The sequence below is a fragment of the Macaca nemestrina genome, chromosome 8, assembly GCF_043159975.1.
Source record: "Macaca nemestrina isolate mMacNem1 chromosome 8, mMacNem.hap1, whole genome shotgun sequence".
Classification (NCBI taxonomy): domain Eukaryota; kingdom Metazoa; phylum Chordata; class Mammalia; order Primates; family Cercopithecidae; genus Macaca; species Macaca nemestrina.
This window is the reverse complement of record NC_092132.1, coordinates 25,842,982-25,915,070: the sequence shown is the minus strand read 5'-3', so window position 1 is coordinate 25,915,070 and position 72,089 is coordinate 25,842,982.

Here is a 72,089-nt window from a genome sequence, read left to right as displayed (position 1 = left end):
GGTCACGATATACTTCCAACTCCAATTCAATACCATCAAATTAATTTGAGTATTCTTTCTTTCCATATTTGTAACTCCTTTCTCCAACAGGGAAATCTGACTCTCTTGTCTTTAATGTATTTACTTACATGAGCAATCCCACTTTCTGTGCCAAATCTCTCCTGTTATACACCACCTCTTCCCCCATATAGAATGCCCCTCACCCACTCAGGCATCAACACTCAATCCAGGGTCATATCCCCATGCAAACATCCTCCTCATCTCACTTGGTTTCTGACTTCGCACGCCAGGGTCCCTCATCCAAGCAGATGCCCTCCTCCCCCTGATTCTACCCTAGATCACCCATCTGGGGGTGCTGTCCCCATTCTGCCCCATGCGTAGACATCTTCTTCAACCCAATCAGGCCCCACACTCTGCCCCTCTTGCATGGATGCCCTCTTCACCTTGCCTAAGCTTTGGGGACCACACTTCAACAAAAGCTTCATTAAGATTTCAGTGTCCAGCCTGAGTTAAACTTTTTAGCATAAAATCAACCCCAACAGAGCTCCTGAGCTATGTAAATGTCAACTGTAAAATACTGCAACGAAGGCTGATGAATCAGCTCTCACTCTTTGACCAATTCGTGAAGATCTCTGCTTTCTTCTTCCATTAGAGAATCCCCCCTGGCCCCTCAAGAAAATAGGACATGAAATTTACATTTCAATTTGCAATTCCATTAAAGTAATAACAGCAGCCAAAGGACACTTTATTGCTACCCTTGCCACATTATCAGTGGCCTGGGACCAAGTTCCAAGTGCATTTATTGATATGATGCCTGTAGAAAAGATACAGAATTCTTTGTGTTCTTTTGTTATGGGGTATGGAAATCAACTTTACATAGATCCTGCGTGTTCTTGGTTTATAAATGGCAGTCCTGCATATGGAAATAAGAGTAGCGTCTGCCTGCCTCTAGCTCATGTAGCCACTCCTAGGTACCAAGACAAACAGAGATATTGTCTACAGATTTCACCAGACCAGTAATAAGGAGCAAAGAAGGCAAGAAGCAGGGGAGAGAGACAGGCACAAAGCAAGATGACAGAAGCAGTAGAAACACAATGACTGCAGATGAAACATGTGACCATCTGGTTGCTCACTCTACCAGCCATTCTTCTCTCAGCACCCGAGGCATTCCATTCCTAATGGCTGTTTCTCAGCAGCACACAGCATGTCCAAGTCTCTTCCAGCTCTAAAAATCTATCCCTTTAACATATACAGTTCTTTCTTCATCACCCTTTATCTCTGACTCTCTTCACAGCCAAGCTACTTTTGAAAAGAGCATTTGATACTGTTTTCACTTTCTCACCTCCTTTCACTTTGCTTGGTTTTAAGCCAGCTTCTTCCCTTGCCATTTCTGAAGTTGCCATTGCCAAAATCAGCTATTTTCATCCTGTTGCTAAATCCAACAGACAAATATTTATCAATCTCTACACATGAGACTTTTCAACATTATCTGTTTCTGCATACCATTTCCTCCTTCTTTAGAGTCTGGCTGCAATTGGTTTCTAGAGCATCACTCCCTCCTGGTTTTTCTTCTACCTCTATGGCTGCTCCTTTTTAGTTTCCTCCACTTTTACCTCCCATCCCCTGCCAAGGTGTTCACAAAAGTTCAATCTTCTGTCCCCTGAGTGATCACATGCACTCACTCTCCTGCCTTTAACACAGACAGTGAACCCAGATCTATATCTCTTTCCTGGAGCTCACTCCTAAAACCCAGTTCTCTAGATAAAACTGTCAATGTGCGTCTCTGTTGCATCTCAAGTGTTGGAGAATTCATCTCAAACCCAGCATGTCAGAAATTGAACTCTTTAGCTACAAACACAAAATCTATGCCTCCTACATCACTTTCCTTCTTTTGGAGCACCATCAATGTAGAAACCAAGCCAGAAACCTAGATATCTTTCTGGACTCATCATTCTCCCTCACCTTTCACACCAAGTCCCACTGAGGCTGCCTCCTAAACATCATTTGACCCTCTCTTGTGCATTTCTGCTGCCACTGACATAATTCAAACACTCGACTTCTCTGAATCTAGTCACTGAAATAGCCTCCAGGCAAGCACTAAACATGTCCTTTTCCCATCAATGTGGACTTTCTTTCTTTTTTTGTTTTGTTTTGTGGTTTTTGTTTTGAGATGGAGTTTCAATCTTGTTGCGCAGGCTGGAGTGCAATGGAATGATCGCAGCTCACTGCTACCTCTGCCTCCTGGGTTCAAGCAATTCTCCTGCCTCAGCCTCCCGAGTAGCTGGAATTACAGGCACCCGCCACCATGCCTGGCTAATTTTTTTGTAATTTTTAGTAGAGACGGGTTTTTGCCATGTTGGCGAGGCTGGTCTCGAACTCCTGACCTCGGGTGATCTGCCCACCTCGGCCTCCCAAAGTGCTGGGATTACAGGCATGAGCCACCACACCCCACCTCTTTTTTTTTCTTTTTTTGGTTTGTGCCTCAGGCTGTAGTGAAGTGGCGCAATCGTGGCTCACTGCAGTCTTGACCTCTTGAGTTCAAGTGATTCTCCCATCTCAGCCTCCTGAGTAGGTGGGACCACAGGCACACACCACCGCATCCAGATAGCTCTTGTATTTTCTGTAGAGACAGGGTTTCACCATGTTGCATAGGCCGGTTTTGAACCCCTGGGTTCAAGCTATTCACCTCCCTCAGCCTCCCACATAGTTGGGATTACAGACGTGACCCACCATGCCTGATTCAGCTTGGGCTTTCAAAACTTCAAATTATTCTAATCCTCTGCTTAAACTTACTCAAAAACTTCCTATTGCCTGCAGAATGAATTCCAAAACCCTTAGCAGAATGTTCAAGGCCCTTTATGATCTGGTAGCAACCTAATTCTCAAGCTTCATCCTTTAAGACTCCCTAGCTTGTATGCAATGAGTCGGTCCCACTAACATTTCCTGTCATCCCAGCAATCCATGATTTATATGAGCTCCTGCCTTTGGACATGCAGTCTCCTTAGTCAAGAACTCATACTTCACTACACCTCCCTCTAACTAACTAACCAGCACTGTGAGGACAGGGTCAACTCCGTTTTTTCCCACTCATCATGGTAAGCCCAACAGAGCACTCTGCATGCAACGGGTATGCACTAAACAGATGCTGTCAATCACTCCAATCACTAGTCTATGAAGGTGACTGCAATGGCTGGGTCTGGGCCTCTGTCCACATTTGCCAAGTGGGAAAGAGGGCATTGCTGGAGACATTTTAGAGAAGAGAGGTAGCAAGCTCTTGCAATCCTGCTGCTGTGGCTCTGGGCATCCTACTCTGGTAACATTGCATATTTGATGAACGAAAAGTTGGCCCAAAGTTTCTAAACAGGATTTTAAGAAGGAAAATATTTTTCCCCATTCTGAGAAGATGGCATTTTTCTTTCTCTTTGGAGAAAAGATCAAGTTTAAAGATCAGTTTCCTCAAAGAGCTTAAGATTTTTATAACAGTTTCATACTGAATCTGTAACCATAGCTGGCCTTATTCCATTGCCAAGTTGGTCGGTATTATTGAAGACTAATACTCAAGGCTGTGGTTTTCTGGGAGAAAAAAAAAACAACAACAACTCCTAAGAATAACAGAATAACAGTTGAAGGAAACAAATGTTATTTCAAAGGTGTTTCGCCTCACTGACTGAACTTCCCAGGTGAGCACATGGCTTCTGGAGCAGTCCTGGCATTAACAAGCCAGCATCTCCCTATTTGTCTAAGGGGAGGAGGTGACCTTACCCTTGAGCTACAACTGCACTGAAGCCTCAGTTCCAAAATAAGAACTACTCCTTTCCCATCTTTCCTTAGTTGGCTGGCCCAGGCAGAACTTATTTTTGTTCTTTTTTATTCTTTCCTACATCCAACACCCACTTGCGCACACACACACACACACACACACAAATACACACACACACACAGGCACATACTCACATTTTTCTTCTTTCTCTGAGAACATTCACTGTTTTAGATTTATGCCATATCCTTGCAGAGTTACCTTTCATTCTTTATTTTTCTTATGGTTCAGGAATAGAGAGTTTGGACAACTCCAGTACAATTATTTCCATTTCTAGACAAGATTGTATTAATAGCATGAGCTTTGAGGTCAGACAGAGCTATGCTCATATCCTGGTGCTAACACTTCCTGGCAACCTCAGTCAAGTCACTTAATTTTACATTATAAGTAAATTAGGATGCATCAATTTGGGACAATATTGAACATTATTATAAATATGAAAAATATTAACAGTGCTATATGAACACAAAATATCTTTCATTATCAATAAAACTAGCATTTGTAGAATGCTTTTTAGTTGGCAAAGTCCTTTACACATATATTTTCTGAATAAGGTAATGCCTAATAATGATCTCAGTTGGGCGATATTCTCATAAGTTTTATTCTACAGATCAATAATCCCAGATGGCCAACAGTGACTTGCTGAGGGTCATACACTTAGTAAACAACAGAATCAAGACATAGCCTCTGGAATCCGTGTGATAGTTTTTATTTTAAAGATAGTTTTAAATGTCAGAAAACAATGTAACTACATTATGGAAAGTTTACAAGATTCAGAGAAATGATCTCAAATCTTCCACTGTAAAATAAATAAATAAATAAATAAATAAATAAATAAATAAATAGTACTTTCTCCTTCTTACCTCTCCACCCACCCCATCTTATTTTATATAGTGGAAAACAGTTCTCCTGCTATTCGCCCACTACTGCCTAACAGTCCCACCGTTGGAAAATTCATGCCATCTTCCTGAACCATTCGCTTCCTTTGGGGCATCCATGGACCCTAGGATTTTATCTCATTTTCATTAAAGAATAAATATTTATTTGAGTAAGTGACGATACTGTGATGAGAGGTGGATAAATGCCCTGTGAATCCGGCTCATAATTCTCTTCTTTCCCCCATCACCTGCCAAGATCCCACCACCTACACATCTGTAGGCTCAACATCTGCCCATTTTTTCTAACTCCTATGATCTGCACACTACTCTTTTAGAGTCCAACACATACAAGGGTATTCCTTGATCTAAGTTCTCATTTGGAGCTGTTCCATTTTTAGACAGCCGAAAACTCAGAACCTATGAAGTCTAACAAATTTGAGTTCAACCCTAAAGTCTATTACTTATTATTATTGTAACATAGAGCAAACTGGTTATTAGCTACCATCCTCAATGTGCATATATAAACTGGGGAATATTTATAATTAATATTTGATCATCAGTGGATCAATTTGAAGTTATATTCAATGATAGAACTTCCATTTTCTGAATAAATCTCAAGGTTTAATACAGCTCAGACTCAAATAAATATGCCAATCAATAAAATGGTTGTTACAAAAATTATTACTGAAATAATTCCATATGTTACTTTCATCTCTTAGAGAAAATTCAGTCAATAATGCAAGGAAAACTTTTAAAAATCTCCTTTATTCTTCTCTCTTATTCTCCCATCCTATAGCTGTTTTAGGGTATAAGTGCACTCTCCAGCTCTCTCTCGTGCGCACTCTCTCTCTCTTTCTCTTTGTGTGTGTGTGTGTCTCTCTCTCTGCCATTATAAGCACACTCTCTCGCTCTCTCTCGCTCTCTCTCTCTCTGCCATTTTGCCAGATTTGCTTCTTCTTCTGTGTCTTTTTCAGCTCTTTAAAATGTAGGTTGGTCTTGCTTCACTGACATTTTCTTTTTGGCTTCACCGTCTGCCATATCTATGGATCATATTCTCCACAACAAAGGAGACGCTGAAGAATACCTCTTTTCCATTTCCTCCCACCCCTGCAGTCCTGTCTTTTCCTCTCTGATTTTTCTAACTAGGCTTTAAAAATACTTTTTTAAAATCCTTAGGAACCAGATGGACTGGATTGGGCAGGGACGGGAATGCAATTTATGAGCACATGCAAAATTCTGTATGTATGCAGGGAAAGAAAGTTTGAAAAAACGTACATATGTTAAAATGGGGCCTTCCTAAACTTTATTTATCTATATTCAGGGTAGCAAACTGTGAAATAAACCTCTCTATCCCTAATTGTCTATCCTGGCAATTCTTTCTGCTCTCTGCTCAGTGTGGTCACAGGCCCCCAGCTTTCAGCTTCTTTCTATTTTTTCCATATTTTCATCTTCTCCTGTCCACACTGATTTACTAATCCAGCCTCTTTGTAGACTCCTAGAATCCCTATCCACTCAATTTTTTACTTCTGTTTCTTGTTAAGTCTGAGACCAAGATGCTCCCAGGTTCCATTGTTTCATCTTTCTTAAATTGTGATGATAACATATAATATGAGACCTGATCTCTTAATAAAGTTTAGGTGTACAGTTGTGGATCATTAACAATGTACAATGTTGTAGCAGCTTTCTAGAACTTATTCATCTCACATATCTAAAACTTCAATGCAACTGAACAGCAACTCCTCACGTCTTCCTCCCCTCAGCCCTCAGCAACCACCATTCTACTTCCTGCTTCTATGAGTTTGACTATTTTACACACTTTATATAAGTGGAAACAATCTAAATATCTATTAATAGATGAATGCATAAAGAAAAACTGGTATACAGATTTATTTAGCCATAATGAAATCATATTTAGCCATAAAATGGAACAGTACTCACCCATAAAGAAGGAAGTCCTACCATATGCAACAACATGAATGAACTTTGAGGACAGCTATGGTCTGAATATGTCTCCCAAAATTTGCATGTTGAAACTTAATGGCCATGTGGTAGTATTAATAGGTGGGGTCATTAGAAGTTGATTAAGTCACAAGAGCAGACACCTCATGGATGGAATTAGAGCCCTTATAAAAGGGCTTGAGTGAGTGCTTAATTCTCTTCTGCTCTTCCACCAAATAAGGACATAGCATTTATCCCCTTTTTAGCCTTTCCATGCCTTCCACCACGCAAGGACATAGCAAGAAGCGTGTGCCATCTTGGAAGGAGACAGCAGCCCTCACTCGACATAGAATTTGCCAGAGCCTTGGTCTTGGACTTCTTAGCCTCCAGAACTGTGAGAAAACAAAATCCAGCTCCTTATAAATTACCCAATCTAAGGTATTTTGTTACAGCAGCACAAACAGACTCAGGGAAGGACATTATGCTAAGTGAAATAGTTGGGTTCTATTTCTAAATCTGCCAGGGGTCTTTGAGTACAGAAACGTCCCTGCGGGGTCTTACTCATCTCTATGTCCCCATTACACACAAGACACTTAATATTGTTGAATGTATATGAGACATGAATGAATAAATTTGGCTCTACTAAAATTCTTACCATCAGATCTCTACTAGACCTGCCTGCATGTTAACAATCCTTGTATCCCTTTATAGCTGATTCCTTGTTTAATGTCTGGAAAGACTGTTCCAAATCTTTTATACACCCCTAACACCCAATTCCCACCAGCATCACCCATCTTTTAGTCAGCGTGTTCCCTCCTTTGAAGCAACCTGGTGAGAACAGTCTTTGCACATAATCTTTTAAGGTTATGGCTCAACCTCCAGCTACTCCCTGGGGTTTTCTGCCGACAGAAACCTTTTCCACATCACACTATTATGATTAAGTCCACACTTTTTCCTACGAAATGTCTAAAACATATTTTGAACCACATGGAACAGTTTTTAAACCCAATGTTTTCTCACAGAAGTCTTTATTTCCATTCAGGTTACCAGCCCCCAGAACTTCCTTTATGAGAAACCAGAGAAAAGAGAAAGAAAACTCTGTGCAAATACATCAACTAATTTCAGGGTGAGAATATTTGCTTCTAGAGGCATACCAATTTCAAAACCAAGCTATGCCACATTAGAAAATCTCACATGTCCTTTCTGGGACCTAAATAACCTCCATTTTCTTAAAAAAAAAAAAAAAAAAAAAACCTATCGAAAGGTAGAAGCAAGATAGCCTTCACAGACAGCCACAGGTCAGTCCCTTAAATAAATATGACACTGGATTTCTTCGAGTGAAAGGCCCCTGATAATCCAGCAAGTTCCCTGGGTCCATGTTGGAATGGAGGAAGTTTGACATGATCCAAGATAGAAAAGGCATTTAACCTGTTTCTGTGGGAATTGTTGTCAAAATACTTTGAGAATTCTTTTAGCTTGGGCCCTTTGATAAGTGTCTTAGGTCTGGTTCGCTAGAAGCCATAATTGGGGTAGCCAATAAATGTGATTTATTGAAGAAGAGATCTTCAGGAAGATCTTCAGAACCAGTAACGAAGCAAGGCAAACAGGAAAGAGACAAGAATGTCCAGGTAGGGTCTAGTCTTGGTCTGACCCACCAGGGCTCTCTGGAACGTAAGCTACACTTCAGAGTGATCCCACATTAAAGCCAGGGTCAGTCTTTTGTACCTCTGAGGTCATCTGTCATTGGTTCCAATGGTGTGTACCCTCCTGGTCTAAGTAGCTTTCCCTGCCTGAGAAGGGAACAGACAGCAGTGAGCTGTTGAATACTCACAGCAGCTGGGGATGGGTAAACAGGAGAATGAAAACTAATGCGTATTCACCACCTTCTTCCAGGCACAACACTAGGTGCTTTGCATATATGATCTCCTGCAATCTTCCTAAACCTGTAAGGAAGGTATTATATCCCCATTCTATAAGTAAAGCGAGGCTGAGAAGGGTTAGTCTAAAATTATTGAAGTAGTAGGGATAGCTGGGCTGACCTTCTAAAGAGTTTCAGAATTGATTTTCTCTCTAGATTTTAGGACTTAATAACCCAGTCACTAGCAGACCCCTGACAAACACAGAAACAATCCTATAGACGCCAATTTTATCCTAACCGACATCTCAAAAGTAACCGAAACTTCCTGCACTAAGGAGGCAGCAGCAACACACTCCCAGCAACAGCTAGGAACTCTCTTGAATGAACGCTCTGAGGCTGAAACACTTTAACTAGAGGTTTGCAAAACTAGTCTGACTTCCCCTGGATACGAGCACTGTCTTAAGGCCCTTCTCTAATTTTTGTTGTTGTTGTTGTTCTGAGACAGGATCTCACTCTGTCACCCAGTTTGGAGTGCAGTGGCACCATCTCACTACAACCTCTACCTCACAGGCTCAGGTGATCCTCTCACCTCAGCCTCCTGAGTAGCAGGGACTACAGGTATGCACCACCATGCCCGGCTAATTTTGTGTGTGTGTGTGTGTGTGTGTGTGTGTGTGTGTGTGTGTATTTTTGGTGCAGATGGAGTTTCGCCATGTTAACCAGGCTGATCTCAAACTCCTGAGCATGAGTGATCCACCAGCCTTGGCCTCCCAAAGTGCCAACATTATAGGCATGAGCCACAGTGCCCTGCCAATAATTTTGTTTTTACTGTCAACTGGCAAACTTAAATAAATTCTATAAGCTAAGCACTGTGCTAAGCTCCTACATAAGATATTTTATTTAACCTCACAATAATCCTATGAGGTAGTGTGACATTATCCCAATTTTACCAATGAGGACATTAGAGCCCAGAGAGGTTATGTGAGTGGTCCAAAATCATACAACAGAAGTAGTGAGAATGTCAATTAGCAACAAGTGCAAAAAAATCCATTGAAACTGCAACCACCTGAGAACTTCCTTGCTTGCCTGCCTATCTCAAGGTCTAAGTCCATCTAAAGATGTACATTATACCTGCCGCTAAGTATTTAGAAGCTAGCACCTTTGCTTGCCACTCTGGGAAGTGGTATGGCAGAAGCAATTATCTCTAGCCACAAAAACCCAAAATTGTTGACTCTGACACTTACACATTTCTGCCTTCTATTATCAGCCTTCCTCAACTTAGGTTTCTTTTTTTTAGTGGAGTTGGGGTTTCACCATGTTGGCTAGGCTGATACTGAACCCCTGGCCTCAAGTGATCTGCCTGCCTTGGCCTCCCAAAGTGCTGAATTACAGGCTTGAGCCACCGCGCCTGGCCAACTTAGATTTCTTATAGATCTAGACGCCACTGATGTTAGCCAAATGGTTAACATGAACTCTGTTAAATGGGGTGATGTAGATGCTGGACTGCAATCACACTGGGTGAAATTTTCCACACTTGAGCTCTGAAGGTGATGGCCACAGTCCAAATTCATGTTCCATCATCTTTCTTTTAGGTTCCAGGCCATTTATGTCAGAGACATTATCAATACAATGAGAAAAAATATTCCAAACATATCATTAGAAATACATCTGTATTTTTAAATCCAAAATCTAACTAGATCACATGGCTGCTTTTTTGATTTTCAAGGGATTCTTTCCCAAACTCCTGCACACAATCCTTCCTTCAGACAAATCAACCTGCCAGTGTCCTCACCATCATCAGGGATGCAGGAAAAGTTACACAAAGGTATTCAAGGAAAAAACATTGGCCGCTCTCCATTCAAAGAAAAGTACAACTCAAAAGCAAAAATGTTGTAAACGTAAAGGGATGAAAAACATGTCATGTGGAAGTAAAAGTGAAGTCATTTTGAACAAATATTTTACTGAACCTTAGTTTATTATCTGAAAAATAGGAACAATTGTGCCTGCCCAATCCATCCCTTATGGTTATGAAACAAGGAGCAAAATCCAAATTGGACTAAGATCAAGCATTCCATATGTGCAATCACTTGAAAATTGTAAAAGGCTGTAGAAATGCAACAGAGGGTTCTTGAGAGGCAATTGTAGTGTCGCGGAGAAATACTATTCCCTGGAAACAGGAGAGATGGTCTGGGATCTTGTTCTGTCCTCTCCTAGTGAACCTTGACAACAATCCTGTCTGCTAATGTTTATTAGTGGGCTTACTTTGCCTGGCGTTGTCTTAAGAGCTTCAACATATGTGTTTACCAGGGAAGTACAATCAGTATCCCATTTTACAAATGAGGCTTCTCCGTGATTCTGAGAAGGTAACTGGCCTGTTGGTACCCCCTTCAAGGGAAGACACAAGCCAGGATTCCAAGCCAGGCTGTTAGCCTTGGACTTCCTAACATGAACACCACTCAGCCTGCCTTTGCCCACTCACGTAGCTTCTCCTTCTAGTCTTAATTTCCTCATTGGCCAAATGCAGACGATGATGCTTACGTGAGGTGTGCTAAAGATCAGATTAGCAAACATATGCAAGTGCTTGATAAAACACTAATACCAGGGAAAAATAATTAAAAGCTTTTCTACAAGACTGTTTATTATTTATCCACTACACACAACACTTTGAAATAACTACAAATGGAACTCCAATATCATATTACCCTGTCTCGCTATATCTACCTAGCTACCCATGGATCTTAGTTGTAGTTGCAGTCCATACATATTTGAAATAATTTTCTTTCCAAAGTAATTATCCTTGTGATATGGTTTGGTTCTGTGTCCCCACTCACACTTCACCTTGAATTCTAATAATCCCCACATGTCAAGGGCAGGACCAGGTGGAGATCATTGAATCATGAGGGTAGTTTCCCCACACTGTTCTCATGACAGTGTATGAGGGTTCTCTAGAGGGACAGAACTAATGGAATATATATATATGGGATATATATATATTCATATATGGAATATATATATATGGGATATATATATTCATATATGGAATATATATGGAATATATAGAGAGAATATGTACATGGAATATATATATGGGAGTTTATTAAGTATTAACTCACACAATCACAAGGTCCCACAATAGGCTGTTTGCAGGCTGAGGAGCAAGGAGAGCCAGTCCAAGTACCAGAACTGAAGAATTTGCAGTCCAATGTTCGAGGGCAGGAAAAAATTGGCAAGGAGAAAGATGTAGGCTGGGAGGCTAGGCCAGTTCCTCTTTTCACATTTTTCTGCCTGCTTTTATTCTGGCCATGCTGGCAGCTTATTAAATTGTGCCCACCCAGATTAAGGGTGGGTCTGCCTTTCTCAGTCCACTGACTCAATTGTTAATCTCCTTTGGCAACACCCTCACAGACACACCCAGGATCAATACTTTGTATCCTTCAAGGCAATTAAGTTGACAGTATTAGCCATCACAATGAGTGAGTTCTCACCAGCTCTGATGGTTCCATAAGGGTTTTCCTCACTTTGCCCAGCTCTCATTCTCTCTCCTGCTGACCTGTGAAGAGGTACCTTCTGTAATGATTGTAAGTTTCCTGAGGCCTCCCCAGCCATGCAGAACTGTGAGTCAATTAAACCTCTTTCCTTTATAAATTACCCAGTCTCAGGTATTTCTTCATAGCAGCATGAGAACAGACTAATACACCTTGAAAATGAGGCCACTTTACCAGAATGTTGATACTGCCTTCTATATGTCATGTCCTGCAAAATAGCTCTGAGTTTAGAAAGAGCAAAGAAACTTAATACCTGCTTTAGGTACATGTCTCACAGCAGGTGGTAGCTAATCCCGAAGTCATAGTGCTTTCTCTTTCTTAGAATCACAAGAAGTATTGATATATTGCAATCAAAATAATAACCTATATCCTTTTGGGCAAAATAAAAATTTGACTTCTAGATTTCTGTACAGATGAGTGAAACTATCACTTAGGAAAATTTTATGGGAAGAAAAACTAACAGAAAATGTAATTAATTAATTTTACCTTTTCTAGGATTTGGGAAACAACATTCATTTTGAAATTTACATTTGAAGCATATCAGTCCAAGTAAGGGGACCCCATTGCCTTTGGAAGTATGGCTTTTTTAGGGAGGAGGAGTATGGCTTTTTAATTTCTGCTAACATGGGGAACATTTTTTCATTATGTGTAAAACTAGGCAAATATGTAAATTTCAGCAGAGCAACAGAAGCTGAATGAGTTAATTCATTTAGGAAGATTTACTATGTGCCAGGTGCTGGGAATAAGACAAAGTCCTTCTATGAGAACGCTCCCAGCCTAGCTGGTGAAACACTTTCCCGGGGAGTTATAATGCAGAATAGTGAGTACAATGAAGGTGCCACAGAGAATCTGGAGGAGATGCTCCCCACCCAACCAGAGAAGAAGCATCACCTCTTGGAGGAGGTGCTGGCATCCTTTGCTCTAGCCTCAACTCATATCCATCCCTCCAACACTTGTAGACAACATAAGCTATAGCATGAATTCCTCCTCAATCCCACAGAATCATAACTCAATAATACAAGACTGAAAATAGGTCACATTTCTCCCACATTTGCTCTATGCCAGGTGCTGTAATAAGCACTCTACAAGTTGCCTTGTTTAATCCCCACATCAGTGTTATGAGGTATATACTTGTATTATCATCCCTCTTCTGAGTATCTATAACCATGTAACAAACAATCACCAAAATGTAGGGCCTTAAATCAATAGACGATTACCTCTCACATTTCTGCGGGTAGCCTGGGCTCTTCTGGCTATTCTCCTGGCGGGGGGTCATTCACGTGGCTCTGGTCAGATGGTAGCCGTGGCCGGAGTCATCAAGCTGTGAGTGGGACAATGTTCAAGATGCGTCACTCACACGTCTGTGGGCGAAGAGTTCAGTGAGGGCTAACACAGAGTACCTGTATACAGCGTCTCCCTGTGACTTGGGCTCGTTAAAAGAAAAACTGCAGCCAAATTGAATTAAAGGAGTTTAATTGAGCGATGAATGATTCGTGAATCGGGCAGCCCCCAGAATCACAGCAGATTCAGACAGACCCCAGGGATGCCTTGGGGTCAAAACAAATTGTAGACCAAAAAAGTAGTGACGTACAGAAATCAGAAGTGAGGTACAGAAACAGCTTGCCTGGTTACAGGTTGGTGTTTGCGTTATTTGAACGCAATTTGAACACTCGACAGTGTATGGGTGGTTTGGCTGCTGGGATCGTCCGAGACTCAGCTGTTGTTACAGGCGCACACTCCTAAATTAGGTTTTCAATCTTGTCTACCTCTTACCTTAGGTTACAGCTGGTCCACAAGGACTCAAATACAGAAGTACGGGGTCCTTCTCAGGCCATGTTTAGTTCTCTTTAACAGGTTTCTCACAGCCTGGTGCCTATGTTTCCAGAAGAAACATCCCAAGAGCTAGCATTCCAAAAGGCAAGACATGGAATGTACCAGACCAGATAAACCTGAGCTGAATCTAGCACTGACAGTGCTGCTGCCACCATAGTCTTTTGATCAAAGCAGTCTCTGGACATGCTCAGATTCAAAGTGGTAGTAAACCTAATCTCACCTTTTGACAGGAAGTGGGGAAGTGGGGGTACCAAGGTCACATTGCAGTGGGATGGGAGTTGTTACGGCCATTTTTGGAAACCAATCTGTCACAGTTATCATTACACATATGAGGTTTAGTAACTTGTTTAAGGCCACAGAGATAATAGGTGATGGAACCAAATCATAAACACAAGCACATAGCCCCTGCTTTTCACTGCCCATGTGTGGCCCATCACTCAATTTACTGATGGAACTGTAAATATTTACTGACCTGTCTCTTTCTAAAGACGGCAAACTCCTTGAGGGCTGTGTCTAATTCCTTGCTATATTTTTTCCAGTATCTGGCACAAGTCCTGATACAGAGTGCTTACTCAACACATGTTTGCTGAGTTAATAAGTGAATCATGCAATGCTACTTACTCATCATCAGTTTCACCATGGTAGGGGAGAGTCCTTATCTTGGATGATTTATAAGATTTTCTAGCCCATCTGGATATAAATGACGCTAATGAGAAAACAATTTCTGAGGCAAACCGATCAGCCCTGTGCAAGACAGGCATGATCCTGTCCTGTAGAATTTGTAATATTCTTATTGCAAATGGTGGCGGAAAATTGAAAGAGATAAGCTAGTAATGCTTCTACAGGAAAACAGCGTTGCAAATGACTCTAGTCCCATGTGTATACAATTATACCTGAGAGACCATTTTACATTTTTCACTCACACTTCCTGAACTTTCAGAGGTGAATCATATGCTAGAGGAAGGTTCTGGGTATTCTTCATGCTCCATCCTTTTTCATCCTGCTCAGGGGCCAAAAAGGTTGACTTTTATCAACAGCATCATTGGGTTCCCTTTCTTTCCAGTTAGTTTTGGCCAATGGGGAAACAAGAGCTGCAGCTGAAAGGACAGCAGAATGAGGCTGAGGCATTTACTCCCTTGGAATTCCCCCTTGGCAGGCCATGGGTTCCCCTCTGTCACTCTCTGGGACAGGCTGTCTTCTCCAACTACAGCTCTTTCTCTAATTCCTTTGTCCACGTTTCCCTTCCCTCTTAGGTCTTAAGGATAAGGTAAGGCCTCTTCCTAGCTCTGTGCTGCTTCACTATTCCTAGTTGGTTTCCCTTAAATCTTTCCCTTAAATCAGCTCTCACTCTTGTAATTAGACCATTCATTAAACTCACTCCAACCACCTGGTTTAAAGCTAGTTTCTGCCTAACAAAAGTGATGTCAAGAATTGGAAGGTTTATAAATGCCTTGGAATGTGCCCCTTCATGAATTACTCACTACTTTGGTTAATGTTCTAAATTCATGTTACAAAGGGAAATGAATTGGTTGATATTGTGTCGTAATCACAGGATCAAGCTCTGATATTGGATTCATTAGTTAAATATGCTATTTCATAGTCTGCTAAGAAAAAGCTGTTATGCTAAGTTAAATAAAGTGAAATAACATTGTTTTTAGTAGAAAAGAAATGAAAATAGCCAGGTGTGGTGGCTCATACCTGTAATCCCAGCACTTTCGGAGGCCAAGGTGGGCAGATCACTTGAGGTCAGGAGTTTGAGACCAGCCTGGCCAATATGGTGAAACCCCGTCTCTACTAAAAATACAAAAATTAGCTGTGTGTAATGGTGCATGCTTGTAATCCCAGCTACTTGGGAGACTGAGACCGGAGAATTGCTTGAACCTGGGAGGCGGAGGTTGCAGTGAGCCGAGATCGTGCCACTGCACGCCAGCCTGGGCAACAGAGCAAGACTTCGTCTCAAAAAAAAAAGAAATGAAAATAACTTGAATATCCATCAATTAATGGAATGGTTGGATAGACTCTGTTGTACATTAGTAACAGGGATCCTTGGAAGACTAAGTTAAATCTATAGCTATAGATGTGGAAATAAATTGGTGATGTATCATTAAGTGAAAAAAATTGTAGAGTAATGTGAATAATATAATCTCATCTTTTATGAAAAGAAAGAACCAAAACAACTCTATACATGTGCTTATGCAGTTTTCTACAAACTGGAAAAAAAGTTAGGGAAATATATCAAGTGTTAACATTAATTACCTCTGGGGTCACTGGGATGAAGAAAAAATTTATGAGTATTTACAGAACTTTGCAATTGTGCATTGAATTAATTTAGCATGAACATTTTTTATAATTTTACATGGAAATTCAGTGAGGAAATCTTGTTTATGTATTTATTCAGAGACAGAATTTCACTCTGTCACCCAGGCTGGAGTGCAGTAGCACAAACGTAGCTCACTGCAGCTATCACTTCCCAGGCTCAAGTGATGCTCCCACCTCAGCCTCCTGAGTAGCAGGAACTACAGGCACAAACCACCATGCCTAGCTAATTTTTTGTTTCTTGTACAGATCAGGTCTCACTAAGTTGGCTAAGCTAGGAAATTTTAAACAAAAAAACAAGATGTGTTCCTAAATCTAGAGATTTCTAGAAATCCTTTGACCAGAAATAGTAATTCTACCAGCCTATATCACCTGCCTCAATGTTGTGTGGAACGTGAACTAAGAAATTCTAATCTATTTTGGCAAGTAGAAGCAGAATCAGAATATAAATAAAATTATATTGGTTTAAAGTAGTGTAACTAATTTTCTTATGTGTAAGCATTTCTCTCGATGACCAAAGTATTAAGTAGTGCTGACTGGATGACTGTAGTTTGATCTTACCTCCTGTAGTGGACAGTATAGTTGCATGCCCAGCATCTATTTGACTTTCTCCCATTCACTGTGAAACAACTACTGCCCCCTAAAAATGCCACTTGGCTTAGACCTGAATTACATGTCCAGTCCTGAACCAATCACTGGGGGAAAAAGATAGGATTATATTGACTGATTTAAGTTGATCTAGACTCACTCCTAGAGTCAGTGAAATTGATATCTCCCAAATCATATGACAGCAGTGGTTGATTCATAGAAACACTTATGTCACAAGCTGATCATAGTTAAGCAAAGAACTTCAATTCGACAGTGGAGAGAAGATTCCCTCTTTCCCTTCTGCATGTAAACAAGAAGACATTTGGCCTCAGTTGCTGCCAGCAGCCACCTTAGACTGTGAGGAGACTTTGTAGTATTAACACCTTTGGAAGGTGAAGCCGAGCAATAAAAAGACATGCACACATTGGCTCCACCATTGAGCCACTAGATCAAACCTTGCCTGAAGTACACACCAACACTGGACTTTACAGTTATGTAAAGCACTACATTTTCTTATTAATTACACCAGTTTATTTTTCTGCTATGTGCCACAGGAAAAAAAAAAATCTTTGAAAGATACTCCTTCCCTCATTCTATATAGGCCAGAATGTTTTTTGGTTTTTTTGGTTGGTTGTTTTTGAGATGGAGTCTTGCTCTGTCGTCCAGGCTGGAGTGCAGTGACGTGATCTTGGTTCACTGCAACCTCCACCTCCCGGGTTCAAGTGATTCTACTGCCTCAGCTGCCCGAGTACCTGGGATTATAGATGCCCACCACCACACCTGGCTACTTTTTGTATTTTTAGTAGACAGGGTTTTGCCGTGTTGGACAGGCTGGTCTTGAACTCCTGACCTCAGGTAATCTGCCTGCCTCAGCCTCCCAAAGTGCTGGGATTACAGGTGTGAGCCACCACACCCAGCCAAGAATGTTTTCAATGTCAAAGTTGCATTTCTGTATGTTGTATTACTGAGACAAATCTGGTGCTTCTAAATTACCTTAGTGAAAGTGCCCCACTTAGAAGCAGCAAAGAAGAACCAAAATCTGGACCAGTAAAAGACAGATATAAATGGCAGTTACCAGGCCCTGAGGGTGAGGGGTGGACTGAGGAAGTGTTAGTCAAAGGATACAAAATATCAGATACCAGGAGTTACTTCAAGAGACCTATTGCACAACATGCCTACTATAGTTAATAACAATGTGTTGTATTCTTGAAAATTGCTAAGGGAGTAGATTTTAAGTGTTCTCACCACAAAACAAAAGTATGTGAGGTAATGCACATGTTAATTGGCTCAATTTAGCCATTTTACAATGTATACATATTTTGAAACATCATGTGGCACACAGTAAATACATGCAATTTTTTATTTTTCAATTAAAAACTCATTAATTTGGGGCCAGGTGTGGTGGCTCATGCCTGTAATCCCAGCACTTTGAGAGGCTGAGGTCAGCAGATCCCCTGAGATCAGGCGTTCAAGACCAGCCTGGCCAACATGGCGAAACCCCATCTCTATTAAAAATATAAAATTAGCCGAGCATGGTGACGTGCGCCTGTGATCCCAGCTACTCAGGAGAATGAGGCAGAACAGTCGCTTGAACCCAGGAGGTGGAGTTTGCAGTGAGCCGAGATCATGCCACTGTACTCCAGTCTGGGTGGCTCCCTCTCAAAAAATAAAATAAAATAAAATCTGATTAATTTTTAAAACAAACAAATTTTGGAAAATAGCAATCTGACTTCCCTTGGCAATGACACTCGCAGAAGGCATTAGGATAGCTGGGATGTGCTCTATACTAGATTTTATGGATTATTCACTCATATCCTGTTGCCTGGCATTTGCTTTTCTCAGGAGGAGGAAAGGCCACAGACACAGTTCTTATTATGCCATAAAACTCTCTTCAGCAGAGCAGATCCTTGTCTCCACTGCTAATGAACCGGTCCACCTTTAGCCAGCAACTTCATTCTGAGGGAGGGAAAGTCTGTGTTTGTTAAACTCATCGTCTCTTTGGCTCCTCTGTCCACTAAGTTTTACCCCACATTCAGTCTGAAAAACATACACATTTACCGAGCTCCCAGAGTAGGGATAGAGGTCAAGGCTGGGAGGTCTGGAACCTGGAGACAGTTTGAAAAGGTCTTCTGGGCAAGCAAGCACCTTTAGCAGCTTTTTAGGTAGAGATAGTTTGGTTTAATGGTTATAAGTACAGTCTCTGGAGTCAGACTTACCTGGGTTTGAATACAGCCTTTGCTTATTACAAGTTCTGGGACATTAGACAAGTTTCTTATCCTGTACATACTTCAACGTTCTCATCTGAAATGGAGATAATAATGAATACCCATCTCTTGGGGTTGTAAGGTTTTGGCTAAGGGACACCCACAAATCTCCTAAGTGATGCCTTACACAGGTAGTAAGCACTCAGGAAATATTAGCTATAAAGATGTAGGAGCAGCAGAAGCAGGAACAACCCAGGAAGCTCCAAAGAAATGGTTAAAATTGTGGGTAAGAATTATTTTCAGATGGTGAACATGGAAGCAGAGAGCACACAGATGTTTAAGAACTATACTCAGACCTCATAAAGGGTCCATACTAACTATTGCATTTTCTTGTCTAATACTTTGCCAGTTCTTCCACATTATCAATATTGAATTTGCCCATCACATCTGTGAACGATCAAACCAAGAGAAAAAATGTTCAGCCCAAGACTCAGGCACTTTCCTTTCTGTATCATCAATAAGTTGGAATTGCTTTTCAGTCTCCAAACACCACACACACACACACACACACACACACACACACACACACAGAGTAGGGGGGAGAGAGAGAGAGAGAGAGAGAGCAGCTTATTGAGATATCTTTTGTACAAGAGACTGGACAAAAATAAAGAAGAAACTACTTAAAATCAAACATTGTTTTCAAGTCCAGGTTAGCATTCCTGGAAAATCCATCCACAGTATTTTTCAGGCAGGTTAAAATCTCTGAGCTGTGATCAGATAGTGTGCCAAGAATGTGGTCAGACAGACAGGCTTGGAAACTGGAAAGGAAGGTCTGTTTCCAAATGAAAAATATAGCATAGTCACAGCTGGTATTCCAGGATGAAGGGCTCTATGAGTAACACCATGTTTTAAGAGAGAAATAAATGGATATCGAGCCTGGGACCAGATCACTATCAGGGTACAACTTGGTTCTTCTCTCAAACTGTTTTCTCCATCCATTTTAAAGAAATAACTTCACTGATACTTTTGCTCCTGTAAAAAATTTGGTGAAATGTTTACATTTAGATTAGTAGAGGTGCGCCAGCTGTGTGCTGTTATTCTTTTTTTGTCTTAGTTGACACTTTGATTCCCATGACAAATATTGTCCCTAAAGCCTAAAAATTGGATGAACTCTCCAAATGAAAATATGCTTCTCTTTCAACCAGGAACTCTTTTAGGGAAGGCTAAACAGCTGGGCAGGGGTATTGAGGGGCTTTACCCTTTCAATAGCCATCACAGAAAGAAGCTAGGTTTCAGATTGGGTAAGCAGGACAGGTCTTACTGAGAAGTGACATAAGTTAGAACTTGACTAATTGTCTTTTATCTGGCAATCCACGGGTGCCTGAAATTCTAGGTTTTGCCTTCAGCAACATGACATAAAAGAGCATAAGATACAGAAAGAAACAGATACAGATTTGACCCTGACTCTTCCATTCACAAGCTGTGTAACATGGGGTAGGAAGGGTAAACTCCCTGAGTTTCAGTGTCGTCATCCATAAAGTAGAAACAATAAGAATGTTTTTATAGCATTGTATTACATGAGACAATGTAGATAGTTCTCCTTTGCAAAAGCCAAACAAAATGTGCGTGATTAACAAGATGATGGTTATCATTTGTCTTGCCTTTCATTTGTCTTGCTAGTATCAATGAAAACACTTTCTCCTTCGAGAATAGCACTTTAGGCCAGGCACAATGGCTCACATCTGCAATTCTAGCACTTTGGCAAGATGAGGCAGGCAGATCACTTGATTTCAGGAGGCCAAAACCAGCCCGGGCAACATGGTGAAACCCTGTGTCTACAAAACAATTAGCCAGGCATGGTGGCACACACCTGTAGTGCCAGCTACTTGCACGGCTGAGGCAGGAGGATTGCTTGAGACCAGGAGGTCGAGGCTGCAGTAAGCCAAGATGGCACCACTGCACTCCAGCCTGGGTAACAAGTGAGACTCTGTGTCAATAATAATAATAAAAATAGCACTTTAGCCATGTCAATTATTTGCATTTTAATGTGAATGAATAATAAAAGTAAGGGGGAAGAGATGACTGAAGAACTGCACTGAGGAGTGGAAATGGCAGAACACGCTAAGAAAGAAAAATAGTTTACCTAAGAGACTTAACATAAACTTTCTCCTCCTCAAAACACTTGCTAGGCTTGGTCCTCCTGTCTCTTCCATGCTGCTACTAGGTTTGCTTTATTTTCCCTAACAATGAAATGTAGAAGATCTGGACTTTTATTCCATAAAATATACATTTATTGAATACCTACTAAGTGGCAAGCACTGTGAAAGGTGTCGGGAATCTCACAGACTTGTCAACTGCGCCTTTTTTGCTCACAGTCCATGGAATCTGACCTAGCGAAGAAAGCCCAAGACGAAGCCTTGAGATTTTCCCCTATTAAGGACTGACTGGGTAAATGTAAGAAAGAGGAAGAAGGTGAAGATTCTTCATAGCTAGGCAAGAGGAGGTAGGAGGAGATGAGATTCAGAGAAGAAGCAGAGATCAGTCTTAGGTCAGAGAAGGATGGCCTCTCCATTGATAAAAGGAATCGCCTAGTTATTCAACAAATAGATAACTGCACTCAGTCTTTATGTGAAACGAGGCTAGGTCCTAACGACTTGGTTATCGAAAAGACTGTTATCAATAGGTTTTCCAGGAAGCCAACTCTAAGATGGAGGTCAGCATGCAGGAAGTTTTTTTAAAGGGATTTATTAAGATCAGTAATGCGATAAAAGGAGAGGATAAAAGCAGGATCAAGCAGAAGAAAGGGTCAAACTGCAATGCGCGTCCAAGGACAGCTTCAGCAAACCCCACAGGGAGCTCCGGAGCTAGGATGATCCTTAGAGTTCTCCCCGGTTGAGCTGAGATGGTCACATTGATGGGACCACCCTGGGATGTGGTGTTGGGCAAGGTGCCTCTCTCCTCATGAGACAATCACACTGAAGGTGCTGGCCGCTGAAGGCCACCTACCAACAGCACTCCTTGCATCTGGGGAAACGAGTACTTCATTAACAGGAGATTTGGCGGACACACCATGGTGCTTATCCCAAAGAACAGTACAGTCGCTGCTTCATGGGGGTCATGATCTTGCCTGAGATACGGACATTAAACAATGAATCCAGCAGGTGGCAGCATCATGATTGAGGTTGGTCGGCCTGGATTAAAGCAGGACTTGTTGAGTCAGGGTCCTTGGATGCAAACATCCAAAAGGACTCGTTACCTAAAGCTTAAAGGAACTTACGGAAGGGCATAGACCAGATCAGGAAAGTGACAAGAAGGACGAAATAACAAGCTCAAAAATGTGCAGAAATAGCAAATAGAGGTTTGACATCCAGAACCTCATCCTGTTATAGAAGCAGTCTGGATTGAATATCTCTTCTGACCCCAGGAAACACTGGGTGCCCCCACCTCAATAAATAACGTATTTTATTGAATGAAAATTTACATTTTTCACATTTCCTTGTTAAGAAAAAGAAAGGAAACCTAGTAGGCACATGGAAGATTTGGAAGAATCAAGCCTAGCTAGTGTTTTGAAGAGGAAAAAGTACATGTTAAGCCTCCTTGGTGGCCTATTTTTCTCTTTCTTAGCACAGTCTACCATTTCCACTTCCCAGCACCCTTCTTCAGTCATCTCTTCCCCCTTTCTTTAATTTCTTCATTCACTTTAAATGCAAATGATTGACACAGCTAAAGTGTTATTCTCAAAGGAAAAAGTGTTTTCATAAATAACAGCAACAAAAACGAAAGGTATAACAAATAAATGATGATAGCCATCGTCATGTTAATCCGGCACATTTTTTTGGCTTTGCAAAAGAAAATTACCTACACTGTCTCATTTTATACATACAAGGCTATGAAACCACTCTTATTTCTACTTTACAGATGATGATGCTGAAACTCAGGGAGTTTAATCTTCCTACGCCAAATTACACAGCTAGTAAGTGTGTGATCAAGGGTCAACTCTATGTCTAATTCTGAATCCCATGATCTATTTTTTATGTCATGTCGTTGAAGGCAAAACCTAGAATTTCAGGCACTTCTGGGTTGCCAGGTGAAGGAGAATTAGTCAAGTTCTAGCTTATGTAACTTCTCAGAGGGAATGAATTCTGGCCCATTCCTTGCTACTCTACATCACTGGTTTCAAATTTACAGACTTGAGCATGAGCATCTGTTGGCCAAGCACTCACAGGTGCCCACATTCTAACTATCAACATCTGGCCTTTCAGACTTCCTCATGTAAAGAAGGATTTTCAAACATCAGAAGAGGGTTCAGGCACTGTACTGATTTTTTTAAAATGCTTAAAGAGCAAAGACCCATCAATTTTGGCTTGGTACTCATGAGAAGAGGTTAATGTTATGCAGATGTTGGAGACCCCAAGCTCATGAAGGGCATTCAGGCAGTGGGCTGATAAAGCAGACACACTAAACACCAGACCATCACTTGGATTCAGTGCTCGCGAGAAGAGGTTAATGAACGTTATGCAATGCTGGGTCAAGCTGGATAGATGTGGTATTGACAGAAGGCTTTTGGTCTCAGCGAAGTAATTAAACTGCACTCAGGATATTAAGGCCAAATCTCAGTCAGAAGATGGAGGTTAGAGAGGAAAAGCGAAAACTCAGCAAGTGGGCACATACCCATGGCCCACCCCCAGCACAATAGTAATTCCAAGTTCTTTCTAGTGGGAAGGGGAGGGCTCTTGAAATACAGCCCAATTGGCCAGGACTGGCTCAGACAATAAGTAAGGGCTGTCTTTGAGCTGAAAGTTTTCTGTTCCAGCAAATGAGTGGGGCTGGAAAAGGTAATGGCAGGAAGATAAATGACTCAGAAGGAAGCTTGAATAACTTTCTTCTCTACCTCCTCCAGAGCCTTCCCCTCACCCCCACGTAAAAAGACAGTATTTATTTGATACCAACTATACTAAACACAGTGCTAGGTATTTCCACAAATTCTATCTTTAAAAACCTCAAAATGAGATCTGTTTTGCTTATTTTTCTCACTGCAGAAGCTGAATATCATAGATGTTAAATGATATTCATTTAACATGAATGTTAATGTTAACATTAACATTAACATCCCCTGTTGAGCTGAGATGGTCACATTGATGGGACCACCCTGGGATGTGGTGTTGGGCAAGGTGCCTCTCTGCTCATGAGACAATCACACTGAAGGTGCTGGCCGCTGAAGGCCACCTACCAAAACTAATCTGCCCAAAAACAGTGTGCCCATTTTCTATTACCTGTACTCTGTCACCCCTTTCTTTATTCTAGATTCTTCACTCTCACCTTACTTTCATAGGCACTTTGTATTTCTTAGATTCATACTTCTTGAACTGGAATGTATACTATTATTAGAATGTTGAAGATATTTGAGGTCACAGTCTTAGCATAAAGCACATTTCTGCAGTGACAATTTTATTTGAGGATTTCACAGGACTGGGGTTGCAGGTTGGGGGAGGGCAAAGGGTTGAATAACTTAATTCGTTAGTGTTTAAAATAGTTTCATATTAAAACAAATACAGATTCATTGAAGATGTGAATATTTAAGACAACATGGGCAATGTCAAGGAAATCTCAAATCACTTTGGGCCACAGTGCAAATCCCTCTGAGATATATGTTCACTCTTCTCAGTCATTAAAAGACCTGGTATTAGATAGATCCATAGAATGACAATAGTTAACATTAATTGTACATTTCAAAATACCTAGAAAGAATAATTTGTACATTTCTAGCATAAAGAAAAGATAAATATTTAAGATGATGGATATTCCAGTTACTCTTATTTGATTATATGAATGTATCAAATTATCCATTTACCCGTAAAATATGTACATCTCACATCTAGTAGTGAAATTTTTTTTTTTTTTTTTTTTTTTTTTTTTTTTTTGAGACGGAGTCTCGCTCTGTCGCCCAGGCTGGAGTGCAGTGGTGTGATCTCCACTCACTGCAAGCTCCGCCTCCCGGGTTTACGCCATTCTCCTGCCTCAGCCTCCCAAGTAGCTGGGACTACAGGTGCCCACCACCTCACCCGGCTAGTTTTTTGTATTTTTTAGTAGAGATGGGGTTTCACCGTGTTAGCCAGGGTGGTCTCGATCTCCTGACCTAGTGATCCACCCATCTCGGCCTCCCAGAGTGCTGGGATTACAGGCTTGCAGTGAAAATTTTTTTTTTTTAAATATATTTTGTGAGGAGAAGTCATGGGGAAAACTCAGTTAAGCTCCCTGCCACCTCCCAAGTCCACCCTTGGGTATCTGACTCTGGGATCATTCTAGAGGTTCCCCATCTTGGAAGAAGACGAAGTACCAATGCCCACTCGGAAAAGCCCAGGCACTGGGGAAACTCCAATAGAAGAAGACCTTAATCCTGCCATCTTTGGAAAGAGTGGAAACTTCTAGGTACAAAAGAATGACTCAGAGGCCCAAAAGTGTAAAAGGAGTAATGAGATGAAATGAAACAGAGGAACACTTTGGCTTTGGGTCAGGAAAATTTGCAGGCAGTAAGAACTGTTAGGTGACTGACACATCTAAGAGGTAAATGAGGGGTGCCCTGGCGCTTAGTTCATCAAACCCAGTAGGAATAAGGCAAACCCAGTCTACAGGGAACCATCTGTACTGAACTGTCTCCGGAAGGGTAAGATAGACAAGCAGGTCATTTTCAGCTCCTATTTCAGTTGCCCTATGGAACAGGGGTGATTCAAACCGTATGTCTTTAAAACCACTCTTCAAGTCAGTGGTTTGGTTGTTTGGGTTCTTTTAAAATACCACCTGACAAAGGCCCTTATGACAAAACAAACTTTGTTTCAAACCTAACTCCCTTATCTTCTCTTCTCTGTGCATGTAAAGTAATATGCTTTCTCTTAGAACTCGTTCCAGGGTAAACTAGATTTATGTAGTGCTTTATGTAAACCGTGAGGCCAAAGAACAGAATATGAAAGATCCCACACTGGGCTGGATCAAATTTCAGGAGAGCCTGAGGTTCTGAATCTGACAGTGGTACCCAGGGACATGCTGGTTGTTGTTAACCTTCAAGGGACACAGGGACAAGCCCTGGGCAAACAAACACATCTCTCTCATGGGCAGATCTTTTATGAAGGTCTCCATCTCTAGAGTGTAGTAAAAATAGCCTAGGCTTTCAGAATCAGACAAAGCTGGATTCTGACTTACCCTGTCGCACAGAAAAGGATGCTTTGATGAGTGACTTCATTGGAACCTCATCTGTAAAATGCACAAAATAAAGCATGACTGAGAAAATGAAATGAACAAAGGTATGTGCAGTGCTGAGCACAGCAACTAGCATACAGCAGGTGCTTAATAAAGTGTAACAAATAATATAGGGTGATTCTGTTTAGAAATCTCTTAAGACTCTATATGTTTTCTCAATTCCTGTTGCATTAGTATTAGAGTTCAGATGTTTGTGAGATCCAAGCCATTATTATAATTATGCCCCTCTAATGAGTGATTTCCCATCTAACCATGAGATACCTGCTGCCTTCCTAGTTGGAAGGGAATGTTGGTGTTTTGCTAGCAGTGCCCCAACTCCAGACTTCAAGGGAAGCCCTGTTCTGTTCATTCTTGGTCCCTAGGGTGGTCTTAACAGCTCAGACTTCCTTTCTCAACCCTTTCCTGGCTCCTAAGTGATTAACCTATTCCCCACCTTCCAGATGCTATGAGTTAACCTTCCTCTTTTATGGGTTTACCTCAACAAACATAACGCTCTCTAACATCTGCCATTTAAATAAGAGGAGATATATTACTTACATGTTGCAATGAAAATGTTATAAGCATCAGGAAGGAATGTGTAACAGCTTGTGGCTGCCTTGGCAGTATGTTGGGGTTTGCCAAGCAACCTCTTTAATTGCCATTGCTGCGATATTCACAGATCTGGCATGTAGTTTTAAGAATGCACCTAAATAAATAAATGGGAGAACTGCTCTGATGGGGACAAGCTCTACAGCTCTGTCATTTCTGATTAACAAGTTTCTTTGTTTCTGACAGTTTTATAGCTGCTGTGGAATTGGAAAGAAGGCCCTTGAGATGACCATGGACCACTTATTACGTGATCAGTCCAAGTCTATGACACAGCTATTTCTTGATTTGCTAGTAATCACTCATTAATAAAATCAGATTTGTGTTCATCTTCCGGCAGTGGGAATATCTGGGATGTGCTCCTGCCAAGAAAATATGTCCCAGAGTCACAAGTAAATATGAAAAACAAGGAGTAAGTACTACAAGGAAGAAAGTTAGGGTCATGGAAGAATGGTAAGTTTCTGCTGCTTATATTTGCTTGGCTATCCCAGAGTCATTTCTCTCATTGCAAAGACCCAGGCTTCCTAGGGAAAACAACAGGAACGTATTTCATCAGGGTTTTTTGTTTTTGTTTTTTTTTTCAGTAGTCAAGGGGTGCTCATTTACCTTTGCTTCCAGCTACCTTGCACCTATTTACCCTGAAGTTTAAGTGCCTGAACTCTTCTTCAACCCCATCAGCTATCGATGCTGCTCGCACTTATTAGTATCCTGGGGTATTTGTAGACTAACTATGGTTTGGAATACAAATTGTGGAGACAGACTCTGGCTACCTTACGCAGAAAAGGAATTAACTACACAGGTATTGTATACCTTACAGAACTGGCAAGAAACTGTGACAACCAGCCTTGGCAGGAACTGAGGGACTCTCAGCCAAGGTCCTTCCTAAAAATGGTCTGCCTAGAACACCACTGGTGATCTTCAGCCATCAGATTCTTGCTATAATGACAAGGACTTATGACTTTGCCACAGCCTCCATGAATAACTTTTAACTGACCATGCCACTTGCATCATTCCTTCTACATTCAAAGTAGACACTAGGGAATGTGGTTGACTAGCCATGGGTCACATGATGATGCCTCAGCTACTGAGCTAGGGATAGAATGGCTCACTCCTTTCACTTTCTGTAGAGAGAATAACCCCCCACCTATCTTAGGACTTGCCCCAAAACACAAAGGATGTTTTTAAATTCTGCGCAGCCAAAATGACCAACATCCATTATAGCCCATCACTTTTGCTAACAACCTCTAGGATCCATCTTTTCTTCTTACCATTTCCAAAAACATTGCTACTGTCTAATGCAATGAAACCATCCTCAGGACAACCAAAAAGTCACCATCTCCTGAATGGGAGGCAAAAGGAAGCCTCAACTGGCATTGGAGCCAGCTCCAGATATGATGTCATTCTCCTCCCTGGTATCCTACCAAATGAAGTCAGCCCCTAACAACACATAATATTGTGCATACATATAAACGTGGGATAGAGCCAGATAGCAGAAAAGGAAAGAAAGTACATACACACACACACACACACACACACACACACACACACACACATACTACATTAAGAAAAGAAACATGATTTGAGGCCATATTCCTCATTGGTAACTGACATGAGGCTACAACTATGGTTACAGGTTAGGTTCTTTGCAAAGTAGATTCTGAGATGAGATTTAGCTTGCAGGATATTTATTTAGGAGAGCTCTTGGGATCAACTCCTGTAGAAGGGTAGTGAAGGGAGCAGAGTAGACAAAGGAAAAAGGCAAGCTGAAATGCTGACCCAACAGCCCTCGTTAGTGCTGTGGGGACTTTGAGAGCTAGAATGACCCCTCAGAGTTGACTCCAGTTGGGCTGAGATGACCAGGTCTTTAAATCCCCACATTGATCCATTACTGAACGTGGGTCACCCCATGAAGGGGCATGAACTTGAGTGAGGCAGCTCTCTATAGCTGAGTCAATCGCTGAAGGGGTTGAAAACTAAAGGATCTCTGCAGACGGTCTCCCATAAGCTGGGGCAACAATTCATTCAATGAGGGGTAATCTAGCTGGTGCATCACAGTGTCCATCATAGCTGATATTTATGATCTTCTTCTTCTTCTATATTAACTTTGTCTTGAACAAGCACTTCAGCTAATTAGTATTCTTTATCCAGTGGGGTAACCTAAACCTTCATTCTTCAGGATGCTAAAGTCCAAACTAACACTATAGTCTTTCCCTTCTACAGGCAGAGCTGAGACTTCATAGGATGATCCACTGTTCAATAAGGACTACTGATATGAAAAGGTAAGATATGGCCAGTAGGCCAGGCACAGTGGCTCAAACCTGTAATCCAAGCACTTTGGGAGCCCGAGGCAGGAGGATCACCTGAGGTCAGGAGTTCGAGACCAGCCTGAGCAATGTGGAGAAACCCTGTCTCTACTAAAAAATACAAAATTAGCCAGGTGTGGTGGCACATGGCTGTAATCCTAGCTACTCTGGAGGCTGAGGCAGGAGAATCGCTTGCACCCTGGAGGCAGAGGTTGCGGTGAGTCGAGATCACGCCATTGCACTCCAGCCTGGGCGACAAGATCGAAACTCCATCTCAAAAAATAAAATAAAATGATAAGATATGGCCAGTAAAATTTCTCAAGCATCAGTCCATTCTCTAACATCTTTACACTAAGTGAGTTCCTTGGTAAGAAACAATATTGTTGGAGATGCTGTAACATTGTGTAGGGCGTTCATAGGTTCATAAATGGTAGCTCTGGCAAAATGCAGTGAGGACAAATCATACCTTCTCTATGAAGATGGGTCCATTTTAATAAATCTTCCATCAGGACTCACGGATGATCTTTAATGCCAACAAATTTGTTAGTGGTGGTTGCTAGCTCATCAATGGTGAAGTGGCAGATCATGTTAAGCCCATGTGTAGAGTCCATCCCTAATCCCAACCCCAAGAAGCATCATAACATCTTACACATGAGTCAGTTTATAAGCATCAGGATGAATTAGGAAAAGATTCTCTAACATCTTGAGTCCTGGATTAAAAGCCTTCTTGGTAAAGGAAGTCTTTCATTAAAAACTTGCAATGCATACAACTATTTTTAGATAGATTGAATCAATCTTCAAATTAACAAACTTTATTTTTTAGAGCAGTCTTAGGTTCACAGCAAAATTGAGTAGAGCATATAGAGAACTCCCTCATATATCAACTCCCCCACTATATCAATTTTTAAGATATGGAATAATATATTTCCTCTTTAAACTTTCTAAGAGATATATAGCACAATGGCTAACAGCCAGCTTTTGAAGCCAGACTGCCTAGGTTTGGACCCGTACTCTGTCACTTACTAGCAAATGTGACTTCTGAGCAAGTTACTACGTCTGTTTCCTCATTTTTAAATTGGAATAATAATAATAGCACCTATCTCCTCAATTGTAAGAGACGGCATCACTTCACATTCCTCCCAGGGGAAAAAAATGCTTCCAAATAAACTAGTGTGCCATGAATTATAGATATATAATAGATATACATATAAACACATTTTAGAGATGTTCAAATGTGAAACATGTAGTCTTGGAATAAATGAGGTTCAGTATATGTTAAGAGCTCTCATTAACTCTCAAATTCATAGCTTAATATATCAGATAGCAATCAGTTCAGGACATAACATACTGAAGCTTATAGGCAAACCAAGGACTTTTCTCAATAGTTACTTTCTCAAGAGGGCAAAATTTCTGTCAAAATAAGGGCCTTCACTAGGTTATATTTTGTGAAGCCTTACCACAGTCCCAGACTACACAGAATTTCTAGCTCTACCCTAGACAGTTGGGTACCATTGAAGCTGCTGAGTTACTTATTCGTTCAACAAATATTTATTTGCATGCCCAACTCTGAAGAGTCATTGATGAATAAGATGGAGACAAAGTGTCTATCACTTTCACGGAGTTAACATTCGAATGCACTGAATAATATTATTGCTTGCCCTACATTCTGGATCAGCTGGAAAGACTTTAGATCCTACATCAACATGTTAGCCTTCTGAGTCACCCATCAAATAAAATGGAGCAGCACACCCAGATGGGATCTGTATTTCTTCCAAATACAAAGAAGCCTGCCAAGCTTCTTTGTCTCTTCCTTAGAGGCATAGGACCCACTTGTCATTCAGTTTTAAAGGATTATAATAGTAATTCTTTATGACATTCCCTATGTCACTGAATCCCTCAATACTTCACTATAACGTACAGTGGAATAACCCTGTACATTCTTTGGATTTATCACCATCCATGTATGTTTCACTAAACACCAGACATATGAATACCTTCTTCTGCTTTCTGGGTCTTATCAGCCTCATGTCCTTAATGTCTTGGACCAGCAAAATATCCTAAGATGGTCATGATCCCTACAGTCTAAATTATAGCCCAGAGCCAAAATTTTGATAGAATCCTCTGGTGATTCTTTTACATTAAAGTAAATTGTACCTGGAGTTTTCTGCTCACTGGGACATAGAGGAAAGCAGTGATTAAATCAATAGCTTCTCAACTGGTATCAGAAGGTATGCTAATTTTCTCTGATAAGGAGACCACACACTATAAAGCAATCACCCATGACACTCTCCCCCAAGTCATCCATCTTCTTCATCTGCCAAACTGCAGAAATAAATAGAAATTTGATAGTAATCACCACCCCATTTCATTCAAGTCATTGATGGTGACACAAATCCCTCCAGTTCCCTTTGGATGCTATTAACTCTTTTCCATTTCACTAGGAAGGTTGAATTCCAGTATCTTCTATCTTAATAGTCTTCATTCTGTGAGCCAGGAAGACATTGTGAGGATTTCTCACATTCTTGAAGATATTTGTTCTATCTATTCAGTCAGAAAATTGGTATAACAAATAATAAAACATGACAATAGTTCAAATTCCCAATGCTCCTACGCTACGGTGGACTTATCAAAGCTATATAAGTACCACACTGGCATTCTGATTCTCCAGAAATTAGTTATTCCACAGCCAGAATCTTGGACTCCACAAACAGTGTAAGCACAAAGTGACCTTGGCAAATAATTAGAGACCCTTCAGGGAAATCTAGAAGGAAGACATAGAGTGGATGTTCTTGGATTGTTATTACAGTCTTCTCGCAGGGTTTTTTTTCCTTCCCTTCTACCTAGGAACTGTAGGACTCCTTACTGACTCCAGTGTGGAAATTACCAGTTCAGTCTTTACCAGTTTTTTGGTTATCCACATCAAGTAGGACCTTGGTCATCAGACTTCATGATCAATCAGAGCCCATGGTAGGTGACTGTACCAGTCCTACAGCCTATTTGGGTAACAACAGTCTTGCTGAGTGACACTACTTGGTTTCTGCCATCCCAGGAGTCCCCCATCTGTACAGAAATTAGGAAGCTTATTTCCATGCATCTTTATGAAGATGCATGTCAGTATTCTCATCTTAAAGAGAATGACCACTCGAGAACTGTTAAAGATGTTCCCACCCACCTTGCTCAAGGTCTTCATGAAATATCTTCTGAGCCCTTAGGGAGACCCTGATTAGACAATGGGTGACTGAGTCATACATGATTAATTCATTTAAACCTTTGTATCCCTAAAAGTCTTTAGATTCCATGACTACATGAAACTGACATTTTTTTCATGTAGGTCCAGATTTCAGTCAACCAAGTCAAAAGATAATTAGAACCACTCCCAATGGTTCAATCTTGTGCATTGAACCCAAAATAACCAGAAAATGAACCCATGTCAATAAATTCAGCCTAAAATAAAATTAGCTTCTTCCATTCTTGATCCAACACCCTTGGAATTCATTCCTCCACACATTTTAGATTTTTTTTGTCCACACAAATTAGTGAAGTCTTAGAATACTTTCGGATACAAGTTTTCTTCTCTTGCTTAAGTGAAATGACTCAGAAACAGAAAGTCAAATATGAAGTGTTCTCACTTATAAGTGGGAGCTAAATTATGTCTACATATAAGCATAGAGTAGAATGATAGACATTGGAGACTCAGAAAGGTGGGAGGATGGGCGAGGGGTGAAGGATGAGAAATTACCTAAAGGGTACAATGTGCACTAAGGTAATGATTACTCTAAAAGCCCACACTTCACCACTATGCAACACCTCCATGTAACAAAATTGTACTTTTGCCCCCTAAACCTATAAAAATTAAAAGTAATAAGATTTCTCCTCTCAAATTTAGGAGCAAACTATAGATTCAGAGTCAATGATGTTGATGGAGAGAGGAGAAAATAAGGATTGGCTTTCCCTTGGAAGAATTAGAGAATTAGTAACAGAATCTTCTAGCAAGGTTCCACCATTTAATTAAAAATGGAAGAGCTATTTCAATTGGCTATAGGGGCTCGATGGGGTTATGAGTTTAGAGACTGAATTCTTCCACATATTCCCATTCTAATCCATAGAGTCTTATCCTATTTGACTGTCCCAACTTTGGGAAAAGCTAATGAGACTGAATTAAACTGATTATAATTTGGCAAACAACAGAATTAAACTATTTGTTTGATTTTTGGCTACTTTAGCACAAAGGATTCAAGAGGAAAGATATTGTTTTTCCACAGTCAGAGAAAATACTTCTATTTCAGGCTGTTCCTTGAGCCAAGAATGTAGCAATTTGAGTAGGCAATCTCTTTAAAGCTACCTAGCACCATTAGAAGTAGCCATCCTATGATGGATAGTTGCATTTTCCCATCTTCATCTACACTCAGTTCTTTTCTAACTTGTTCTTTGCCCCAGAAGTCTGACCTCCCTGACCTGCATCGACCAAGTGACCTTAACCTTCTAGCACCAGGTTGAGTCCAAACAGTGGGATGTACTAGGTGGCGATCAGATAAAGACAAGGAGGCATTGACTTCCTGGCCCCTCACTGCCAAGCCATAAGTTAGCAGTGGCTGGTTGCCAAAGTCCACAACTTCTGTTTTAAAACCCTCTTCTGGGGAGATTCCAAGATGGCCAAATAGGAAAAGCTCCAGTCTACAGCTCCCAGCATGAGCGATGCAGAGGATAGGTGATTTCTGCATTTCCAACTGAGGTACTGGGTTCATCTTACTGGGGCCTGTCAGCAGTGGGTGCAGCCCACTAAGCATAAGCCAAAGAAGGGTGGGGCATTGCCTCACCTGGGAAGTGCAAGGGGTCGGGGAATTCCCTTTCCTAGCCAAGGGAAGCCATGACAGACGGTACCTGGAAAATCATGATACTCCCACCCTAATACTGTGCTTTTCCAATGGTCTTAGCAAACAGCACACCAGGAGATTATGTCCCGCACCTGGCTCAGAGGATCCCATGCCCACGGAGCCTCGCTCACTGCTAGCACAGCAGTCTGAGATTGGACTGCAAGGCAGCAGCAAGGCTAGGGAAGGGGCATCCACTATTGCTGAGGCTTGAGTAGGTGAACAAAGTGGCTGGGAAGCTCGAACTGCATGGAGCCCATTGCAGCTCAAGAAGGCCTGCATGCCTCTGTAGACTCCACCTCGGGGGCAGAGCATAGCTGAATAAAAGGCAACAGAAACTTCTGCAGACTGAAATGTCCCTGTCTGACAGCTTTGAAGAGAGTAGTGGTTCTCCCAGCATGGAGTCTGAGATCTGAGAATGGACAGACTACCTACTCAAGTGGGTCCATGACCCCCGAGTAGCCTAACTGGGAGACACCTCCCAGTAGGGACAGACTGACACCTCACACGGCCAGGTGCCCCTCTGAGACAAAGCTTCCAGAGAAAGGATCAGGCAACATCATTTACCATTCTGTAATATTTGCTGTTCTGCAGCCTCCACTGGTGATACCCAGGCAAACAGGGTCTGGAGTGGACCTCCAGCAAACTCCAACAAACCTGCAGCTGAGGGTCCTGACTGTTAGAAGGAAAACTAACAAACAGAAAGGACATCCACACCAAAACCCCATCTGTACGTCACCATCATCAAAGACCAAAGGTAGATAAAAGCACAAAGATGGGAAGAAACCAGAGCAGAAAAGCTGAAAGTTCTAAAAATCAGAGCACCTCTTCTCCTCCAAAGGAATGCAGCTCCTCACCAGCAATGGAACAAAGCTGGATGGAGAATGACTTTGATGAGTTGAGAGAAGAAGGCTTCAGATGATCAGTAAAAACAAACTTCTCCAAGCTAAAGGAGGATGTTTGAACACATCGCAAAGAAACTAAAAACCTTGAAAAAAGATTAGACGAATGGCTAACTAGAATAAACAGCATAGAGAAGATCTTAAATGACCTGATGGAGCTGAAAGTCATGGCAGGGGAACTACATGATGGATGCACAAGCTTCATTAGCCGATTTGATCAAGTGGGTATCAGTGATTGAAGATCAAATGAATGAAATGAAGCAAGAAGAGAAGTTTAGAGAAAAAAGAGCAAAAAGAAACAAACAAAGCCTCCAAGAAATATGGGACTATGTGAAAAGACCAAATCTACTTCTGATTGGTGTACCTGAAAGTGATGGGGAGAAAGAAACCAAGTTGGAGAACACTCTTCAGGATGTTATCCAGGAGAACTTCCCCAACCTAGCAAGGCAGGCCAACATTCAAATTCAGGAAATACAGAGAACGCCACAAAGGTAATCCTCAAGAAGAGCAACTCCAAGACATATAATTGTCAGATTCACCAAAGTTGAAATGAAGGAAAAAATGTTAAGGGCAGCCAGAGAGAAAGGTCAGGTTACCAACAAAGGATAGCCCATCAGACTAATAGAAGATCTCTCGGCAGAAACTCTACAAGCCAGAAGAGTGGGGCCCAATATTCAACATTCTTAAAGAAAAGAATTTTGAACCCAGAATTTCATATCCAGTCAAACTAAACTTCATAAGTGAAGGAGAAATAAAATCCTCTACAGACAAGCAAACGCTGAGAGATTTTTTCACCACCAGGCCTGCCTTAAAAGAGCTCCCTGAAGGAAGCACTAAACATGAAAAGGAACAACCGGTACCAGCCACTGCAAAAGCATGCAAAATTGTACAGACCACTGATGCTAGGAAGAAACTGCATTAACTAACAAGCAAAATAACCAACTAACATCATAATGACAGGATCAAATTCACACATAACAATATTAACCTTAAATGTAAATGGGCTAAATGCTCCAATTAAAAGACACAGATGGGCAAATTGGATAAAGAGTCAAGACCTATCAGTGTGCTGTATTCAGGAGATCCATCTCACATGCAGAGACACACATAGGTTCAAAATAAAGGGATGGAGGAAGATCTACAAAGCAAATGGAAAACAAAAAAAAAGTAGTGGTTGCAATCCTAGTCTCTGATAAAACAGACTTTAAACCAACAAAGATCAAAAGAGACAAAGAAGGTCATTACATAATGGTAAAGGGATCAATTCAACAGGAAGAGCTAACTATCCTAAATATATATGCACCCAATACAGGAGCACCCAGATTCATAAAGCAAGACCTTAGAGACCTGCAAAGAAACTTAGATTCCCACACAATAACAATGGGAGACTTTAACACTTCACTGTCAACATTAGACGTATCAATGACACAGAACGTTAACAAGGATATCCAGGAATTGAACTCAGCTCTGCACCAAGTGGACCTAATAGACATCTACAGAACTCTCCACCCCAAATCAACAGAATATACATTCTTCTCAGCACCACATCACACTTATTCTAAAACTGACCACATAGTTGGAAGTAAAGCACTCCTCAGCAAATGTAAAAGAACAGAAATTATAACAAACTGTCTTTCAGACCACAGTGCAATCAAACTCGAACTCAGGATTAAGAAACTCACTCAAAACTGCACAACTACATGGAAACTAAACAACCTACTCCTGCATAACTACTGGTACATAATGAAATGAAAGCAGAAATAAAGATGTTCTTTGAAACCAGTGAGAACAAAGACAAACATACCAGAGTCTCTGGGACACATTTAAAGTAGTGTATAGAGGGAAATTTATAGCACCTAATGCCCACAAGAGAAAGCAGGAAAGATCTAAAATTGACACCCTAATATCATAGTGAAAAGAGCTAGAGAAGCAAGAGCAAACACATTCAAAAGCTAGCAGAATGCAAGAAATAACTAAGATCAGAGCAGAACTGAAGAAGATAGAGACACAAAAAACCCTTCAAAAAATCAATGAATCCAGGAACTGTTTTTTTGAAAAGATCAACAAAATTGATAGACCATTAGCAAGACTAACAAAGAAGAAAAGAGAGAAGAATCAAATAGATGCAATAAAAAATGATAAAGGGGATATCACAGAAATACAAACTACCATCAGAAAATACTATAAACAAACTACCCACAGAAATACAAACTACCATCAGAAAATACTATAAACACCTCTACGCAAATAATGTAGAAAATCTAAAAGAAATGGATAAATTCCTGGACACATACACTCTCCCAAGACTAAACCAGGAAGAAGTTGAATCCCTATATAGACCAATAGCAGGCTCTGAAATTGAGGCAATAATTAATAGCCTACCAACCAAAGAAAGTACAGGACCAGATGGATTCACAGCAGAATTCTACCAGAGGTACAAAGAGGAGCTGGTACCATTCCTTCTGAAACTATTCCAATCAATAGAAAAAGAGGGAACCCTCCCTAACTCATTTTATGAAGCCAGCATCATCCTGATACCAAAGCCTGGCAGGGGCACAAGAAAAAAAAGAGAATTTTAGACCAATATCCCTGATGAACATCAGTGCAAAAATTCTCAACAAAATACTGGCAAACTGAATCCAGCAGCACATCAAAAAGCTTATCCACCATGATTAAGTTGGCTTCATCTCTAGGATGCAAGACTGGTTCAACATATGCAAATCAATAAACATAATCCATCATATAAACAGAACCAAATACAAAAACCACATGATTATCTCAATAGATGCAGAAAAGGCCTTTAACAAAATTCAACAGCCCTTCATGCTAAAAACTCTCAATAAATTCAGTATTGATGGGATGTATCTCAAAATAATAAGAGCTATTTTTGACAAACCCACAGCAAATATCATACTGAATGGGAAAAAACTGGAAGCATTCCCTTTGAAAACTGGCACAAGACAGGGATGCTCTCTCTCACCACTCTTATTCAACATAGTGTTGGAAGTTCTGGCCAGGGCAATCAGGTGGGAGAAAGAAATAAGGGGTATTCAATTAGGAAAAGAGGAAGTCAAATTGTCCCTGTTTGCAGATGACATGATTGTATATTTAGAAAACCCCATCATCTCAGCCCAAAATCTCCTTAAGCTGATAAGCAACTTCAGCAGTCCCAGGATAAAAAATCAGTGTGCAAAAATCACAAACATTCCTAGACACGAATAACAGACAAACAGAGAGTCAAATCATGAGTGAACTCCCATTCACAATTGCTTCAAAGAGACTAAAATACCTAGGAATCCAACTTACAAGGGATGTGAAGGACCTCTTCAAGGAGAACTACAAACCACTACTCAACAAAATAAAAGAGGACACAAACAAATCAAAGAACATTCCATGCTCGTGGATAGGAAGAATCAATATCATGAAAATGGCCATACTGCCCAAGGTAATTTATAGATTCAGTGCAATCCCTGTCAAGCTACCAATGCCTTTCTTCACAGAATTGGAAAAAAACTACTTTAAAGCTAACATGGAACCAAAAAAGAGCCTGCATTGCCAAGACAATCCTAAACCAAAACAACAAAGCTGGAAGCATCATGCTACCTGACTTCAAACTATACTACAAGGCTACAGTAACCAAAACAGCATGGTACTGGTACCAAAACAGAGATATAGACCAATGGAACAGAACAGAGCCCTCAGAAATAATACCACACATCTACAACCATCTGATCTTCGACAAACCTGACAAAAACAAGAAATGGGGAAAGCATTCCCTATTTAATAAGTGGTGCTGGGAAAACTGACTAGCCATATGTAGAAAGCTGATACTAGATCCCTTCCTTACACCTTATACAAAAATTAGTTCAAGATGGATTAAAGACTTAAATGTTAGACCTAAAACCATAAAAACCCTAGAAGAAAACCTAGGCAATACCATTCAGGACATAGCCATGGGCAAAGGACTTCATGACTAAAACACCAAAAGCAATGGCAACAAAAGCCAAAATTGACAAATGGAATCTAATTAAACTAAACAGCTTCTGCACAGCAAAAGAAATTACCATCAGAGTGAACAGGCAACCTACAGAATGGGAGAAAATTTTTACAATCTACCCATCTGACAAAGGGCTAATATCCAGAATCTACAAAAAACTCAAACAAATTTACAAGAAAAAAAATCAAACAACCCCACCAAAAAGTGGGCAAAGTATATGAACACACACTTCTCAAAAGAAAACATTTATGCAGCCAACAGACACATGAAAAAATGCTCATCATAACTGGCCATCAGAGAAATGCAAATCAAAACCACAATGAGATACCATCTCACACCAGTTAGAATGGCGATTAAAAAGTCAGGAAACAACAGGGGCTGGAGAGGATGTGGAGAAATAGGAATGTTTTTACACTGTTGGTGGGACTGTAAACTAGTTCAACCATTGTGGCAATTCCTCAAGGATCTAGAACTAGAAATATCATTTGACCCAGCCATCCCATTACTGGGTATATACCCAAAGGATTATAAATCATGCTGCTATAAAGACACATGCACACATATGTTTATTGCGGCACTATTCACAATAGTAAAGACTTGGAACCAACCCAAACGTCCATCAGTGATAGACTGCATTAAGAAAATATGGCACATATACACCATGGAATACTACGCAGCCATAAAAAAGGATGAGTTCATGTCATTTATAGGGACATGGATGAAGCTGGAAATCATCATTCTGAGCAACCTATCACAAGGACAGAAAACCAAACACCACATGTTCTCACTCATAGCTGGAAAGTGAACAGTGAGAACACCTGGACCCAGGATGGGGAACATCACACACTGGGGCCTGTCGTGAGGTCAGGGGTGGGGGGAGGGATAGCATTAGGAGATATACCTAATGTAAATGACAAGTTAATGTGTGCAATACACCAAAATGGCACATGTGTACATATGTAACGAACCTGCACATTGTACACATGTACCCAAAAACTTAAAGTATAATAAGAAATAAAAATAAAAAAATAAAAAGAAAATAAAACCCTCTTCTGTAGCTATAGCTGCAGCAACAGCTCTCTAGGTTCTTGTAACTGTTCCTTCTTCTTCCTCTTTCAAGCACAGAGGGCAGTAAGGGATCTTGTAGCTCAAATCCCTAAAATACTTCACCATTCCACGTTGATTTCCCTTAACTCTGCCCACAATATTGTGAATGGGCCTTTTGTTAATCTCTCCTCAAATAACCTCATTTAGGTGTATCATCTGTTTCCTGATAAGACCACAAATAATACCCACCCCAACTCATAATTCTCAAATTCCTGGGGCTCTTTATTCTATTCTAAGGCACCAACTACTCTGTCCACCAACATCTTGCCTTTAAAGCACATTTCATTTCAGATTACCAAGGATGATAGCTTAATCAGCAGCACTCAACTATATGCCTTGGGCTTCTAGACTTCCATCCGTGAAAGGAGACAAAAGATAATCTGAACACAACCAAAACTACCATTAATATCATTGCAGTACAACACTCTCTGCCATCAGTGACGGCACCAATACTACTGAACTTGAACCCCTCTGCCACTGACTACTCAACTCTATCACAGTTGTCCCAGGTAACCTCTGACTTCACAGCAGTTCACTGACCCCAACATTTTCACATTATTCTTATGCCAGTTCCAGAATTAGTCTCAATATGCAGCTCAGTCTTCTTTTTCTTGAACTCAGAACTCTGCTGCTTTTCCCATCCAACATTCTAATCCAATTCCCCCCTACCCACCCTCAGACATTCTAATATAAGACAATTCATTCTGCTCCCTTTCTCTGACAACAGAATGAAATGTAGCTTGAGTGGGGGCTTAGAAGTCAGCTGTTTATATAGGAATATGTTTATCATTTGAATTAGGGTTCTCCAGAGGGACAGAACCAATAGGACATATGTATACATATAAAGGAGTTTATTAAGGAGAACTGGGTCATGTGATTACAAGGCAAAGTTCCACCAAAGGTCATCTGCAAGCTGCGGAAAGTGAGAAACTGGTAGTGTCTCAGTTCAAGTCCAAAAGCCTCAAAACCAGAGAAGCCAACAGTGCAGCCTTCAGTCTGTGGCCAAAGGCCCGAGAACGCCCAGGAAGCCACTGTTGCAAATCCCAGAGCGCAAAGGCCAAAGAAACTGGAGTCTGATATCCAACTATAGGAGAAGCAGAAGCAGGCAGTCAGCACCGGAAAAAGAAAGAGAGCCAGAAGACTCCACAAGCAAACTTACTCCACCTTCTTCCATCTCCTTTGTTCTAGTTGCACTGGCAGCCAATTGGATAGTGCCCACTCACATTGAGGGTGTCTTCCTCTTCCAGTTCACCAACTCAAATGTCAGTCTCCTCTGTCAGCATCCTCACAGACATACCCAGAAACAATACTTGACCAGCCATCTAGGCATCTCTTAATCCAATCAAGTTGACACCTAATGCTAATCATCACATTATTCCTTTATAGATTTTAGAGTTCTTTCTTAGAGCCATTCAATATTCAAATGCCAGGGAAAAAAGGTCTGCTTCTATAGAGAAGGCTTATCCAAATATTTGTGTTACACTAAGGCTTTCAGCTTTTTCAGCAGTCTAAGACATTACTGTATCAAGCTGACTGGACAGGCCAAACATCAAATTGTTGTTAGTTTGGCTATGATAGATTAGATGGCTTTAGCTTAAATCCATCAAAGGCCTTCAAAAGCCAGGGAGGGGGGTTCACAGTGAACAAAGACTGAGCATGGACAGAAGACTTATATTCAAAGCCAAGGTCTACTGCTTATAGGAAGGGAACTGATTTCCAACTGATCATGAGTCTGACGTTGAAGTTCTTTCTGATCAATCAGCCATTGTGGGCGCTTTGAGAATAATATCTTTGAATGGAGATAAGCCAAAGGGCCATAACAATGGCAGGTCCCCCATGGAACATGGTTGACCCCAGATAACAATGACAAAGTATGATCACCGTCCCTTGAAGGGTCACTGTAGGCAGGTGTAAGTATCTGGACCAGTAATGTCATTCTGCTAAAGCAACTAGGGATGTAGTCAGTTTGAATATTAAAAAATTAAAGACGGAGCTTTATTTGTACCATTAAGTTAGTGAGGCAAATTATCTTAGTTAAATCAAGCTTCTAACCATAAAAGATTTCCATTACAGTGATTTCCCATTCTTTGAAAAGTCCCCTGTGTACATCTTGGGAGGAGATTCTTGGTATATATACATAATGGGATAACCTACGTTGGGACTAGTAAGATTACCATTGTTTGGACAGAAAGGTACACCAAAGTTCAAGTTTTGAAGAGCAAAGCCATTGAATTTAGTGCCTTTTCTATCTTCATTTTGCCTGCCTAAATCTGTAGTAGCGTCATTACTTGCTGCGAAGATTGAATTGTCATTGATTCAATTCACGTATTTAATAGTTTCACTAGTAAGACCTCATGGTTAAGTATAATAAGCACTAGACTGGGAATGAGTAAACCAAGTTGATTCCCAGACCTATAAAACATTTAATTATCTGTGCAACTATGGACAAACAAATTACTCTCTTTAAACCTAGTTCTCATCTGTGAAATCCATAAAATGGAAAAAGCAAGGCCATTCTTGACTACAACCCAGGGTTACTATGAAGTCAAATGAGATAATACATCTGATATTGCATGGCAAATTGGATGCAACAGTGTATAAATGTGAGAGATGACCTAATTCATCTTCAAATTTTAACTGGTGAATTTGGAGTTGGCTAGTGCTCATTTGAAACAACATTTCTCCAAAGAGTTCAGGTCCTCTCAATCATCACTTCCCAAGACTTTTAAAGAGAGTCACAAGGCTAAACCTCCACTGCCACATTCAGAGTATGAAAAGCCCATTTAGCTGTCTTCCCTTGCTCTTGGCAGACTCTCAGGGAATGCCAGCAAAACGGCTGAAATTGGAACAGCAACCCACCAAGTACATCCAAATCTTTCATCAAACTGTGCCTAGTTTAGAAGCAATATTATGTTAACATTACCCCCACCGTGGATTATTTCTAATGAAACCAATCTGCCAAGGTGAAATGAGAGCATGTGTCACTGCGAGGCATAATTGGGTTGACCTGAAAACTAAGTTTAAAAGTGAATATCCTTTCAAATAAAGATGAGCAAAAAGATTTTGAAAATATCAAGACTCCCGACTTCCTTAAATCTGTGGCCTAGCCCTAAGACCAAAATATGACCAAATCTTTTAAAGTTTCTGGGTGTAATTAGAATAGAAATTTGTAATTCTGTGCATTGAGTCACATTCTCCTGATGAATAAACTCTCTTAATTGTAGGCTAGCAAACTTCAAAAGCAGAATCAACTCTGTCAGGCTACCAGAGCACCATCCAGGATGTGGAAGATACCAAAGCAGTCTTTAAGGCTGACCTCTGAATTGTCATCATTTCCTTCTGTCCTTCGCTGCTTCATCATCTTACTTCTACCTCCCCTTGCAGGCCTCTCATGCTAGACCCCAGCATTTTTGGTGTCTTTTCTGGATACTACACTGGGCTCTGGGATTACAAAGATGAGTAAGACACAAGCCTTGGCACTGAAGACTCTGCTTTTATTCCTAACCTCCATTTTATTTTATTTTATTTTATTTTATTTTATTTTATTTTATTTTATTTTATTTTATTTTTTGATGGAGTCTCACTCTGTTGCCCAGGCTGGAGTGCAATGGTGCGATCTCGGCTCACTGCAACCTCTACCACCTGGGATCAAGCAATTCTCCTGCCGCAGCCTCCCAAGTAGCTGGGATTACAGGCGCCTGCCACTGCACCTGGCTACTTTTTGTATTTTTAACAGAGACAGGATTTCACCATCTTTGCCAGGCTGGTCTTGAACTCCTGACCTCGTGATCCATCTGCCTCGGCCTCCCAAAGTGCTGGGATTACAGGCGTGAGCCACTGCACCCGGCCCCAACCTCTTTTATTAATTCTTCTTACTCATTCTTTCAGGTCAAATACTTCCTCTATGATGCTTATCTTTATTTTCCCAGGAAGTCTTAAAAGTTTCTTCTTCATGATTTAACTGTTCCTTGAACATAAGTCCATTCTAATATTTATGCTGTATTTATTATAACTATTAGTTTATGTTTCCTTGAGATAATAATCAAGACTTTTCATTTTTACAGTCTAAAACCCCAAGTAGTATCTGGCACAAGATACATGTTAAAAATATTTGTTGAATAAAGAATTCCCCAATCCAGTCATTCTCTAGTCAACAGATATTTTCATTTCTACCTACTTAGTTGTTCTTCTCTCAAACTCCCTTTCCTTCACTATCTTTACTGCTCAACTGTGGTCCTCCATCCCATCTTTTACTGTATGTTTCAAATAAATGTCTCATATATTATTCAGAGGCGTCTCAGATCTATTTTCCGTTCATACCAAAATTATCTAGTGTATATGTTAAACCATCTTATTCCCTTCATCAAATATTCTTTCCCAGTTAGACAGTAAAAAGATCTGCTCTAATTAACCTTCTCAAATCTATTTCTGCCTCTTCCAGCCAAGTTTCCCATGCTCCTGAATAATGTATGCACTTTTAATATCTCTGTGGCCTTGTTCATGTATTTCTTAAGCTTGGGGAATCCTTCTACTATGTCTTACTATTGAAAACCTACCTGTCTTTAATGTTTTATCTTAAAGATATCACAAAATCTCAAAAGCACAAGCTAATAAGAGCCTAGTCTTTCCAATTTACCAAAGTAACTTACCACAATCTAAATGCAGAAGTAGAACTAAAATCCAAGGCTTTAATTCTCGATCTCTTTAGGGATTCCTGATGCCACACCTATAGATAGACAGTATAGCCATATGATGTATGGCCCGATAGAGAACACTATTGAGTGTTAAAGAGGGCACTATTAAAAATTACACCTGAATAACAGATATAAATCAGGTCAACCTACCTAATTATAATCATCCTAAAGCTATGGTAAGATTACAAAAGAACAAAGAGTTCTACGTTATCTAGGTCTTTCTCCTAATGACAGGCCATGGAATAATGAAGGCGATTTGAGATTTTAACAAATTATTTTGTATTGCACTCTCTATTTTAAAACAGCAATAATACACACACACACAAAAGCATTATAACTAGTGTTGTTTCTCTAGTGACTGCACAAGATATTGCAATACCAGGTACTACATGAGTTCTAGAATCAGATACATCTGTGTTAGCTACACAGCTTCAGCACTTATTATATGCTTAAGCTTCAGTCTCTTCGTCTATAAGATGAGGACAATGAGGCCCACCTAACAGGACTTTTGACAGATTCATTCAACATGTATTTGTTGAGTGTTGACCAAGTGTGAGATTTTATACTGGATACTGCAAATACAATGCTGAGCAAATCATTGCTCTTCATTAGAGTTTAGCCAGGGATACCGATATACAGCCCAAGTGCATGTACTATCCTAAACAAGGAAGAGTGCTGTGACCTCATACGGTCATATAACAAAAGGCTCTGATCCAGATTGTGAGGTCATGAAACGCTTATGAACAGAGAGAGTTTAAGAGTAACTAGGCAGAAGAAGAAAGAAAGTTCCTTCTGTTAATATGAATAGCATGTGCAAAAGCCCTAGGTCCATATGGAGCCTGACCTAATCAAGACACGTAAGAAAGACCTATGTGACAGGAGCACAAAAAGTGAAGGAGAAAATGGTTAGGAGAAGTCATAAAAGGGGGCAGGTATCGTGTAAAGGGAATTTTCTGGAGATTAAAGACAGTTCAGTGTATTTAACTATTTATGGAAAAATCCACTTAAGGAAATGCATTGATAGTGTAAATCCCTTTGCAGACAGAAGAATGAAGAAGGTAACGCACAGGAGGAGAGTTGGCCTTACGAGAAGGGACACCCTGATGATGTGCCCTGCAGGAAGACACTTCAGAAAGCATCAGAAGTTCCAATCCAATGGCTTCAATTGCCTCTGAAAATAAGGGAAGAAATCAGAGGCTCAGGGTGAAGGGGCGTATGAAACATGGTCAGAGGTTGGGACAGATTGACGGTGGTCACTGTGGAATGGAGATGAGAGTTGATGGGCCATATGAAGGGTGTGATCATGAATTTACTGTGATACCACTAAGTCCTATTTTGTGGCTTTCTCCACCATCACCACACTGCTCAGATACGGATATGGAAAAGTTGGAAATGAGGTTAGGATTTTGCCATATCAACGTGAAAAAAAAGGCAAACAAGAAAGCTGTGAGGAGAGAAAAGCCTGCCTGAGGACTCTCACTAAAGCTCTCTTTTTACACAGAGGTGTGACAGACCACTGTGTGGACCTTTTGCTGGAATCTCAGAATTGCAGCTAATGCCAAAAACTGAAGACCAAGTTGCTATGTACAAGTCACGTTCTAAAGAGAGCTTCCAACACAGGCTGCTCCCACTGGGGCCAGACTCTTGCCTCCTTCCTTTTTCTTCACTGTGCTACCAGGACTTACTAAGAAGAGGCAGAACAGGCCCTACAACCCTGGGACTTCATTCCCCCCATGCTGGCCACCAGACATATACAAAGCATCTGCACGCACTTTTATTATCACTTTTAAAGAGAAGAAAAGAGAGTGGACAGAAGAGTTGTAGCCCTTCTGGAGGACACAAAAGTGGTCAGAAAGTCATTGTCTTTGCTCAGTAAGTCTTTAAGGGATAGGAAAAAGAGAAATAGTAATAATATGTGCGGCAACCTTAATGTATTGTTTCCACCTTAACACATCATACGTTAGCTACGTGTGTGACCTACACTTGACTTCTATTAAGTGCTACATAAGGAACTATGGTTTTTTGTTTGTTTGTTTGTTTGTTTGTTTGCAGAATATCCGTTTCACTGTTGTTTTCCCCTCTTGTGTTTTTGTCCCTCTCTCATGCTTCTGAATCAATAATTGTGCTTTCTTTCTTCCCAAACTCAGCAAATGGAGCAAAGATAAGAGCCTAGGGTGGGAAAGTCTGGCAAAATTCTCTCTTACAGCTGCTCTTTTTCTGTAGCTCACATTTGCCCAGAGTAACCAGGCAACAGATCCTCTCTTCCCTTCACTTTTGCCAACACTGTGGGACAGAAGGCAAGGGTTGTCCTCTCCAAGTCCTAAGGGACTTAAGGCTTTCTTTCACAGTTGCAGCTCTTGAGGACTTGGAGACACAGGAAGTATCACCACTGGAAGGCTCAGGCTAAATGTATTCTGACTAAAAGTGCGTCACCCCGCTGCTGGGATCTGGGAGACATGGCACCTCTCCAAGGCTCAGAAAGGAGCAAAGGATCACTGCCAACATTTCAGTCCCACTGGTGAGATAAGATCTTACCTTAGTGCAAATTCATCACTGAGCTCCAAAGCAGTGACTTCCTCTCCCTTTTCCAAAACCAACACTCAACTATTTGATGAGTCATTGGTTCCCTGACATTTGTAGAATATACTTGACATGTTCCCAGAGGGAGGAAAATTATACTGTAATCAAATCCCTTTCTCTCCTCTCTGCCTTCCCCCTTTTCTCCAGCCTCTACAAGTGAGGACCCTACAAGCTTCACAGTGGAGTCCACTGAAGTTTTGGCCCTTTCTCATCTAATTCTGTTGAATGAACTGGTCCCTGGGTTTTCAAAAGAGAAATGAACCAGGCCTCCCCTCCATCCTCACATAGGACCAAAATTCTTGTTTTTATCCCTTTAACTGAGAAAACTTGAGAGGAATAAGATGGGACCCGTTGTTAGGTTAGTATTGGTTACATATTTGTTCGTTGCAGCACTTGATGGGTGCTGGTGGCAAGGTTAGAGTCAGTCAAGGATTGATGGGCATGAACAAGGGAGCAAGGCACTAGGAGTGAGCTAGTGAGCAGATTACAGGGACCAGGAGGATGGGTGAGTTTGCAACCAAGGCAGGACATAGAGAAGATGGATTAGTGAAGGTGGTTGTGTGGCAAAAAGTTAGAAGTTGATGCAAGAGTTTTGAAACAGAGTGAATGATGATGGGGGGATAGGGTATATGTGACTAAGATTGTTTTCTGAATCTTGATTTGATCCATCCACCTTAATTTGCAGAAAGAAGACATGACCAGTTCCTATGTGAATTAGAACTCTTTCAGTTGCATGTCAAAACCCACTTTATATTAAGCAAAAAGGCATTTGTTGGTCCATGTTACTGTAGCTTAGTGGGGGTATCCAGCTACAGGCTTGGCCTAGGCAGAGGACTCAGGTTCTTTCTCTTTACCTCAGCTCCATGTCCACTGTAATGATTTCATACGTAACATGGTTTTTCCTCTTTAGAAAAGGAGAACATCACACCCAGTGTTACATCCTCCCAAGTCTAAGGCTAGCAAGAATTAGCATGTTCCCCTTTCTTGAGGTTCCAGCCAAAGTCCCACTGTTTCTTCTTGGTCCTGACTAGGTGATATGCCACTCAAGCCCACTATCTGTGCCCAGGGAAGACCTGTGTACCATACCCATTGAACTGGAATAGATCCACATTACTCAAATTGCATGAATTGAGAGGGGGTCAAGAAAGATGGTTTCTTAAGAGGCAGTTGGCATGCTACTTCCAAAATGGGGCATACAGTTAACCAGGTGGTATAGCCTGAATGTTTGTATGCCTCCAACATTTGTATGTTGAAATCTAATTTCCAATGCAATAGTATCAAGAAGTAGGGACTTTAGAACATGATTAGGTCATGACAGTGGAGCCCTCATGAATGGGATTAGTACCCTTATAAAAGAGGCCCAAGGAAGCTAATTCATGCCTTCCACCATAGGAGGACAGCCCTTCTGAAGCAGAGAGCAAGCCCTCGCCAGACACTGAATCTGCTGGTGCCTTGATCCTGGATTTTCCAGCCCTCAGAACTGTGAGCAATAATTCTATTGTGTATAAATTACCTAGACTAAAGTATTTTGTTATAGCAGCCTGAATGAACGAACCAAGACACCAGGTCTTGTGAAATACTCTGATGGCTCCAAAGATCAACAAAATCAGAGTCAGTTAAATAGTCTGATTCATATGATCCTATTAACTTTTCTGCAATAAACATTGCTCATTTTTATGCCAGGACTTAACTGAATTATCTTATATAATTGTCACAATGATCCTATAAGGTAGGTGCTTTATTAACCCCATTTTAAAGATAGAAAAGTGAAGCCCAATGAAGTTAAGTGACAATTACGAGGTCTCATTTATAATCAGTGGATGAGTCAAAATTCACAATCAAACAGATTTAAACCAGATATCCCACTTAAAATCGTCAAAGATTCGTAAAATATGGCCCAGAGTTCTCATATGAAGTTTTTTTTTTTTTTTTTCAAAAGTTCTGAGGGACAAACTGTCTCACCCATAGTCAGACAGGGAAGATGCCTATAAGAACCTGCATAATTTGAAGTCACAAATAAAAATTGTAGCAACTGTAGTCCCAGCTACTCAAAAGGCTGAGGTGGGAGGATTGCTTCAGCCCAGGAGTTTAAACCCAGCCTGGGCAGCATAGTGAGATCCTGTCTCTTAAAAAAAAAAAAAGTGAATAAATAAAAGCTGTGATGCCCAGCTCACTCCTAAGAATTCCTTGAATTCATTTCCCTTCAAAGTTAAATGCAAGCAAAGCTCGATTGCAGAGTCAAAACGTCACTGAGGTCTAGATTCAGTCCATCTGGCTGGGTTATTGAAGTCTCTCCAAGCAGCCAGGTAGGGCAGAAGAAATATAAAATAAGGAGCAGAGGTTGAGAGAGAAGTGTGGGGGAAGATGGATTTTGGAAGACCTAGCCATTGGCAAAGGCCCTGGGCAGCATAAATACAAAATTAATATATATTGTATTGTGCTAAATAAGGTAATATTGTGTCTTTTTCCTCCCCATGAAAAGCGTTTACAACACCTTGTTCTTATGCATTCATCCATGCCTCTGACATTTATCAAGTTCTTAGCAGACACTGAGTGACATATAACAGAGGCTGAGTCAAATAGTTTAGAATTCAGCCTGGGAGGAACCAGCAGCAAACAACTAACTATAAAATAATGAGATAAACGATGTCTCTTACTTGCATAGATTGGCATGGGGGCACAAAGATGGATGGGAACAAATAATTCTGACTTTGGAACAAACTGTTGGTGAAGGTTGCATGAAGAGCTCTACATTGGAATTGAGTAGACCAAGATATTCACAGATCAGAGGTGGAGCTGGGGGAAGTTCAGAATATTTCGACTCAAAATCATAAGGTTTTTCATCACTGTATTAGACCTGAGGAATTATTCAATCCACTCCCATTTTGCACTTGAAAAACTTGAGGCTCAGAGTGGGCAAGGTCACTCTGAAAGTTGGTGGCAGCGTAAGACTAGAACCTGGGTTTTCATATTCGTGATTTAGCCTGGGGCTCATCTGCTTTCATCCAGTGCAGTTCAACCAGCAAGTCCTGGACATCTACTGTGGGTCACACGTGCTAGGACCTGAGGTTGGTAAAGTGTTGAATAAAACACTGTCCATGTGCCTGAGGGGCTCTAGAGGTTGAGGCTGCTGTAGACAAAGATCATAAAATACAGACACCAGGGATGCAGAGTGGGTGGGAAGGGAGGAATAGCCAGTGGAGCTTTTGAAAGGAGTGGATCCCTTGAAAAGTAGCCAGAGAATAAGGACCAATTAGTGCTCCATGGAGAGATGAAAAGCTCACCTTCATTGCCTAAATCACGCTACACTTCCTCTGATTGCCCCTGCAGCCCCACTCTCCATTCTTTTCTTCTTTTGTTCAACAGGAGGCTATGAGCTCATCAACAGGTTACCTTGCTGTCTGGCATCTGCATGGGTTTGGTCAATGGAAGGCACCAGCAAGAAAGAGAAGGGTTCACGGTATCTATCTCCTGGTCTTCCCCTTCCAGGCTTTGTTTTGGTATGGCTGCATCCCTCTTCTGCAGGCCATTCCTATTACTAGAGAGCCATCTACAGCTACAGCTGTCTCTCCAGGTTTCAATAATCTCTCCTTCTCAATGGCTCTTCAGGCCCAGGGGCAGTGTCTACCCTCTCCTACTGCCAGAAAGCTTTAGCACCCATTGTAGGTTTGCTTTAACCCTGTACACCCCTTGCAAACAGACATTCATTTAACCCTCTTCAATTGCTCCCTTTGAATGTACCTTCTGTTTCCTGTCAGGATAGACCAACAATAGGAACGAACAGTCCTTACCTCTCCCCCCAGGAGAAATCCCCCTGTGCCCCAATCTCCCCCCAAAAATTCAAGAAAACTAGAAGAGAAAAAAATAACCCAACCTAGACGTGAAGAAGAAAACTTTTTTCTTGAATTGAACAGAATACTGGTTTACGTTTTCTATATAGAAATCTTTTCATTTAGAGGTCAGTAATTATTTATTTTTAACATGTAGATCATCGTATTCTAGCTAATCCATTATAAAATAGAAATCGGGGGGGGCGGAGCAAGATGGCCGAATAGGAACAGCTCCAGTCTCCAACTCCCAGCGCGAGCGACACAGAAGACCTGTGATTTCTGCATTTTCAACTGAGGTACTGGGTTCATCTCACTGGGGAGTGCCAGACGATCGGTGCTGGTCAGCTGCTGCAGCCCAACCAGCGAGAGCTGAAGCAGGGCGAGGCATTGCCTCACCTGGGAAGCGCAAGGGGGAAGGGAATCCCTTTTCCTAGCCAGGGGAACTGAGACACACAACACCTGGAAAATCGGGTAACTCCCACCCCAATACTGTGCTTTAAGCAAACAGGCACACCAGGAGATCATATCCCACACCTGGCCGGGAGGGTCCCACACCCACGGAGCCTCCCTCATTGCTAGCACAGCAGTCTGTGATCTACCGGAAAGGCAGCAGCGAGGCTGGGGGAGGGGCACCCGCCATTGCTGAGGCTTAAGTAGGTAAACAAAGCTGCTAGGAAGCTCGAACTGGGTGGAGCTCACAGCAGCTCAAGGAAACCTGCCTGTCTCTGTAGACTCCACCTCTGGGGACAGGGCACAGTAAACAATAACAAAACGCAGCCGAAACCTCTGCAGACGCAAACGACTCTGTCTGACAGCTTTGAAGAGAGCAGTGGATCTCCCAACACGGAGGTTGAGATCTGAGAAGGGACAGACTCCCTGCTCAAGTGGGTCCCTGACCCCTGAGTAGCCTAACTGGGAGACATCCCCCACTAGGGGCAGTCTGACACCCCACACCTCACAGGGTGGAGTACACCCCTGAGAGGAAGCTTCCAAAGCAAGAATCAGACAGGTACACTCGCTGTTCAGAAATATTCTATCTTCTGCAGCCTCTGCTGCTGATACCCAGGCAAACAGGGTCTGGAGTGGACCTCAAGCAATCTCCAACAGACCTACAGCTGAGGGTCCTGACTGTTAGAAGGAAAACTATCAAACAGGAAGGACACCTACACCAAAACCCCATCAGTACATCACCATCATCAAAGACCAGAGGCAGATAAAACCACAAAGATGGGGAAAAAGCAGGGCAGAAAAGCTGGAAATTCAAAAAATAAGAGCGCATCTCCCCCGGCAAAGGAGCGCAGCTCATCGCCAGCAACGGATCAAAGCTGGACAGAGAATGACTTTGATGAGATGAGAGAAGAAGGCTTCAGTCCATCAAATTTCTCAGAGCTAAAGGAGGAATTACGTACCCAGCGCAAAGAAACTAAAAATCTTGAAAAAAAGTGGAAGAATTGATGGCTAGAGTAATTAATGCAGAGAAGGTCATAAACGAAATGAAAGAGATGAAAACCATGACACGAGAAATACGTGACAAATGCACAAGCTTCAGTAACCGACTCGATCAACTGGAATAAAGAGTATCTGCGATTGAGGATCAAATGAATGAAATGAAGCGAGAAGAGAAACCAAAAGAAAAAAGAAGAAAAAGAAATGAACAAAGCCTGCAAGAAGTATGGGATTATGTAAAAAGACCAAATCTACGTCTGATTGGGGTGCCTGAAAGTGAGGGGGAAGATGGAACCAAGTTGGAAAACACTCTTCAGGATATCATCCAGGAGAACTTCCCCAACCTAGTAGGGCAGGCCAACATTCAAATCCAGGAAATACAGAGAATGCCACAAAGATACTCCTTGAGAAGAGCAAATCCAAGACACATAATTGCCAGATTCACCAAAGTTGAAATGAAGGAAAAAATCTTAAGGGCAGCCAGAGAGAAAGGTCGGGTTACCCACAAAGGGAAGCCCATCAGACTAACAGCAGATCTCTCGGCAGAAACTCTCCAAGCCAGAAGAGAGTGGGGGCCAATATTCAACATTCTTAAAGAAAAGAATTTTAAACCCAGAATTTCATATCCAGCCAAACTAAGTTTCATAAGTGAAGGAGAAATAAAATCCTTTACAGATAAGCAAATGCTTAGAGATTTTGTCACCACTAGGCCTGCCTTACAAGAGACCCTGAAGGAAGCACTAAACATGGAAAGGAACAACCGGTACCAGCCATTGCAAAAACATGCCAAAATGTAAAGACCACCGATGCTAGGAAGAAACTGCATCAACTAACGAGCAAAATAACCAGTTAATATCATAATGGCAGGATCAGGTTCACACATAACAATCTTAACCTTAAATGTAAATGGACTAAATGCTCCAATTAAAAGACACAGACTGGCAAACTGGATAAAGAGTCAAGACCCATCAGTCTGCTGTATTCAGGAGACCCATCTCACACGCAGAGACATACATAGGCTCAAAATAAAGGGATGGAGGAAGATTTACCAAGCAAATGGAGAACAAAAAAAAGCGGGGGTTGCAATACTAGTCTCTGATAAAACAGACTTTCAACCATCAAAGATCAAAAGAGACAAAGAAGGCCATTACATAATGGTAAAGGGATCAATTCAACAGGAAGAGCTAACTATCCTAAATATATATGCACCCAATACAGGAGCACCCAGATTCATAAAGCAAGTCCTTAGAGACTTACAAAGAGACTTAGACTCCCATACAATAATAATGGGAGACTTCAACACTCCACTGTCAACATTAGACAGATCAACGAGACAGAAAGTTAACAAGGATATCCAGGAATTGAACTCATCTCTGCAGCAAGCAGACCTAATAGACATCTATAGAACTCTCCACCCAAAATCAACAGAATATACATTCTTCTCAACACCACATCGTACTTACTCCAAAATCGACCACGTAATTGGAAGTAAAGCACTCCTCAGCAAATGTAAAAGAACAGAAATTATAACAAACTGTCTCTCAGACCACAGTGCAATCAAACTAGAACTCAGGACCAAGAAACTCAATCAAAACCGCTCAACTACATGGAAACTGAACAACCTGCTCCTGAATGACTACTGGGTACATAACGAAATGAAGGCAGAAATAAAGATGTTCTTTGAAACCAATGAGAACAAAGATACAACATACCAGAATCTCTGGGACACATTTAAAGCAGTGTGTAGAGGGAAATTTATAGCACTAAATGCCCACAAGAGAAAGCAGGAAAGATCTAAAATTGACACTCTAACATCGCAATTAAAAGAACTAGAGAAGCAAGAGCAAACACATTCGAAAGCTAGCAGAAGGCAAGAAATAACTAAGATCAGAGCAGAACTGAAGGAGATAGAGACACAAAAAACTCTCCAAAAAATCAATGAATCCAGGAGTTGGTTTTTTGAAAAGATCAACAAAATTGACAGACCACTAGCAAGACTAATAAAGAAGAAAAGAGAGAAGAATCAAATCGACGCAATTAAAAATGATAAAGGGGATATCACCACCGACCCCACAGAAATACAAACTACCATCAGAGAATACTATAAACACCTCTACGCAAATAAACTGGAAAATCTAGAAGAAATGGATAATTTCCTGGACACTTACACTCTTCCAAGACTAAACCAGGAAGAAGTTGAATCCCTGAATAGACCAATAGCAGGCTCTGAAATTGAGGCAATAATTAATAGCCTACCAACCAAAAAAAGTCCAGGACCAGATGGATTCACAGCTGAATTCTACCAGAGGTACAAGGAGGAGTTGGTACCATTCCTTCTGAAACTATTCCAATCAATAGAAAAAGAGGGAATCCTCCCTAACTCATTTTATGAGGCCAACATCATCCTGATACCAAAGCCTGGCAGAGACACAACAAAAAAAGAGAATTTTAGACCAATATCCCTGATGAACATCGATGCAAAAATCCTCAATAAAATACTGGCAAACCGGATTCAGCAACACATCAAAAAGCTTATCCACCATGATCAAGTGGGCTTCATCCCTGGGATGCAAGGCTGGTTCAACATTCGCAAATCAATAAACATAATCCAGCATATAAACAGAACCAAAGACAAGAACCCCATGATTCTCTCAATAGATGCAGAAAAGGCTTTTGACAAAATTCAACAGCCCTTCATGCTAAAAACGCTCAATAAATTCGGTATTGATGGAACATACCTCAAAATAATAAGAGCTTTTTTATGACAAACCCACAGCCAATACCATACTGAATGGGCAAAAACTGGAAAAATTCCCTTTGAAAACTGGCACAAGACAGGGATGCCCTCTCTCACCACTCCTATTCAACATAGTGTTGGAAGTTCTGGCTAGGGCAATTAGGCAAGAGAAAGAAATCAAGGGTATTCAGTTAGGAAAAGAAGAAGTCAAACTGTCCCTGTTTGCAGATGACATGATTGTATATTTAGAAAACCCCATTGTCTCAGCCCAAAATCTCCTTAAGCTGATAAGCAACTTCAGCAAAGTCTCAGGATACAAAATTAATGTGCAAAAATCACAAGCATTCTTATACACCAGTAACAGACAAACAGAGAGCCAAATCAGGAATGAACTTCCATTCACAATTGCTTCAAAGAGAATAAAATACCTAGGAATCCAACTGACAAGGGATGTAAAGGACCTCTTCAAGGAGAACTACAAACCACTGCTCAGTGAAATAAAAGAGGACACAAACAAATGGAAGAACATACCATGCTCATGGATAGGAAGAATCAATATCGTGAAGATGGCCATACTGCCCAAGGTAATTTATAGATTCAATGCCATCCCCATCAAGCTACCAACGAGTTTCTTCACAGAATTGGAAAAAACTGCTTTAAAGTTCATATGGAACCAAAAAAGAGCCCGCATCTCCAAGACAATCCTAAGTCAAAAGAACATAGCTGGAGGCATCACGCTACCTGACTTCAAACTATACTACAAGGCTACAGTAACCAAAACAGCATGGTACTGGTACGAAAACAGAGATATAGACCAATGGAACAGAACAGAGTCCCCAGAAATAATACCACACATCTACAGCCATCTGATCTTTGACAAACCTGAGAGAAACAAGAAATGGGGAAAGGATTCCCTATTTAATAAATGGTACTGGGAAAATTGGCTAGCCATAAGTAGAAAGCTGAAACTGGATCCTTTCCTTACTCCTTATACGAAAATTAATTCAAGATGGATTAGAGACTTAAATGTTAGACCTAATACCATAAAAATCCTAGAGGAAAACCTAGGTAGTACCATTCAGGACATAGGCATGGGCAAAGACTTCATGTCTAAAACACCAAAAGCAACGGCTGCAAAAGCCAAAATTGACAAATGGGATCTCATTAAACTAAAGAGCTTCTGCACAGCAAAAGAAACTACCATCAGAGTGAACAGGCAACCTACAGAATGGGAGAAAATTTTTGCAATCTACTCATCTGACAAAGGGCTAATATCCAGAACCTACAAAGAACTCAAACAAATTTACAAGAAAAAAACAAACAACCCCATCAAAAAGTGGGCAAAGGATATGAACAGACATTTCTCAAAAGAAGACATTCATACAGCCAACAGACACATGAAAAAATGCTCATCATCACTGGCCATCAGAGAAATGCAAATCAAAACCACAATGAGATACCATCTCACACCAGTTAGAATGGCGATCATTAAAAAGTCAGGAAACAACAGGTGCTGGAGAGGATGTGGAGAAATAGGAACACTTTTACACTGTTGGTGGGATTGTAAACTAGTTCAACCATTATGGAAAACAGTATGGCGATTTCTCAAGGATCTAGAACTAGATGTACCATATGACCCAGCCATCCCATTACTGGGTATATACCCAAAGGATTATAAATTATGCTGCTATAAAGACACATGCACACGTATGTTTATTGCAGCACTATTCACAATAGCAAAGACTTGGAATCAACCCAAATGTCCATCAGTGACAGATTGGATTAAGAAAATGTGGCACATATACACCATGGAATACTATGCAGCCATCAAAAAGGATGAGTTTGTGTCCTTTGTAGGGACATGGATGCAGCTGGAAACCATCATTCTTAGCAAACTATCGCAAGAACAGAAAACCAAACACCGCATGTTCTCACTCATAGGTGGGAACTGAACAATGAGATCACTTGGACTCAGGAAGGGGAACATCACACACCGGGGCCTATCATGGGGAGGGGGGAAGGGGGAGGGATTGCATTGGGGGTTATACCTGATGTAAATGATGAGTTGATGGGTGCAGCACACCAACATGGCACAAGTATACATATATAACAAACCTGCACGTTATGCACATGTACCCTACAACTTAAAGTATAATAATAATAAATAAATTTAAAAAAAATAAAAAATAAATAAAATAGAAATCATCCTGAGTCCTCCTCCTACTCTCTTTCTTCCCAAGATTATTTTGACACAAACTATCAGCTTCGAGTCACCTTAGTGGAAATCTGCCTTGGGTAAGAGCATGAGGAATATTATTGCCCCATAATGTGTGGAAGCCAAGATCTTTGAGAAACTAAGTTAACCACGGTTCAGAAGCTCAACTTGTGGAGGAAAGGGTGAGTTGAAACAGGAAGAAAGTTTCCCATCAGCACATTCTAGAACACGGTTTTTAATATTTTAAAGGCAATATATTGATGTCACTGTTAATAAAGACAACAGAGAGCATTATGAAGGCAAGACTTGGAGACATCCAGAAAATGTAGTGGGAGGAAGTGTTTTTCTAATGGGAGAGTTCCTCAATACCAAAGCACAGGCCATAGCCACCCACATGGCTATATCCCCAGGTTCCAGTCCCCAGATGGCTTTGTTTCTTGAGACCAGGAAAGAAACATCATAAAGATACCAGCTGTTTCCTGCTCCTTGGGATGCTCCAGGTCTGTGCAGCTCTCCTCTGAAGTCACTGTTCTTGTTTTGTTTCTCTCAGGTACAATGCACAATGAAAGGCACATATTCATTAGGGAATCCTACATTAGGGAATCTCCCTATTGAGCATCCCTACTCATGGGCCTACCTTTTCATTACTGAAAGCTACTTTTTCCTTGTTATTTTTTAATACGTATTGCTTAGGAACAAAATATTTGGGGATTCAGAAGAGAGTTAATTTTGTCCTCAAATACTTGTGCTTTTGTCATGGTGGGGGTGGATGCTATGTATCCATGTTGTCAAAGACAAGTACACTTTTATATTCAGGTTCAGTAAAACTGTTTACATCATCTGGATAAAACTTTTGACTTGTAAATGCAGAGATAAGGAGGCTTTATTTACCCAGATTCAGAGCAACAGAACTCCTTTATATATCAACAGATATATATGATATGTTTTTGTACAAGTTGCAGAGAGCTGTCTACAGTGACTTTGACAGGACTAAGTTTATCTCGTGCTTTTACTAAGAGTGTAAAAAAAGAAAAGACAGCAGACCCTACCTCCACCTTCACACCCCACCCCCAGTTTAAAATACTTCCCCACCGAGAAAAAAAAGTAGTTTTCCTTCTCGTGTTAAATAAAGAATAGACTTTAAGCTGCCCTCCTTCCCCTTACCAATCCCAGCCACCCCTTCAAAAAGTAAAATAAAAAAACCAAAACTTCAGGCTACTGTGAAACTCAGCTCTCAGTCTACTTCCTCCTTGGAGGGAGGCTATGGAATTGACAGCCCAACTCTCCCACGTCCACTGCAGCCAGAAGAGAGGAGAACGAGCATGAGTCAAAATTGGAAACTCTGGATCTGACTTCATAAATGTGGTTTGGGATCACAGCTTTGCCTCAGACATATGATCTCCAGCAAGTTACTTAGCCTCTCAAAACCGCAGCATCCTCACAGACCAAATGTGCCCACTAATACATTTAACTTATAGATTTTAGGGCAAACTATTTGTCCCAGTTTGCCTGGGACTATTCCAGTGTAAAAACCAAAGGTCCTTTAGCCAGGAGTGGTGGCACGTGCCATGGTCCCAGCTACTCAGGGGTCGGATGTGGGAGGATCACCTGAGCCCAGGAGGCAGAGGTTGCAGTGAGCCATGGTGGCACTCCTGAACTCCAGCCTAGGCGACAAAGCTAGACCCTGTCTCTAAATAAATAAACAACTGAAAGTTCCACATCTCAGGAGGCCCCTCAGTCCCAGGACAGGGGTGACCCTCTATTTTGTGAGGATTAAATACAGTAAGGCCTGCAAAGTGCTCCACACAGTGTCTGGAATGTGATAAGCTCTCAAAATAGAAATATGATTAGTCTACATCTCCATTGCCAGACCCCTGGATTTTCTTCTCCGTGAAGATACCAAACATTCATTGAACCAGGCATAATACTAGGTGCTATATATTCAAGATCTCTAACTTTCACAAATATTCAAAGAAGTAGGTATGACTATCCCTAATTTATAAATGAGCTGACCACAACATGAGAAATACACCCAAGAACCAGTGCACAGCAGAGCCTAGACTTGAACTCATGTCTGATTTCAAAGTCCCAGAGCCTTTCCTCATGTTGCAGATTCAAGCTGTTTATGGGAAGGGGACAGCAGAGAGACTGGATTCATTTGACCAAGTGGGTAGCTGAGTTTTAGCAGAATGGGGAAATAGGACAAAAAAGCTTCAGGTCTCCTGCTAGGGTGTTTCCATAGCCCAGAGAGGGTGTCATCAGCACACAGAAAACAGGCCATTCTTATTTCAGGAAGACAAAGCTGTAAGACGAGAGTTTCTGGAGCACCATTTTGTCTTCATCTCAGCCTCATGATTTTCACCCATAATGACATTAACTATCTCAAAGGGTGAAAAGAGAATCAGGTTGGTCAGCTACTCAACTACCACTAGGTGGAAATTAAATTTGTGCCAGGCACCATACAAAGTTCTCTGAATATAATAATGAACAAGACAAGGCCCACCACTTTTAAGATGAGGGAGAAAAATATATCAAAGTGCAACATTAGTTGGAGTTATTACTGAGATGACAAAGCCATAAGGGAGAAAAGAGTCAAAAGATTATTAAATTAGTTAATTATAGTACAGTGGTTTTTTTTGATAGAAAAGCACTAATAGAAATGTAAAAGAAGGTAAACATAGGGGTAGGGTGATCAGCTTATCCTGGTTGCCCAAGATTTGCCCAGTTTTCATGCTGAAACCCTCCAATTCAGGTCAATTGCAGATGCCTGGTCACCCTATCTGAGGGTCAAAATCAAATGCCTATAAAGAGATAAAGTAAATTAATGAAGTAGGATAAGTGTAAGAAAAACAAAAGCACAGACACAATAAAAATGACAACTCGAGATGGATGGATCACGAGGTCAGGAGATCGAGACCATCCTGGCTAACACGGTGAAACCCCATCTCTACTAAAAATACAAAAAAATTAGCCGGACATGGAGACGGACGTCTGTAGTCCCAGCTACTCGGGAGGCTGAGGCAGGAGAATGGCGTGAACCCGGGAGGCGGAGCTTTCAATGAGCTAAGATCACGCCACTGCACTCCAGCCTGGGCGACAGAGCAAGACTCCGTCTCAAAACAAAACAAAACAAAGGACAACTTGTACTCCACGTAGGGCACAAAGGGGTACAATAGGACTGATATGGTTTGGCTCTGTCCCCACCCAAATCTCATCTTGGATTGTAGTTCACATAATCCCCACATGTCCTGGGAGATATCCAGTAGGAGGTAATTGAATCATGGAGGTGTTTACTCTCATGCTGTTCTGGTGATAGTGAGTGAGCTCTCACAAGATCTGATGGTTTGTAAGGGGCTTTTCCCCCTTTTGCTTGTCACTTTTCCTTCCTGCCTCCATGTGAAGAAAGATGTATTTGCTTCTTCTTCTGCCATGATTGTAAGTTTCCTGAGGCCTTCCCAGCCTTTCAGAACTGTGAGTCAATTAAGCCTCTTTCCTTTATAAATTATCCACTCTCAGGTATTTCTTCATAGTAGTCTCAGAAGGAACTAATACAAAGACTCATAATCTAGGAGTCGCAGTCCCAAACTATGACCCACAGGTAAATCCAGCTGGCCACCTGTGTCTATGTGGCCAAGAAGTTAAGAATTGTTTCTTTTTTTAATGGTTGAAAACCAAATTTAAAGAAGACTAATATTTCTTGATGCATGAAAATTATATGAAATTCAAATTTCAGTGTCTATAAAGTCTATTGGAACACGGTATTGTTCATTCATTTATTCACATGTTATTTATAGTTGTTTTAGAACTTCAACAGCAGGACCGAGAAGTTAAATAGAGACTATGTGGAAAAGCCTGAAATACATATTGTCCATCTCTTTACAGCAAGCTTGTCCCACCCATAGCCTGCGGCCTGCATGCGGTGGAGGACAGCTTTGAATGCAGCCCAAGACAAATTCGTAAACTTTCTTAAAACATGAAATTCTTTTCACGATATTTTTTAGCTCATCAGCTATCATTAGTGTTAGCATGTTATGGGTGGACCAAGGTAATTCTTCTTCCAGTGTAGCCCAGGGAGGCCAAAAGATTGGACACCCCTGCTTTATGGAAAATGTTTGCCAACCTTGATCTACAGGACAGCCAAATAGGCCCCCTCTGATGATGCTTAACGAGAGCAATAGCCTACAAAGAATGAGGAAGTTAAAAAAAACCTTTTAACATTTTTTAAAAGGTAGAAAAAAAAATCTGTGAAATTCATTGACTGTTAAATGTGGGCATCTAATTCAATTTTAAAAATATTATGTGGGTGCAACAAAGCAATTTGTGGTCTGCATCCAGCCTGCAGTTTAAGGTACATCACATGTTCTATTATAACACCTACCCCATGAGGTAATTATATTAGTTTCTCTATTTGAAGGCAAATTATTACACCTGATTCTTTATCCATCAGTTGCTTTCAATTTTAAATTCATTTATAACTCAGTTGCTTTACCCATTAGTTCCTTTCTTGGATCTTCCAATTTTCTTTTCAACAGCCTATAAAGTTTTTTTCCATCCTAAATAAAATCCTCCTTCAGTTCTACATCCTTCCTTCAGTTATTACCTATTTCCCTTATTTCCTTCTTCAGTTTCTTCAAAGGGCAGCCTCTCCTGGCTACTTCCAGTGTGTTCTCTAATTCCCTCTTCACCCCAGTGCAGTTTCACTGTTCTCCAGACCACCTCATTGAATGTGCTGCCAAGAAGGTCACTGGTGACCACTTTCTTGCAAAATTCAAAGAATATTTTCAAATTCCCGTCTGACTTCTTTCTGGCATTTGACGTCATTGACCACTGCCTCCATTTTGAAAGTGTCTCTATCCTTGGATTTCCCAATACCCACTATTTCCTGGTTCTCTCCCTACCTCTCAGGTTGCTCCTTCCATTCTTTTGTTTTTGTTTTTGTTTCTGGATTGATTTTATTTAGCTAATATTCATTGAACACCTGACATGTAGCAAGCATGGTGCTAAGCATTTTCCAAATGTAAAATAGGAATCTAAATGTCCAGCCTGCCTGGCTTAATGCAATGTTCTGATTTTTTTTTTTTTTTTTTTTTTTTTTTTTGGAGATGGAGTTTCGCTCTATTGCCCAGGCTGGAGTGCAGTGGCATGATCTCCACTCCGGGGTTCAAGCGATTCTCCTGCCTCAGCCTCCCGAGTAGCTGGGATTACAGGTGCACGCCACTACGGCCGGCTAATTTTTTGTGTTTCAGTAGAGATGGGGTTTCATCATGTTTCTGAGGCTGGTGTCGAACTCCTGAGCTCAGGCAATCTTCCTCCCTTGGCCTCCCAAAGTGGGGAGGATTGCAGGCATGAGCCACCGCACCAGGCCCAGTCTTGTCTTTTCTTTCCGTTTTTTTTTTTTTTTTTTTTTTTTTTTGAGACTGAGTGTCACTCTGTCGCCCAGGCTGGAGTGCAGGGCGTGGATCTTGGCTCACTGCAACCTCCGCCTACCGGGTTCAAGCGATTCTCATGCCCTAGCCTCCCAAATAGCTGGGATTACAGGCGCCCACCACCGCGCCCAGTTAATTTTTGTATTTTTAGTAGACACAGGGTTTCACCATGTTGGCCAGGGTAGTCTCAAACTCCTGACCTCAAGTGATTCACCTGCCTCGACCTCCCAAAGTGCTGGGATTACAGGCATGAGCCACTGTGCCCCACCCTGATTCAGTCTTTATTGTAGTTCCTACATTCTCCCCAGGGTCATACCAGAATCTGGTAAATGGAAAATGATGGAAGAAATGCATGAGGCATGCACGTCTTCACTGTGCTTGTGGAGGCTTGCCTGCCTTCTGTTTGCACACCATGACCAGGACCCCCAGCACCTAGGGTTCTATCTCCCTTAGAAAATCACACAGCACATCCTGGAATGAACCGCCTGCTCAGATGCACAGATTTCTCTCCACTTCAGAATCCAGAGAAAGCACCCCCTTCTTTCATGGCATTCTAAACACGATTTCTTTTCACCTCTTCACTTAGTGTAGCCTCTCACAAAAGACAGGAAATCCATGAATTTCAGATTGCTTCTGTACCACCTCTCCTCTGCAAAAAAAAAAAAAAAAAAAAAAAAAAAAACTCAAACCAAGAAAACACTCTAAAAGGGTACTCCTTCTTCAGTGGGAAGTGGAGATTAAAATGCATAAAAAAATTTACCAACTTATGTTTCAGTGAGGTCTCCTTGCATGATTCTTATGGTAACTTTAAGAACTGAGTTTTATCATAACTACTTTATAGATGAGAAAATTTATACTTAAGAGTTTAACTTGTCCAAGGCAATACAACTGCAAACCTTTAGCTTTTAACTACTGCCTAATATGGCGTGTTTCTTTGTTTCTGCCCTGAAATGCTGACGCTCTTTCTCTAGTCTGAGTTTTTTCACTCAATATACTTTCCAAGAATAATGTTATCCCCACATATTATATTAACTGACACCACATAGCGGGTACACAAATTTCTCCTCAGCTTGAGTCTCCTTCTTCACCTTCCTCTTGGTCATCTCCACCAGGATGTCTTGTTTATACTGCAATTTCAGCCCTTCCAAAACTGAATTTATTGTTTCCTTGTTACTCTGTCATCCCCCCACCTGTTCCTGTTTCCAGAGTTATTGGTTAGTGGCCCCATCATCTCCCCAGCTGTCCAAATTAAAGGCCTCTGAATTATCCTTATCCCTCCTTCTTTCTGTCATTGAGTCTTCTATTTATCTGTCCATTTTTTCCTTCCTTTCCATCCCCAAGGCTGCTGACATTGTTTGGGCCTTCGTCCTTGCACCCAGTGACAGTAAGACCCTTTACTGGCTGACTACCCAAATTATGCTCTGTGTTGAAGACAGCTAGAGCTTTCTAAGTCACAACTTTGATCGTATCAGTCTCCCACATTAAAATATTGAGTGGTAATCAAGTGCCATTAGAATGAAGCTTAGATTCTTCCAGCGAGTTTCTTTGTTATTTGAACTTGGCCTCACCAATCTAACTTTTGGCCCCAACACCCCGATTCCAAACCCAGCATTAGCATGCTACAGGAAGCTAATTCCATTTCCTGAGCATGTTTTGATCTCTCAAAACTCCAACTTTTCCAAGTATTAGCTAGAACTGACTTCTTTAATTTTCTTCATAAAAGGCATTTTCTAGTTTCTCAAATACCTTTCTGGCTTCCACACCATCACTTCTCAGTGGCTTTTCTGATTTATTACTACCTTCCTCCTTGGAAGACAGCTTGGCTCATAGTAATAGCATGGGACCTGGAGTCAGAGAAAGATTCAAATGCTGCCTTTTTGCTCTTATGTAACTCTGAACTATAATTTTGCATCAATGATCCTAATTTTTCTCATCTATAAAATAAGGAGTTTAACATGAACTTTAGGATTATTGTGAGTAATGAAAGATAGCATATGTAAGGTCACTGGCTCAGAGTGTGGCATATAGTAGCTGCTTAATAAACATTAATTTCCACATTGAGGTAGAGTCATTCTTTCTGTTCTCATTTAGTGTTTTTTTGCAGTGTAAATAGATTTTAACATATACTCACGACCCACTATACTGTAAGGTTTTGAAAATTAAAAGCCATTTTAAATGTGTTTTTATATTCACAGTGCCTATCTCAGTCTTACTCGTTAAATTAAACGTTAGATTAAATGTTAAATACATTCAATTTAGCAAAAAACTGTACGCATTGCCTACTATGTTCAAGTTTTAGTGCTTGGGGAAGTAGAGAACACAAAGGTGAGTAAATTCTTGCCTTCAAAGATCAAGAATAACACTTCCATTTCTGATCAAGATGGACTAAGAGGGCCCAAAGCTGCCCTCCCACCTGAAACAACACTCAAGACATTGGCCATAAGGCAACAAAAGACAGGGATTATTGAGAAATGGAAAACAAATGAGAAAGCCCTATGATTGTCCAAAACTGGGCCAAGCCACAAAGCAGGGAGAGCCCAGGTGGAGCCCAACCATCTTCTGTAATTGAGGAGACAAAGCTGGGAGTCCAGAGATGTCAAGACAGTTGGATTTCATTGGGCAGAATGCCAGATGAAAGAATTGCACAAAGAGAACTTTAGAATGCTGCAGAGGGTCTCCCTCAACTGTTTAGCTGGGCACAGATCAGCACTGAGGCTCTCTGTGAGGAAGCTACCCAAAGCCAGGGAAAGAATCACCTGAAAGAATTAGAGGGACAGTGCCCAGAGTTCACACAAACATTGGAATTCTGCCTGTTCCCAATAGCCACAGTGCAAACTTTCATAGGGTAAGGTCATCATTTGGAATACTAAGGAAGGTCTTGCCTCAGTAGTAGGGATGAAATGGACTAAACACAGTGCTGGTCTCACCTCGCACAGCTCCCGTCATAACTAACAAAGTTTAAAAGCAAACATGTTCCGTTTTCTGAGAAATATTTTTCAAGAAACTTTTCCCAAAAAATGTAACTGCATTACAGAGGAAAGCTTAGGAATATTCAAAGGTATGCAAAAATATCAAGCACCCAAACAGGTAAAATTTACGGTGCATGACATACAATTAAAAAGTTACCAGGCATACAGACAAGCAGAAAAATAGAATCTATAATAAAGTAAAAAAAAAAACACACAATCAATTGAAACTGACCCAGAGATGGCATAGATGAGTAGAGTTCATAGACTAGGACATTAAAACATGTATTACAGTTATATTCCATATGTTTAGAAAACTATAGAAGAGATAGAACATGTTAAGTAAAAACATGGAAGATATTTTTAAAAGATTCAAATTCAATATTTATAGAGATTAACTCTAAGATCTGAGATGAAAAATATAGTAGGTGCAATTAACAGCATATTAGAGTTTGCAGGAGGAAAAACTGGTGAACTTAAAGACATGGCCATAGAAAGTATCTGAAATGAAATTCATAAAAAAGTATGAAAATAAATGAGCAGTGAAAAAAATTCAATAAACCAAATATATGCATAGTTTGCATCCCTGAAGTCATACAAAACAGTATCTGAAGAAATAATTGCCATCAATTGTCTAACTTTGATGTAAACTATGAACTCACAGATCTCAAGCACAAGAAACATGAAGAAAAATAAATTACAGCACATCATAATCAAATTTCTTAAAACCAGTGACAAAAAGAAAATCTAAGAAGCAGCCAGAAGAAAAAAACAAAGAATGACAGATTTCAGCCAGGTGCAGTGCCTCACACCTGTTAATCCCAGCACCGTGGGAGGCTGACGCAGGAGGATCACTTGAAGGCAGTTCAAAATCAGCCTGAGCAACAAAACAACACTCCATCTCTACAAAAATAAATAAATAAATAAAAAGTTTAAAAGAATGACAGACTTCCCATCCAAAATAACACATGCTGGAAGACAATGGAGCAATATATTTGAAGCACTGAAAGAAATAATTGTCAACTGAAAATTATTTATCCACTAGAAATAAATTTAAAGGTTATAAGTGAAATAAAAAATTTCAGGCATACAAAAGCTGACCTCACAAAGTGAAAAATATGCTTTATTCACAGGTAAAGAGGATCAATATTACTTAAAATGTCAATTCTAAATCAATATGCAGATTTAACAAAATTCCAATCAAAATCCCAGTAGGCACTTTTCTAAAATTAACTAGCTGATTCTAAACTTCATATGGAAATGCAAAGCATCTACAATAGAGAGAATTACCAAAAAAGAACAAAGTTGAAGAGCTAACATTACCTGACTTTTGAAATGTTTATAAAGTTATAGTAATTAAAACAGTGTGGTGTTGGTATAAAATAAGACAAATAGATCAATGAAACAGAATAAAGAGCCTAGAAATAATCCACACCTACTTGCACAACTGATTTATGACAGGTTAAAAAAAACACACATGGAAAAATATAGCCTTTTTTAAAAAGGGTGCTGAAAAAATGGATATTCATATGCAAAAAAGAGAGTTTGTATGCATGCCTTCATCCACACACAAAATGAACACAAAATGAATAATAAACCTAAAGGTAAAACCTGAAAGTTTAAAGCATCTAGAATAAAACAAAGGAGAAAAATTTTATGACCCCAAGTTAGGCAGATTTCTTAGACACTACACTAAATGTATAATCTATAAAAGAACAAATTGGTAAATTGGCCTTCATCAAAATTGGTTAAAACTCTAATCATCAAAAGACACTGCAGAGAACGAAAACACAAGTCTCAGACTGGGAGAAAATCTTTGCCACATATTTTTCAGGGACTTGAATCTAGAATGTGTAAAGACTTTTTAAGACTTCATCACAAGGAAATGACTCAATTTTTTTAAGTGAGCAAAATATTTGGACAGATACTTACTAAATAAAATATATGGGTGGAAAATCATCACATGAAAAGACGCTTAACATCAATAGTCATCAGGAAAATGCAAATAAAAACCACAGTGAGGTACCACTACTTTACCTATCAGAATAGCTACAATTAAGGTTACCATTCTAAAAGTTGACAACGTTGTGAAGCAAGTGGAACTCTGATATACTGCTCTTGGGAATGTAAAATACAGCCACTACTTTGGAAAACACATTGGAAATTATTCAAAAAGCTAAATATATACCTACCTACCATATGATCAAGCCATCCATACCAAGGTATTTACCAAAGAGAAATGAAAGCATATGTCCAAACAAAGACTTGAACACACATGTTCCTAGTTTTGTTTATAACAGTTAAAAACTGTCTATCAACAGATGGAAATAACTGCCCATCCACAGATGAATGGATGTCCATCAAAAGATGAATAAACAGGCCCCGTGCGGTGGCTCACACCTGTAATCCCAGCACTTTGGGAGGCCAAAGCAGGTGGATCACGAGGTCAGGAGATCGAGACCATCCTGGCTAACATGGTGAAAACCCGTCTCTACTAAAAATACAAAAAATTAGCCGGGTGAGGTGGCAGGCGCCTGTAGTCCCAGCTACTCGGGAGGCTGAGGCAGGAGAATGGCGTGAACCCGGGAGGCGGAGCTTGCAGTGAGCCAAGATCCGACCAGTGCACTCCAGACTGGGGGACAGAGCCAGACTCCTTCTCAAAAAAAGAAAAAAAAAGAAAAGATGAATAAACAAACATTGGTATATACATACAACGGAATACTACTTAGCAATTTAAAAGAGATTAACTACTGATAAATGCCACAATTTCAATAAGTCTCAGAAGAATTATGCTAAGTGAAAGAAGTCCAACAAGAAGTGTATACTATAGTATTCCATTAGAGTAAAACTCTATAAAATACTGACTAATCTGTAGTGACAGAAAGCATATCAGGGCTTGGGAATTGGGGGAGGCGGATGGTATGTGGTGGGTATGAGAAGGAGTTTATTCAGGGACAGAAGGGACTTTTAGGTGCCGTGGATGTGTTCACTATCTCAATTGTACTGATTGTTTCATGGGTGTATATAGATGTCAAAATGTATCAAATTGTATACTTTAAGTATGTGTAGTCTATTTCTGTCAGTTTTTCTTCAATAAAGTTTAAAAAAAAAAAAAAAAAAGAAGCAGCAGCAGCAGCAGCACCAGTCGGGCGCAGTGCCTCACGCCTGTAATCCCAGCACTTTGGGAGGCCGAGGCCGGCAGATCATGAGATCAGGAGATAGAAACCATCCTGGCTAATACGGTGAAACCCCGACTCTACTAAAAACACAAAAAATTAGCCGGGCGAGGTGGCAGGCGCCTGTAATCCCAGCTACTCGGGAGGCTGAGGCAGGAGAAACGCTTGAACCTGGGAGGTGGAGGTTGCCGTGAGAGGAAATCATGCCACTGCACTCCAGCCTGGGCGACAGAGCGAGATTCTCTCGAAAAAAAAAAAAAAAAAAAGCAGCAGCCGGGGCTCATCTTTTTCACTTCTACCTTCCAGCCACAACTGGACACCCCTGCCAAGAGGGGTTGAGGGCATGTACTTCCTAGAAATGCAGCCCAAACAGGAGCCACTTCCACTCTAGGCTGGACCTCCAGCAGTGTGCTCTTCGCCCCAGCCTACAGACTTGAACGTGTCAGTCTTGTCCTTCATTGTCCCATCCCATCCCTCTCCTCAAAGCCTTGGGGTAATTCCCATTGCCTTTAACACTTCCCACCCACAAGGCGGCCTGGTCCGGACTCAGCAGAGGGATAGTGAGGGTGAGCTGAAGTAAGAGGAATCATCTGGACTCATCTGCAGCCACCCTCTTTCCAATCACAAGGAATAATGGGCACAGGAAGCTTTGGGGCTGTGGCTCTTGGGCAGAGTTATGCAAACCCAGTTGGCAAGAAACTCTGCTTTTGTTCAAATAATTATTTTTAAAAAAAAAAATCAGCCCTCTTATAAACAACTCAGAATGTTTTCACCCTTGGGAAACTTTGTGGATGGATTCAGAAACTGCCTCTGTAAAAGGAACTCACTGTAATGGGGTAAACCACTGGAACAGGACCACCGTGCTGGCGAGTGGTTTGCAACTTGCTCAATGAAAGCATGAATGGACCAAAGTCTCAATATTAAAAAAAAAAAAAAAAAAAAAAAAAAAAAAAAAAAAAAAAGAGCTTAAAATAGCCTTCTAGCCCTCATTTTAACAGAGTCCCTGTCCATTCAGGGATTTTCATAAATAACCCCACAATTAATGACGTGTTTATCAGCAAAGCCACTCACCTGAAAATATACAGTGGTTGATGTCCTCTCCCGGTCTGGAGTTTATTTTTAAGACACAAAGACTTAGCCTAAAGATGAAAATAGAGCAGCAGTACTCAACTAAATTTGCAACCGGTTTCCCCAGCAGCCTCAGGTATAACCTATTTGGAGAAGAGTTCAACCTGAGGTGACAGAGGAATCTAGCTTAACAAACAGTTCATGATAATTTTTGTTTTTAATCAAAATTAACCCTTCTCTCTTGTAATGCTACTGTTGGAAGACAATTACAGCACCTAGTAAGTGGACCTTCTCTTATCAGATGTACTTTTGTGTGGCATTATATCTAGAGCATAGCATGTGATTATTATTAGGTTGGTGCAAAATTAATTGCTGTCTTTGCCATCACTTTCAATGGCAAAAATGGCAATTAATTTGTGCACGAACCTAATACATGGGGTTCATGTACTGAGTGCGACCTTAAAGCAGATCCTGTCACACTTCTGTCCTAGACTTTTCCATTATATCTCATTGCATTTAGAATTAGAATGGAATCAAAACGCCTCAGTGGAGCTTACTGGGCCTCAATGAGACCTGACCTGATCCCAACCCACCTCACCACTGTATTCAGGCACATCTGTTTTCATTCAGGCACATGTGTTTTCTTTGAGATTCTCACACATCCCAAGATCTTTCCTGACCACCGTCCTTGACCATGCTCTTCCTTTTTGTCCCTCTTTTTCTCAAGGCCAGCTCTTCTCATCTCCTAGGTTTTGGCTAGAAAGTCACCTATGAAGCCATTCCTTTTCCACCTTCTTGTCACTCTCCTCCACCTGTTTAATTCTTTCATAGCACATATAACCAAGCTTTGGAGATGTTTAAAAGGGTCTCTTTCATTAAAGTGCAAGTTCTATAAGGCCAGAAACTGTGTTTATTTATTCACTGTTTTATCCTCAATGGAAAGTATCCTTTGTCTACTGTCTACCTGAAATGCTTGGATCAGGAGGTGTTTCGGATTTATGATTTTTCAAATTTTGGAATATTTGCATTATGCCTAGGTTGAGCATCCCAAATCCAAAAATCTGAAACCCACAATGTCCAAACAAGCATTTCCTTTGAGCATTGTGTTGGTGCTCGAAAAATTTCAGATTTGGGAACATTTCAGATATCAGATTCTCGGTTTTGGGACGCTCAACCTGTATAGGTACTGGCATATAGTAGATGCTCAGTAAGTTATTGTTAAATATTAAATGAATAATGAATCATATTCTAATTCATTTCTACCACCCTTTCACCCTACCCCAAACTCCAAAGCCCAGTTCCAGCATCCTTCCTCATTCATACCTTCATTCTTCTTCTTTCCATGAAATCTTCTCTGAGCTTCCCATTTTTTCAGCATTCAAAGACAAACCATAGGAAGTGCCAGAGGCATGCCTGGACCATAACGAGTGCTCTATAAATACAGCCACATTGGTATCACCATGATCACTTCTTCTGGTGTAGTCCTACAGCTCTGTTTCCAGGACATCAGTTTTTCCCTTCCTGCCTTCTCAATTTTTCACATATCCCCAATACCATCAAATTTACTGTGCTACTTTTGATGTAAATTATTTTTGTTTGACATAATGTCTTTCTTCTTAATGTATTTTTAAAGGAAGATTTATAGAAATTAAAACCCACTGCACTGACTATAAGAGGGTACAATTAAAAATAAATAAAACAATAGGCTATTTTCTTCTGATTTTTTTTTTTTCTTTTTTTGAGACAGAGTCTCACTCTTTCACCCAGGATGGAGTGCAATGGTGCAATCTCAGCTCACTACAACCTCTGCCTCCCAGGTTCAAGCTACTCCCCTGCCTCACCTTCCCAAGTAGCTGGGATTATAGGCATGTGCCACCATGCAGGGATTTATTATTATTATTATTAATTATTATTATTATTTATTATTATTATTATTTTTAGTAGAGATGGAGTAT